The following is a 72,089-nucleotide window of genomic DNA, read 5'->3' on the forward strand; positions in this document are numbered from 1 at the left end:
TCCCAATCTACACTTATGTTCTCGAAAGTCAGTACAGAATTTAGTTTTTACCCAGTTTTTGGTCAGTTTGGTGATCCAAATTCTATGGGCCTTTACAAAAGTTGTTTGTACACATGCATAGAGTTCATGGTATCAACCTTGGTCACTTTTGAGCTGAAAGTAAATAATCTTGATTATTTACTTTAAGCCTAAAATAAACACTTTTTTGAACTTTTTCATTGGATAGTCTTTTCATGAGCTATTTTAAGCCTCTTAGTCAAGTCAAAACTTAATTTGGCTTAAAATGTCAAGAAAAAGTAAATAATCTAAGTTTTTGCAAACTCTTGAAATTTTTACCTCAATGTATCATTGAGATTACCACTAGTTCGTACAACTTTTAAAGCATACTCTCCATTCAGATCGAGTGGTTGGCAGTCTTTTGGTGCTATTTCTAGTCATATACCTAAAACTTCTGCAACTTCACATAACAACTCACAATTGATTCTTTCGGAGAGAGCAATGTTCTGAAATCCACCTCGGATTCCACTTACCCTACTCCTAAGTTCTATTGCAATGGGGTTGTGGAAAGTGTCCACAAACACTCGTTTTCTTGTTTTTTATTGTTTTCTGAGCCTTGAACTTAAGACTTGTCTTGTCCATCAATCATTCTCAAAATCCTAATCTAATTCTACACTCCTATAATCCTAAAAGTACTTAGCAAGTACGAACCTTGCCCAATTTCCATCTTTGGCACTTTTTGGCCTAAATGTGCTCCAAATGCAATGAAATTTTGGCTAGGAAGTTCTTTTATGCTCTAGGACACTATGGTATACTCAGATGTCGGATTTGACCCAAATCTGGCCTCTAAGACATCATACACGTATGATGCCTTTTGGATCAGATTTCACTTATATATCTACCCAAGGTGCTTCTTGATGCATTCAACAAGAATATGTGATCATAGAAAATTTTGGATGTCAAAATTGCTCAAAATCACTACTTTTTCACCTTTGCCTTCTTGTATCTACAAAAATACTTTAAATTTAAAGTTGAGTCCAAATGAGATAAAATTTTGCAAGCAAGCTTAAATCATCATCTCGAAACCCCTGTGTGGTCAAAAGTGCAATTGGACCTTCACCTCACCTTGAGACATCATATGCGTATGATGTCTATGTGCTCAAAATTGGCTTAAACTTGGTCTATAAGATTGCTTTGTGGTGCTAAACACCCTGGTATGCTCAGATTTCAACTTTGGTCCCTAAAATTTCCCTTTAGACATCATACATGTATGATGTCTAATTGAACAGTTTGAATTGAAACTCGCTCCAAAGGTCCCTCACTACATTGGCAAATCAAAATCATTTTTAGAATTCAAATCCAATACTTTTTGAGCAAGTTATGATCAATTCAAGCATTCACTTTGCCTAGATGCATCTTATGGCCTTTACAAGCCCAAAAATGCTTCAGACTCAATGGAATTTTACCTATATGCTTCCTACTAATTCTCTAGATCACAAAGGTGCACTCAGATGTAACTTTTGACTCAAAATCTGGCCTCTAAGACATATACATGTATGATGTCTAGGTGGTCCAAATGGACTTTTGTTTCTACCCAAGGTGCCCCTTGATGTGTACAACAAGAATGTGTGCTCACAACAAATTTTGAACATCAAAATTGCACAAAATCATTAGTTTTGACTCAAAATCTGGCCTCTAAGACATATACACGTATGATGTCTACGTGATCCAAATGGACTTTTGTTTCTACCCAAGGTGCCCCTTGATGTGTACAACAAGAATGTGTGCTCACAACAAATTTTGAACATCGAAATTGCACAAAATCATTAGTTTTGACAAGGAAATCCCTTGAAAAGAGTAAAACCCCCTCAAAACTCAATCTATATGCCCAAATGAACTGAATTTTGGTATATGTGCTCAACACAACATGCAAATGATGGGTATAATGTCAAAAGTTCAAATTTCCTCCCAGAATTTCCTTTCAAACATCATACGTCTATGATGTCTGCTAATGAATTCTGGTTCAGAAGCATCCCCAAGTCTTTGATATTGGTTTTCAAGCACTTTTATCAATTTTCATGCAAAAATGTGCTCAAAATCACAAGTTTTTCTTCTTTCCATTTTTGACAGTCCGTCTTTTGCCTTTTCGGTGTCAAGAGTTGGTCAAAAATCTAGTCTCAATGTGTACCTAGGGTAAAATCCCCATTCTGAACACTCTGGTGCAGTTCGATTTTTCAATTTTGGTCTCTAGATGCCTCTTGAAACATTCATACATCGCATATGATGTCCAAGTGTTCATAATTTCAGTTTTTCTTCACTGATCCCTTACAAATGCTCTCTTATATGCACATCACCAATTAGTCATGAAAATATGTCAACAAAAACTTGTTTATTGCATCTTTACTCTCAAATTTATCTTTTTAGAGATTGTGAATGCAAACAAGCACTTCAACAAATAAACCAGGGATGATGAACAACTCTATATCAAAATCAAATCACTTACCTAAAGCTACTCCCATCATATGGGGTTTTGCATTTATGAGTACATTAGGAAGAGAATGGGGTCTAGGACGGCCGCTTTATTTGGCAGTTTAAGGGATTCAAACCTCTAGTATTAAGAAAAGAAATCAAAGGATGGTTTTTGAATTCAAACAGGAAAAACGGCTAGTTTATTTGAATTCAAATCCCCCCCCCCCCCCCCCCCCCAAAATAAAATTCAAAATCTAGTACGAAAAACCATATCATGTAGCATATCTATGGAAAGAGCTCATTGTGTAGATTACATATCTACAATCACCACTCAAATCCAAGATCTTAGGTAGAAGTTATGGAAGGCGAAAAATCATAAAGTTGTCTATCCCCTTTTTTGGGAAAAAAGTGCATCCTTTGACCACTCTTACACACCCACCATTCTTGCACACATGGCATGCATCTATTTGTCAAAATGTTAATCACCTCCATTTCTTTTTCAACCCACTTTTTTCAAAAAAATCTCCCCCCTTCCTTTTTATTTTCCTTCAATTTGCCAAAATTAACCTTCTAGTCTTTACGCTAACCATCCGTAATTATGCAATTCAACGTTGAGCCCTGGTCGGATTTGACAATGGACTTAAGGAGCCACCTACAGACGCTTTACGCTCAATCATTCCAGATAATTCTCTCATGGAAAATAAAGAGGCACTCCTAGACCCCATCTTCTTCCTAATGAGAAAAACACTTCACTGCCACACACGGACTAGCAACGTCTTTTGCCACCTCACAAATCACTACAAATCCTTTTGCCACCTACATACGCTTTACGCTCAATCATTCCAGATAATGCTCTCATGGAAAATAAAGAGGCACTCCTAGACCCCATCTTCTTCCTAATGAGAAAAACACTTCACTGCCACACACGGACTAGCAACTTCTTTTGCCACCTCACAACTACTCTAATCTACAACTAATACTACAAATCTTAACTAAATCTATCTAGTCATAGACCCTCAAAAAGACACATGCTTCTTGGCTATCCACTTGATCTTGGAATAACCTCTTCCAGATCCACTCAAGAAAAATGCTTTCTTTAGCCAAAACTAAAGCCAAAAACCATCACACAAGTGTTAGTAGATTACTTACTCAAGTCCCTGTGTCCTTGACAATGGCGCCAATGTTGCGGGAGCAAATAACACCACCTATAAAGGGCATGCACCACTACTTATATAAACATAATGTCAATCAAGGACACAGATGACATGAGTTGTGCATGGAGGCAATCTCTTTAGCTTGTCACACTGAGACAATCCCACACATACAACACTTTAGAAGGCTAATTAAACCACAATCAAGAATCTCACTGCTCTCAACTACATCACCCAACCCACATACACACAAACAGAAAGAAACTCACCAAACCAGACTCGAATCCTACAAAACTGAAGGAACAACATCCCCTCACTAGGATACACCTGGCCCAAAGCCTCTACCCTCAAAACACTCACTCTAGACTCATCTGCAAAAAACGTGTATGAAGACAGAGCAAAATTTTGAAAGTGCCCAAAATGGAAATCTATGAGTACCTATGCATGGCTTATGTCACCACAGTTTTAATGACTTCTTGCACGCATAAAACAGACATCGTTTGATATACTTATGGCTCCAAATAGCTCGTATATGCATGAGTGTAGGTGCTTTGCTCCACATTGAATGCTTAGCGTTGATGTGTAGCTTTTTCTAAGCCTATTGCGATGGTGCAGCCGGATCCCCAATGTGATGAGCGAGCAGGAAGTAGCATCAAGATGAAGCTCACACTCTCTCTCTTTCTCTCTCACACACAATCGACGACAAGTTAACATTTGATTATGATAAAAGTTTTCTTACAAAATGACCTAGGTATCTTATATACTAAGGCTACCATAGGTTAAAACTAAAATAGAGTTCACAGGGTCAAATGGCTTTGAATTTAGGATTTGTAAGTGCCATTGCACCCTGGCTTCTACAAGTAGACTAACTACTCATTACAAATGATTCTTTTAACCATAATCCGTAGCATTTCATAACTCTCAGAAAATAAGGCTTTGTTAAGTTATGTCGTACTGTTGACCCACGGGTGAACACTCTTAAGGAAATTACATATAGTACTTAGATTAAATTTTGATCAAAAGGCCATCACCCCTTTTGATCCCAGTGTCTTAACCATTTTTTATCCCATGAAGCCCGACCTTTTTTTTTCGGGCTTTAAGATTTTCTTGTTTTGTAATGTAATCCACAAAAAATGATTTGATCATATCTAAGTCAAAATTATCTATGGTTTACTCACTAATTATCAAAAAATCAATACAACGGCTTGGTTTTAAGACATGTAGTCAAGTTTTGGCTTAATCACTTCTTATTTAAAAAATAGTTTTATCCATGCAATACAACTGACTATATTTAATAGACAAAGTTGTAATGGAAATGTCCTATGAACATTGAGAATAGTGGAATGACGAGATTTATAGTGAGCATTTTTATGAGACTACTTTGAGAACATAGAGGGTGAACTTAATTAGCGGTAGCAACATAACCATTATATTTTATTAACTTGGCATGAACAATACTTTTGCAAGAGAGAGAATTAGAGAACATGACAACAATTGAGGACCAGCTTTATGTGGAGCCAGTCCGCCCTCCAATATGCTTTTGTATTATAGATTCTCCCATAAAGAGACGCTTGGTACAATACAATCTTTGTGTTCCTTGTGACCTAGGTGATGCAATGAATATGGAAAGCTTCATGCACCACAAGCATACCATAAACTTTGTAAGAGCGTTAACCATCCCCGGCCTTAGTCCTCCCAGGACCTCAAACAACTTATAAGGTGGAGAGAGCTAGCGGGAATGAGGGTAGGGAAGAGGAAGAAGAAGTGACATATAGGAAAGAGATAGATCCTCACTTATCATCACTCTTCTTGCATAGCATAGCATAGCATAATAATGATGATGAAGAAGATGGAAAGCTTAAGCATTGGAGCATGGCTCTTGGTTGGATTTGCATTCCATAGCCAAGAGTGTTGGTGTAGGCTCTCAACTTCTCAACAAGCTTGGAGAAGGAGATCGAGCTCTTGCACTTTTCACTTCACACAATGAGAGATAGATCCTCACTTATCATCACTCTTCTTGCATAGCATAACATAATAGCATAATAATGATGAAGAAGAAGATGGAAAGCTTAAGCATTGGAGCATGGCTCTTGGTTAGATTTGCATTCCATAGCCAAGAGTGTTGGTGTAGGCTCTCAACTTCTCAACAAGCTTGGAGAAGGAGATGGAGCTCTTGCACTTTTCACTTCACACAATGAGAGTATGTGTGTGTGTGTGTGTGTGGGGGGGGGGGGGGGGGGGGGGGGAGAGAGTATACCCTGCAAGCAAGCCCCTAGATTCCTTGGTTGACCCCTCATTGTAGCTCAAGTTGAAAGTTGATTGGACCCCTACAATCCTAGCCAATCACATGCATATTGTATATCAAGCAACCATTCTAGCCTTGGGACAAGTGTCCCCCTTTCCCCTTTGAGAGAGAGGACTTGATAAATTCATACACAATTAATTTAATTAGCTAAATTATAATTGGACTCATTGAGAGGCCAACTAATAGTCTTAAGGCACACCATGAGGGCAACATGGAGAGGAACTTGACATGTGTCCTTATTGCTTCTTCAAACTATGCTTGCCTTGTGTGTGTTCTTTCTAATGCCCCTACAACAAGGGCTCATCCCCCCATGAGTAGAGACTGTGGTTTACTTTTGGATCACCTTAAGCCCCTCAAGCACCTTAGTCATTCAGCACCTCAAGCACCTTAGTCAGCAAGCATGACAAGCACCTCAAGCATGGGCCTAGCTTGCCTATTTTCTAAGGACTTTTAATATTGACCTTTGGAGGTCTTTAATGATGCCAACCCTAAGGTCTTTATGCTCCATTAACTAGCATTTCTCTTTGACAAACCATCTCTAAGTTTGGGCCCTTCAACCTTGGCCCCGTGTTGAGATAGATCCATAAGCACATGTCTATATTCTAACCCTTGTTCACATTTATTCTCCCACATTAAATGATCAATTTAATCTAAGAAAATCATTTGTGTTGGTTAGATAGTAGATTTTATGACATACCTCCCTATTGAAATCATAGTTGTCCTCGACTATGAGGTAAAAGAGATAAGGCCTTAGTCATTAGCCGATGTTTCTTAGTAGGTAGAGAATCCCTTTTTACCCTACAACATCATTCCAAGATGGATGACTAATCCATTTGGGGGACTTGGGAGACTTAGCTTCTGCAAGCATGTCTACTCTTGAGTCCATTTCATTCTCCCAAAGTAGAGTGACAAATTCTACTTGGTGTTTGAGAGACTTCATCCTCACAAACATGATTCTAAGCATGCATACTACTTAAATTTGTGCACAATAAAAAAATTTAGTCTTATAAGACAAAAACATTGATCATTTAAAGAAAATTTATGTTTGCTTACTCTAATGTAGCATTGTAAGCATTGATAAGGTTCGTACTATCCTTAAGTTGTATTCCTTGCATCCATCTAGCATCTTCAAAAGGATAGTTTTTGAACTTAATAAGATACCGTCGGATATGTTAGGAAATAAGACGTAGCTAAATAGATAATTGAGTAGATTACTTAATGGAGAGAGATAGATTTATATACACGAGATTATAGAGTAGAGAGAGAGAGAGAGATAGAGAGAGAGAGAGAGTACACACGATATACGTGGTTCACCCAATGTGGGCTACGTCCATGGGAAAGTAGCCACTCAATGGCTTTAGTACTTCAAAACAAGAAGTAGTTTACAAAGGGATTATACCCTTAATGGAGCTCCCGCCTTGCTTCACTCTCACCACCTCACACTCACCTTGTTGCATCAACTTCACACTATGAAATGTGTGTAGAAATGGCCTCCTTTTATAGGCCAAAAGGGCTGCCCTCTCTTATGAGAGACAGCCATGTGTAGCCGCCCTTGTGCGAATAAGTCCAAATCGGACCCTCCAATCCGCCCATGTGTGGCCGCCCTTGAGAAGACAAGTCCGCTTTTGAATTCGGCCACCGGCCATTGAATTCGGCCACCGGCCACCGGCCATTGACTTCCGACCACCGGCCACCGGCCAACCGACTGGTTGTTTTCCGACCACCTTTTGGCCGCTGTCCGGCCATAATATTCCAGCGAAAAAGAATATTCCGGCAAAAAAAGTCTCGGGGGCCTCCGCCCCCGAGGCCTTTAAAGTTGCCCCTGATTCTTGTCCGTGAAAATTTTGGTTTCCGGTGAGTGATTTTCCTTCACGCACGATGACTTCTCCTCATAATGGGGGCATTACAAATGTGCGCTTTTACCACAGAAAATTACAAGGGTAAATCAGGCTCCATACTTAACAATCTCCCACTTGGAGACTAATCTCCAAACCAAACCAGTGACTGCTTTCCATTCTGGCTTCTTATCCTTGAATGCCGATTGAAGATGAGCAAAAGCTTAACTTCTCCTTGTTGACCACCTTTGTAAACATGTCTGCAGGATTTTCACTTGTATGCACCTTTCCTAGCTTTAGTTGTCCCTCTTCCAAAAGAGTGCGTATGAAGTGATATCTCACCTCAATGTGCTTTGTCCTTGAATGAAAGGCTGAGTTCTTCGCAAGATGGATAGCGCTTTGGCTATCACTGTACAAGACACAATTGTCTTGTTTGAATCCAAGCTCTTCTAAGAATCTGTTGAAGGAGTACGAGCGAAAGTGCGATGCGAGAGAGAGTGCAAGAAGAAGAGCACGACGATATGGTGAACTCGCTCTACTGTAATGTGTAGAGCATAGTGAGTTCTTATTAGGTTTTTACAAAAGAATATGTGTACATACCTGGCGGCCCGCCCACTTACCTGGGCGACCACATTGGGCTTTATACCCCAACAACCTCCCACTTAAAGTCCAATGTGGTACTTTAAGTGTGAGAGAAGCTACTATACAAGCTAATATACAAGAGATGTAGAGAAGTGATGTACTACCCTACACCTAACTGCTTGCGAAAATGCGCAAAGCTCTCTAAGGGAAGTCCTTTTGTAAGTAGATCAGCAGGATTTTCTGTGGTGTGAACTTTGACAAGCTGAAGTTGCTTATCCTCGAGCATTTCCCTGATGAAATGATACTTCACATCCACATGCTTTGTCTTTGAGTGATAAACTGGATTGCGAGCCAATTGTATAGCACTTTGACTATCACAATATAACACAGGCATCTCTTCTTTGATTCCCAAATCTATTACTAGTCGATTAAGCCAAATTGATTCTTTGCATGCCTCTGATGCTGCAACATATTCAGCCTCAGTAGTAGACTGAGTAACACAATCTTGTAATCTAGAACTCCATGATACTGCTCCACCAGCCAATGTAAAGACATACCCTGACGTAGACCTTCGGTTGTCTAATTCACCTGCATAATCTAAGTATGTAAAACCCTTTACACTTAGCTCCTGACTCCCATAGCATATGCGCATACTCTTTGTAGCTTTCAGGTATCTAAATATTCCTTTCACTACCTCCCAATGTTTCTTGTCTGGGTTTGACATGTATCGACTTACTACTCCCACTGCAAATGCAATGTCTGGGCGAGTAGCAATCATTGCATACATCAAACTACCCACTGCAGACGCATATGGAATCTTATGCATTTCAGCCTGTTCTTCCTTGGACACAGGACAATCTTGTTTGCTAAGTTTCACATATGGTGGCAATGGAACACTCAATGCCTTTCCCTTCTCCATATTGAAACGTTGCAAAACCTTGTCAATATACCCTGTTTGAGATAACCAAATCAACTTCTTTGATCTGTCTCTCTCAATGCGCATACCAAGTATATGACTTGCCTCACCCATGTCTTTCATGTCAAACGATTTTGCCATCTTTGACTTCAAAGCTGAAATTTCTTCCAAGTGCTTGCTAGCAATCAACATGTCATCCACATACAAAATAAGGATCAGCCAACTATTATCCTTCTTTGTATATAGACAGTGATCGAACTCACTACGTTTGTAGCCTTGAGAAAGCATAAACTTGTGGAATTTATGGTACCATGCCCTCGGTGATTGTTTTAAGCCGTAAAGACTCTTTAACAACTGGCATACCCAATCTTCCTTGCCTTTCTCAACAAACCCTTCTAGCTGCTGCATGTAAATTTCCACATCTAAATCACCATGCAAGAACGCTGTCTTGACATCCATTTGGTGCAACACCAAATCTAATATGGCAACCAACGTAAGAAATCATCTCAATGTAGTCATCTTGACCACCGGAGAGAAGACTTCATCAAAGTCAATGCCTTGTTCTTTCTTAAAGCCCTTGGCAACAAGCCTTGCTTTGTACATTGGCTGATTATCATGAGCGGTGATCTTATACCTATAAACCCATTTACAGAGTAGAGCCTTTTTGCCCCGTGGTAATTTAACTAGCTTCCATGTTTGGTTTTTATGCAGAGCTGTCATCTCTGACTGCATGGCCAATTGCCAATTCCCGGAGTCCTTCATTTGCACTGCTTCCTTGTAACATGAAGGCTCATTGCAATCAGTCAACATGACATAGTTCATAGATGGAACAAACCTATCAGGAGGTCGTGTGACACGTCCAGATCTACGCACAATAGGTGGCTCAGGCTCAGCCACAACCTGTGGTTCCACTCTATCCTGTCCTTGCTCCTCTTGAGCCCTTACATTTTGTCTTGCACGTGCAGGTCCATCTTCTTAGAAGACAACTCTTCTAATCTCCTCAACCCTTTCTGGTTTAGAATGATATTTGGATTCATTAAAGTGACCATCATTGCTACGGACAACCTTTCTGGATTCGGGATCCCAAAGTCTGTACCCCATCTCACCAAAATTACCATAGCCTAGAAAGATGCACTTTCTACTCTTTGGCTCAAGTTTGTTCCTAAATTCCTTTGGAACGTGAGTATATGCCTCACAGCCAAAGACTCTGAGATGCTTGTATGAGGGAATTTTGCCTGACCATACCATCTCTGGCACTGAATCCTTCTGCAAAACCTTGCTAGGAGATCTATTTACAAGATGAACAGCTGTTGATACAGCTTCAGCCCAAAACCCATTTGGCAACTGTGCATTAGACAACATACTTCTGACCTTCTCTTGTATGGTCCTATTCATCCTCTCAGCAACACCATTTTGAGGAGGATTGTAAGGAGCAGTAAGTTCACATTTTATACCTTTTGACTCACAAAAGTCCTGAAAGGCCTTTGAAACATACTCTCGACCATTTTCAGTGCGTAAGCATTTAAGCTTCTTGTCACTCTGATTCTCCACAAGTGTCACAAACGTTTTGAAAACACTAAACGCTTCATCCTTGTGCTTGAGAAAGTAAACCCATACTTTCCTCGAGTAATCATCTATAAATGTCATAAAGTAAGAAGCTCCCCCTAGAGATAGGTTAGGCATAGGTCCACACAAATCACTATGAACAAGTGCCAACTGTGTATCTCTTCTACTGCTTCTATGCTTATGTGGCTGCTGTGTTTGCTTACCATACAGACAATGTTCACAGAATTCATTAAATGAAAAGCCAGGCAAATAACCAGAACGAGACAAGATTTCCATTCCCTTCTTGGACATATGTCCTAACCGGCTATGCCACAAAGAAACGTTCGGCTGCTCGGTTACATTGATTACATTTTTAGAGACATTTGATACATAAGTCATGTAAAGTGCTCCAGACTTTACTCCATGTGCTACTGTCATAGAACCCTTGGATATCTTCCACATGTTCTGTCCAAAAGTGGTGACGTAGCCAGCATCATCAAGTAAACCTGTGCTGATCAAGCTCTTTGTAATTGCGGGAACATGTCTCACATTCTTCAGCGTGAAAGAAGAGCCATTCTGAAACTTCAATTGAACATCTCCAACACCTAAGATCTCACATGTCTGCCCATTGCCTAGCGGAACATGATCTTTAGTGGTCACATAAGAGGTAAACCACTCCTTGTTTGGAGACACATGAAGTAATGCCCCTGAGTCTATAATCCAGTCACTCAGTGCATTTCCATCAGATGCTGTAAGAAGAGCTGAGTCCATTGTATTCTTCAAGAAGTAGATGTCTCGTGACACTAGACTGTCATCCTCTGCAACAGTGTTTGTCACATTCATTTCTTGAATCTTCACTGAGGACTTGTTCTTCTCACCATGGTCTTCAGTTTTCTCTTTGCCTTTTTCTGCTTTCCATTCTCTACAGTCTCTTTTCATGTGACCCTTCTTGCCACAATGGTAGCATTCTATGTCACTCTTGCCTTTAGCACTGCGGGACTTGCTACGAGACTGATTCCTCTTTCCACCTTTGTACTTTTCTTTGGTCCTTCCCCTGATAACTAAGGCTGTTCCTTTGCCTTTGTCCATTGTCTTTCTATTGGTTTCTTCAGTAAGCAGACTTCCTTCTACACCTGCTATGTTCAAACCATCTGGAGGTGCAGAATTATTCAAAGCTGTGCGAAAAGTGTCCCAACTTTCCGGCAATGTGATCAACAGGAACATAGCTCTAACAGGTTCATCAAACTTGACACCTTGAGCTGACAACTGACTATAGATTGTGTTGAATTCATTCAAATGATTGGACATAGGTGTCCCTTCTTTCATCTTCAAGTCAACAAGCTTCTTAAGCCAGTATACCTGTGAAGCTGCACTCTGCTTCTCATAAAGATCATTGAGCTTTAACCATGCTTGATAAGCCGACATCTCGTCTGCTACATTAAAGTAAACGCTTTCTGCCAAAGTCAGCATAATGGTAGAAAGTGCCAATTCATCCATTTCGCTCCATTCATCTTCGTCCATATCTTCTGGTTTTATCCCCTTGAGCTTTATAGGTTTTATCTGCTTCTTTTGTACCAACATGTGCCAAATCTGCTTCTTCCACAATGGGAAATTGGTTCCATCCAGCTTCTTGATATTGTAAAGAGCAGTGTCCTGTGATCCAGCCATAGCTACGCTTCACAGTGGTTTACTTTCCTGGGAAAAATTCGGCAGAGTTTTCCCTATAAACTGACCTCTGAACCAATATCAACCTGTCAAATGAACCAAGAAAGCTTCAGATTCTGCATAAATTTCGGCAGAGTCTCCTTTGTAAAATGGCTCTGGTGTACAAAAACAGACCAAAAAACAGCTCAAAAAAACCATTGTCTCTCTAACACTGTAAACTGTGGGTAAACCTATCCTGCACCTGTACTGTCTCTGACTATCCTGTCACTGTCTTGTAAGCATAGACTGTGACAATGCCTCTCAACGGCAGTAAAGCAAAGATGAAATCCCAACTGTCTAACTCACAGTCAATACATCCTAGCTGCCTATCTAAGGGTGCTCGAGGGATCGCTCCAAGACCTGTATCACCGAAAGGATCTCAACATTCGAGAATCCCCCAGCTCAATAAAACCTCACTTGACCCTCAACAAAGGCTGCAATAAATCTGACAGTACATAGACTTCCCACAAAGTCATACATCCACAAATTTCCCACTGTATGCTGTAACCGTTGCGGAGGTTGTTTGCTGCGTGACTCACAGCCAGTAAACCCTCAACAAACATACATCATCTCTGACAATACATCCCATGTGGAACTACCTGCAATGTCAGGATGAAATCTAGAATATCAAGCAGCAAACACAAGCTACCTGATGAACTAGTGGATGTCACCTACGGTCTCTGTGTAGATGCGCCCGTGTCGTATGTGACACGCCTCCAAGAGCTGTGAGCCGTCCTTCGATGTGTAGACAGCCACAAATCAACACTCTGGGAGTTTCGATATCCTCAGCACCTGCAGTCATAGGCCGACAACCCCAAATTTGCAGAGTCGGATCTGCACCAGTCGAGACCACGTAGTCGAAAATGGCCTGCACAGACCTTTGTCGAAGCCCAACGGTGGCCGAGATGACCTCAAAATGAAATTCTAAGAACACCAAGCCCTTCGGGCTTTCAATAGGATTTGGGGCCGTGTCTTTGCCTGTCGAATCTCACTCCAATCTGAGCAGGTGACTCTGGCTACCTGCAAGTGCTGCCCCGAGCCTCGATCTGAGCTCTGATACCAGTTGAAGGAGTACGAGCGGAAGTGCGACGCGAGAGAGAGTCCGAGAAGAAGAGCACGAGGATATGGTGAACTCGCTCTACTGTAATGTGTAGAGCATAGTGAGTTCTTATTAGGTTTTTACAAAAGAATATGTGTACATACCTGGCGGCCCGCCCACTTACCTGGGCAACCACATTGGGCTTTATACCCCAACATCTATGAAGCCACATAATTTCTTTGCTTGCCTCCGTCATTGCTACATACTCTGCTTCCGTGGTAGAAAGTGAAACCACTTTCTGCAGCTTTGAAGCCCAGCTTACTGTTGTACCTCCAACCGTGAACACATAGCCAGTAGTGCTCCTTCGAGTATCTTTGTCACCTGCCATATCTGCATCAGCATACCCTTCTAGAAAAATATCAGTTCCTCCAAAATACAAAGCATTTGTTGTTGTCCCTTTTAGATACCTATGTATCCACTTCACAGCTTGCCAATGCTCTTTACCTGGGTTGTCCATGAACCTACTCACAACTCCCACTGCATGTGCAATGTCTGGCCTTGTCCAGACCATAGCATACATTAGAGAACCTACCGCTGCAGCATATGGAACTTTAGACATATAAGCTATCTCCTCTTGTGTCTTTGGACACATATCCTTCGTTAGTTTCAAATGACCAGCCAAAGGTGTAGAAATTGGTTTTGCATTTTGCATTGCAAACCTTTCTAGTACCTTCTTGATGTAACCTTCTTGAGATAGCTTTATTGTCTTCTTCGTCCTGTCCCTTGATATTTTCATACCAAGTATCCTCTTTGCAGCACCTAAATCTTTCATTGAAAAAGATTTGGACCGCTCCTCTTTTAGGTCTTTGATGTCCTGCATGTTAGCACTTGCAATCAACATGTCATCAACATACAACATTAGGATGATGAATTTCCCATCTCCCAAATTCTCCGTGTAGACGCAGTGATCCGAGTTGCATCTTGTGAATCCATGATCCAACATCCATCGATCAAACTTCAAGTACCATTGTCTTGATGCTTGCTTTAAACCATACAAGCTCTTCTTTAATCTGCAAACCATTTTCTCCTTACCTTTTACTTCATACCCCTTTGGTTGAAGCATGTAGATTTCCTCCTCTAAGTCAGCGTGAGGGAATGCCGTATTTACATCCATTTGCTCAAGATTTAGATCATGAGCAGCCACAAGGCTTAAGACAAGCCTAATTGAGTTCATTTTTACAACAGGAGAAAATATTTCATTGAAGTCAATACCTTTCTTTTGAGAAAAACCTTTTACCACAAGCCTAGACTTGTACCTTTTCTTCCCACCTTCTTCTTCCTTTGGATTGTACATCCATTTGTTTTGAAGTGCCCGCTTACCTTTAGGCAACTCAACCAACTCCCATGTTTGGTTGCGATGTAGTGAGTCCATCTCCACTTGCATGCTCTTCGTCCATTCTTCTTTGGATTCATGTTGCATAGCTTCTTCGTATGATTCTGGCTCTCCAAAATTTGAGATCAAGAGATGGTTGAAGGAAGGAACAAACCTTTCTAGAGGTCTACTTGCTCTTGTAGATCTTCAGGGAATAGGTTGAGGCTCCTCATTTGGTTGACGTTGTTGCACATTGTCACCGTTTGCAGTCCTTGAGTCTTCACCGTCCTCAAGCTCCATGTACTCATCACCTGTTTCTTTTGTTTGTTTTCTTTCCAAGTAATCTTTGTACATATTTTGTTCGTTAAAAATTACATCCCTACTCCTTAAGATTTTACCATCTTCAGGATTCCATAGGCGATACCCAAAGTCTCCCTCTCCATAGCCAATGAAGAAACACTTTTTGGACTTTGCATCTAACTTTGATCTTAGGCTTCTATCTATGTGCATGAAATCCTCACACCCAAACACTTTGAGAAATGCATAATTCACCGGTTTACCTGTCCATGCCTCTTTTGGAACTCCCCCATCCAATGCCGTTGAGGGTGACCGATTGATTAAGTACACAGACGTACTTACAGCTTCCGCCCAAAGCTCAAGCGGTAGGCCTGCATGTAGTCACATGCTTCATGCTCGTTCCATGATTGTCCTGTTCATCCTTTTCGAAATCCCATTTTGTTGAGGTGTCCTTGGGGTTGTCCTTTGCCTCCGAATGCCATTGCTAGCACAAAATCTTTCAAAAGATTGGATGCAATATTCGCCTCCATTGTCGAATCTGAGGCATTCAACCTTGGTACCTGTTTCATTCTCCACAAAGGCTTTCCACCTTTGAAATATGAAAAATACATCGGATTTATTCTTCATGACATAAACCCATGTTTTTCTAGTCGCATCGTCTATGAATGTTACATAGTACAATGAGCCACCAAGTGATGGTGTACTTGCAGGACCCCAAACATCAGAATGAACCAACTCAAGTTTTTTATTTTTTCTTTCATTTCCTGATTTTTGAAATTTTACCCTCTTTTGTTTACCATAAACACAATCTTCACAGAACTATAAGTCCACTTCTTTCAAACCTGGTAGAAGCTTCTTTGTTTGAAGGATTTGCATTCCTTTGGCACTCATATGCCCAAGTCGGTAGTGCCACACCGCACTGTCAACTTCTGTAGTTGCTGCACAATCTGAAGGTTGCGTGCTAACAGTACACAAGTAAAGTGTACCGACCTTTTCACCCTTGGCAACCACCAAAGATCCCTTTGAGATCTTCCACCGTTTGTTTCCGAATGCAATGTTGTGACCTTCATCGTCCAATTGTCCTGTAGAGATCAAATTTTTGCGAAGAGAAGGAACATGCCTAACATCTTTAAGCTTCCATTCATTCCGTTAGTAGTTTTGACAGAAACTGTACCTTTGCCGACAATCTCACAAGCTTCATCATCTCCCAAGTATACATACCCAAAATTACCTTTGGTGTATTCTTGGAAATGTTGCTTGTGTGGTGTCGCATGGAATGAAGCCCCAAAATCTACTATCCAGGAATTAGACACATTGTCTAATGAGAGAATTAGAGCATCTTGCTCTACTTTACCTGCCACATTGGCCTCCGATGTTGGCTTGTTGTCTTGAGACTCTATCTCCTTCTTCTTCTTGGACCAGCAATCCTTCTTGACGTGGCCCTTCTTGCCGCAGTTCCAACATTCAAGAACTGACTTTGTGCGTCACTTGCTCCGCCTTGAGAGATCACGACCCTTTTGGTTTTTGAACCTCTCCTTAAGCCTTCCTCTTCTTTCCACTGATAGTGCAGCACTTGATGATTCTCCTGTGCTTCTCCTTCGCATTTCCTTGCTTAGGAGAACACCCACAACATCATCAAACTTAAGAGTATTTGTGCGAAAGATAGAATTACTTACAGCCATCACAAGGCTGTCCCAACTATCCGGTAGAGATGATAGTATAAGGAGAGCTTGCACTTCGTCATCGAAATTGATTTTCACTGATCGAAGTTGACTAATGTTTGTGTTAAAGTCATTTAGGTGTTCTGCAACTGAACCATTCTCTCCCATCTTTAGATTGAACAAGCGCTTCATAAGAAATACCATATTGGATGCCGATGGTTTCTCGTAGAAGTCGTCAAGTGACTTCATCAAGTCCTCCGTGGTCTTCATGTCCGAAACATTGAAGGACACCATTGACGCCAAGCTTAACCGGATTGTTCCCAGTGCCTTTCGATCAAGGACAATCCATGCTTCATCTGTCATTGTTGCGGGCTTCTTCGCAAGACCGCCTAGTGGCAAATAGAGGTCCTTCTGGTAGAGATAGTCTTCAATCTGCATCTTCCAATGTTGGTAGTTTTTGCCGTTGAACTTTTCAATCTTGAGCTTCCCTTACTCCGCCATAACTCCCACTCAATTCAAGGAATCCTTTCCTTGAGATAATTTAGCTACAAGCAAACCTTGCTCTGATACCAGTTGTTAGGAAATAAGACATAGCTAAATAGATACTTGAGTAGATTACTTAATGGAGAGAGACAGATTTATATACACGAGATTATAGAGTAGAGAGAGAGAGAGAGAGAGTACACACGATATACGTGGTTCACCCAATGTGGGCTACGTCCACGGGAAAGCAGCCACTCAATGGCTTTAGTACTTGAAAACAAGAAGTAGTTTACAAAGGGATTATACCCTTAATGGAGCTCCCGCCTTGCTTCACTCTCACCACCTCACACTCACCTTGTTGCATCAACTTCACACTATGAAATTTGTATAGAAATGGCCTCCTTTTATAGGTCAAAAGGGCTGCCCTCTCTTATGAGAGACAGCCATGTGTAGCCGCCCTTGTGAGAATAAGTCCAAATCGGACCCTCCAATCCGCCCATGTGTGGCCGCCCTTGAGAAGACAAGTCCGCTTTTGAATTTGGCCACCGGCCATTGAATTCGGCCACCGGCCACCGGCCATTGACTTCCGACCACCGGCCACCGGCCATTGACTTCCGACCACCGGCCATCGGCCATTGACTACCGGCCACCGGCCAACCGACCGGTTGTTTTCCGACCACTTTTCGGCCGTCGTCCAGCCATAATATTCCGACGAAAAAAAATATTCCGGCAAAAAAAAGTCTCGGGGGCCTCCGCCCTCGAGGCCTTTAAAGTTGCCCATGATTCTTGTCCGTGAAAATTTTGGTTTCCGGTGAGTGATTTTCCTTCACGCACGATGGCTTCTCCTCATAATGGGGGCCTTACAAATGTGCGCTTTTACCACAGAAAATTACAAGGGTAAATCAGGCTCCATACTTAACAGGATAATCTTACCATATCATAGTACCTTATCTTCATGCCAAAGGATAGCTTTGGGTTGTAGCATCTCTTCTTGGTCTTTGATTTCTGGGGGGGTCTTCAATAATTGGTTCAGTTGGTGGCTCTCCTTTGTAGGGCTTAAGTAGGCTCACATGAGCATTGTGTATGAGCTAATGGTTGGGAAACTTGAGTTGATAAGCCTTGGCTACAAGATTTGAAAAGGACCATAGTATCTTTTTGCTAGTTTAGTATAATACTTTTGTGGCTCGTAGGATTTTTGTCCATTGTTTGCCTTAAACAAGCCTTGGGAAACTTGAGTAAGACCCAAACATTTTCTTTGAACATTAAGGCGCTTATGTGCTTATCATGAACATCCTTTTGCCTTTGCTGAGAGATGGATATACACTCCTTAATCTTTTGGAAAGATTCTTGTAGGTCACGTCTATAATCATCAACAATGAAGATCTTCCCATGTACTTTAAGTAGCAAGGGACTTTTACGTCATCCCTCTATAATCTCAAAAGGTTCATTTTCCTTAGTAATATGGACAGTATTATTGTACACATACTCTACAAGGAATAAGTACTTCTCCCATTGTGAGCGTTGATATACTTTTGTAACATAAGTCTTTAGTAGATCGACTATTGTAAGATTGGCTATCTCACGTTGGCCATCCGTTTGTGGGTGATAGGTCAAAGAGAAATTCAATCTTGTACCTAGATTTTCAAAGAGACCTTTCCAGAAATTACTAGTCATTCTCTTTCTGACACGATGGATGTTGGCAATCCATGGTGTTTGAAAATATGAGATGTGAAGAGAGTTGCTATGTGGTGTGCCTTAATAGTAATTTTGAAAGGAGTAAAGTGTGCTTGCTTGCTAAACCTGTCAACTATTGTCCATATTTCCATATTCCCGTATAGATAGACTTGGTTAATCCAAAGATAAAATCCATGGATATAGTCTTCCATGGTAATTAGGGATTGGTAATGGCTGGAGTAATCCAGGTTGCTTTCCTCTACCATACTTTGTCTTTTGTCATACCACACATTTTGAAACATACTCTTGTATGTCCACTTTCATGGTAGGCCAATAGAAGTATGTATCTACTCCTCGAAGAGTAAATTAAATGCCTCTATGCCCCACATAGGAAGGAGCATGGGATTCCTACTTGCCTTTTTACAAAGGGAGTGAGTAACACATAGCCTATTACCATGAAGAAGATAACTATCCTGCAAGGTGAATGGTTCTTATTTCTTCCCCAATGCAAACGCTGACGTTATTTCTTTAAAGTCAGGGTCAGTAGCATACTCAACTATCATAGAAGATAGATCATTGTGAGTTGCTATAGACACCGCATTGACTCTTGGTGGTCGTGAAACTGCATCGTCCACTTGATTATGCTTACTAGCAATGTGAGCAATATGAAAATAAAATTGCGAAAGAAAATTTTCCCACCTCATTTGTTTGCTGCAAAATAGACTACAAACATACTTTTGATGCAGTTGACTTTGGAAAAGGCGATAACTTTAAGGTTATTTTGAGACGACTATTTATCCGTCAACTCGAAATGGTGGCTGCGACCATCTCTATTTATGGCATAAGGATGTCACAAACAAGTTTAACACAAAATATCATAGTTACAGGATGTAAATTGAACCCCGATAGAAGACCTTGCTGTCACTACAGATGACAGAAACATAGTTGCCTGCTTGGCTAGTGAAGGATGCTCACATTTGGATGTGCGGGGCATCAAAATGCAAGAGTCTTAGAAAGAAAGGTTGCATCCTAGAGCATTCAGTAGAAGATGAAGCTTACATTAAGGAGCCATTTCTAGAGGAGTTGTTTGAATCTTTTGGATGGGAAAAAAATAGCGAGTCTTGACGTCTACATAAATGAGGTGACCAATACTACGTTTTGTGACAAAGATGGCTACGATATAAGACCCTTTCTAATGGTATCTACTATTCATGAGACCAAAAACATTTTTGAAACAACTAAGATTGAACAAACAAGCAAGTGCAAATGAATAGTGGACAAAGCTTCTGTACAAGATCTTCCACACGATGATGAGGACAAATACCATGATTCAAGGAGCGACAATTTAGGGAAGGATGCTAAAGACAAAATTTCAAGTGACTATGACATAACTCCCTTATTTACAATAAAGCTATTGAAGGAATCTAATGAAGTCTATGAGTGTGAAAGAAAAAAATGTGAGATATATAGCTGTGTCATGAAGCATGGTGCCAAAGTGCAAACGAAAGAAGCAAAGCAACCATGAGAATATGTCATCATTGACATACCTCAAGAATCAACAAAAGTTGTTTCAAAAAAGCCGACTCCAAAAAAGCCGACTCCAAAAAATGCAAAGCCCAAATCATGTGAAGGAGCAAAGTTTCCAAGCTCAACGTCAAATGTTCAACAAACGCAAGATCAAGAGAAGAAAAGGATAAAGAAGAATATCAATTGTCTCCTATGAAGATCTAATTCAGCATATGCAAAGAAACACAACTCAAAATCACATGTTCAGCTATGATAACTTCAGAAGCAACAAAGAATCTAATGTCTTATGGCACATGGATAATGATGGGAAAGCCACCAATCAAAGAGCTAGAAGGAACAATGTATACAAGCTCAAAAATGTTGATTCCCAGCTTTGGCATGGCAGAAGCCATACTCAAGTTGAGTAATGGGGACTTTAAGGATACATTATATATAATTGACTCCCATCACATCAAAGAGAGTCTGGTCCTGACAAAAATTTGGATGGATATCTTCTTTCAACCGCAAGGAAAAGCTTCAACAACACCACCAGCAAAAGCACCTAAAGCCCATGCAAAAAAGGAGCAACCAACCATTGCAGAGAAAGGTAAAGCTAAAGAAAACATTGAAGTAGATTGACCTCACAAGATGACTTTACCTTCAACAAGCATCCATCAAAATTTCAATGTACCCTTTACATCAAGAGCCACACCATCAACAATGCAATGGGAACCAAAGCAAAAAGTTTATCAACCAAAGTTTCCATCGTAGAAAAGCCTCCAAAAGAAGCCAAAGAATGTTAGCCAAGTGTTGGTATCCAAAGAGCACATCAAAGTCAAAGACCCAATTTGGATACATCAAGCATGGGTTCAACTTCAACAACCAAAGATCATCGGGTGGGTCACATCAAATAAGTCAATCATTGCTCAAGTCTAGTTCTAGGGAAACACCAATGTTTGGCCCAAAAAACCCAAAGTAACAGCCTACTGGACTTACTCACCTCAAGAAAGAAGTTCTACAAAGAGCAAGTCGAGTTATTAACGGAAGAAAACAACTCATGTAGGAGAAAGAACAGTAACAAAAGGAAAAAGAAAGGACCTCCAGAGCAACAAGCAATGCGACAAATATGGGTACTGAAGTCAAGCTACCCAACACAAACAGGTCGTGTAGTGGTGGATGATTCTAATGAAGCTACTCAAAGCACAAGGATTTATGAAGGTAACACTCAAATATGGTTACCAAAAATTGTAGCTCAATCTGCAACAACCAGGAGAAATTGTGCAGCACAAGCTTCTACCCAAAGGCAAGCAATGACAACCAAGAGCCAAGAAAATCCAGTCAAAATTGAGGGTGCTACAATCTCCAGATGGATACCTCATCATCTACTCCAAAATCAAGGCTTCTACAGTGAAAATCATCAGGTCTGGTTATTGAAGCTTGGTGTTCCTCAAGTCATCGAGTAAAAGGAGAAAATGCAAAAGATGGTCACACACGGACCAAAGACAAGATGGGTTCCAAAATCGCTCGTGGAAACTCAATCACAAAGAATCCACGCATATCGACAAGCACTTCTCATGGGAAATAAATAAACAACTACATCAATCCCTACAAGAGCGGAATAACTTGTTTCACAAAGCAGTGTCAACATACGACAAGAAAGTCAAGAGAAGCTGAAGTATGCCAACCTATTGGACAAAATGGTGACATCAATAAACCAACACAATGAAAGAGGCCTAAATATCCAAGAACTTATGGAATTGGATTTTTGGCCTTGACCAACTACGTCCAAATCACCATTATAAATACATGGCATAAAAGTCAGAGTCAGGCAGCTAAGACACTAAATGAGCAAGTCATTAGTCCCAAAGCTTCAAGTAATATTCTCCGTGGTCTAATCATCTTAGCTATTCTAGGTATTTCTTATGCTAGAAGAGTTGAGAATGTTTACGTTGTGACGCTCATGCTGGTATAGGTGAGCATAAGAGTCAAAGTCTATGTAATTTATGTTTGGTGAAGTAAAGGAGGAAGTAAAAAAGACACTCATGCACTAGGCATAGTGAGGTATGAGCGGAGAATCTTTTACATCAAAAACTCTTCTTGGAAACGTGGAAGCTATTGTGACATCCTTTGATATCACATGTGCTACATTTGTTCCTTGAAGACCCATCAACTCCCTCTTCATACACTGCACGCTTTTGTTTGACAAATTTCTCATATGTATATAGAGTGTTCCATATTTGGCACTTGCATTAGGCACTCTTCCTTTATTTCCCCCAAGCACTCACCTTGCATGACATGTACTTCAAGAAACTGCTCGACTAAAATCAAAGCGTATACCAAATGCAGTTTTTTCCCACCGGGTTTTTTCCCTTTGGTCATCCAGGTTTTCAGACCCTTATCTAGAGACACCCATCACCACCCTCTTGTATATATTTCTTCTAGTAACATCAACAATAAGGAAATGGTTACCCATAGCAATCATCAATGCATTGGAGCAATAGCTGCAAGTCTCAACCATGCTTCTCAATGAACAAATCTTACCTTCAAGGACAGCAACAAAGCTTCACAAACAATGGCAAGTCAAAGAATGGCCTACAACAACATGTAATGAAAAAATTCAGCAAGAGATCTACCAACAACAATCAGAAGGAGCTCACAACCTTCTTCAAACTTAGTGCAACATTGTAGAGGACTTTCTTTGTAGTGGAACCAAAAGCAAATTTCATCCTTAAGTCAACGACCCAAAGGGCTTAATTTTCAAAAAGGCAAGCAATGCCAACACTATCCAAAGTGGCCAAAAAAAAAGAATGTGCAACAAAATGCAAAGTTGCCTCAACAATTGAATCCAATAATGCATCAACAAGAACACAATAGATATGAACCACTCAAGGAAGGGGGAGCATCATCATCCACAACAATACATTTCCCAAGCTAAAGAACAACTTTGAAGACAAAGCTAAAGACAAGTCTAATGACAACACTACACATGGTCGGGTCAAGGGATGACATGAGCTAGGAAGGGAGCTTCTAGATGTTTGGAGGGATTTTTTTTCATATTTTTCTCAAGTATGAAATTTAAAAGAAAATCTCTCTCCAAAGCTCCCTCCCAAGATAAATTTTTGGAGCAAGATTTTTCTTTTACTTTATCGCTCTCTCTCTCTCTCTCTCTCTCTCTCTCTCTCTCTCTCTCTCTCTCTCTCTCTCTCTCTAATTATATGAGCAAGCAAATGCTGAAAAAAGGCCATTTTATGGTTCACTCCCATGTATGGCCTCTTTTTTTAATATTGAAGATGTATGCAATGGGCTTGAAAAGTTGGCTACTCGCAAAGCGGGAGATCTTTAAGGTATCAAGCCGGAGATGATCAAATGGATGAGATATTTTACCCATGAGTGGATGTGTGATATGTTTAACCTTGCACTTCAACATGGTATGCCTTATGATTGGAGTACTAATTGGGTTAAGCCTTTGCATAAAGGAGGGGATGTAAAGAATGTAAACAACTAGCGGACATAATGATTGGGTCTCTTATGGAAAAGTTGTTTGGGTACATAGTGGAGGTAAGATTGAGTGATTGGGCTGAAGAGAATCACAAGCGTGCAAAGGGAAAAGCGGGTTTTTGTCGATGCCATAGCACCATTGATCATCTTGTCGCTCTTTGTGTTCTCATGGAGGAAAGTCGATTGAAAGGCAAGAAATTGTATTGTTGTTTTGTGGACTTTAAGAAAGCCTTTGATATGATTCCACGTAACAATTTGTGGAGAAGGATGGAAGAACTCCAAGTGCCAAATGATTTTATGCTTGAGGTTTCTCGAATGTATGAGAAGGTGATTTGTCAATTGCGCATGGGAAAGAAATTTCAAAAAAAATTGTAAGCACTATTGGGGTTAAACAAGGATGTCCATTGTCACCAACTCTCTTTGGTCTATGCATTGATCAATTGGAACAAATGTGCAAGAAGAATGCATTGAAGAGGTCACTATTTTCAATATAGTAGTCATGCTTTTGTTGTATGTGGATGATGTAGTGCTTCTATCACACACTTTAGAAGATGCACAGAAGCTTATAATTGTTCTTGATAACTTTTTCTTGCTAGTAGGTTGATTGTGAATGAATCCAAAACAAAGGTTATGCTTGTGAAAACCAACCATAAGGAGAAGCCATGCATTGTGTACACCATTGAGACACTTAAAGTTGTTGAGAGCTTTAAGTACCTTGGCCTTGAGGTTCTGTCCAATCACAAGTGGCATGAATGTGCTATGTGTCATTTGGAAATGAAAAAGAGAGCATATTATGCATTTGAGAACATGTGTAATGTGGGAAACATCAAGTGTTGGGTTCTCAAGAAGTATCTTTTTGATGCATTGCTGACACCGGTTCTTCTTTATGGAGTTGAAGTGTGGGGCGGGAGCATCTCAAAGTCTACTTGGAAAGAGTTTGAGAATGTCTAGAAGCATTTTCTTACAAACTTTCTCCAAGTTAAGACACAAACACCATATATGATCCTACTTCTTGAGTCGAGATCTCGTCCAATTGAGGTTATGGGCATGGAAAGGGTTGTGGAGTACATGATAAAGATGCGTCAAAAACCCTCACATTGACTTCCTACAATTGCATGGGAAGCAAGTAAAAAAGTTCAAAAGACACATAAAAGCAATATCTTGAGCATGGGATGGATGCAAGACATAAAGAAAATGTTTGAGAGATGAGATACATTACACTTTCTACATGATGCTTCAATTGACTCCCAAGTGAATGAAGCTTTTCTACAACGCCAATGTATTATGTCTTGGGAAAAATCCGGTGGGTCATGCTTCATACATTACACCACCCATATTTCCCCCAACTACAAAACCATGTTCTTCACTCAAAGAGGAAACCGGACTCACACTTACATGCTTAAGCCTTGTTGGAATTAGGGTTGCAGAGAAACACACACAGCTTGAAGAAGACAAAGGAAGCTCAAGGCACACAATAGAGAGTGTGTTACTTAGTGTGCAATGGAAAGATAGATAGCCCTAGAGTGATGGGCGTATATACAATGCTCGGGGGAAAAAACCTCCTAAAGAGGGAAAAAATGCCCCGGCGGTCCTAGTGTGTTCACACACATCACTACCACATGTATATGGTAACAAATCCCCCCTGGAGTGATGCGGTGAACGAGAGCTGGCACATGAGTAAAGGGAAGTTCCATGCCCTGAGGACGGGATCAGTTCACAAAGGGGAGTAAGCCCAAATCTTTGCGGAAAGCTTCAAGCTTCTCACGAGACAATGCCTTTGTGAAAAGATCTGCAAGGTTGTCCTGTGTTGGCACATAAGCTAAGCTGATCTCTCCTCCTGAGAGCCTCTCCCTGACATAGTGGTAATGCACCTCAATGTGCTTTGTGAGAGCATGAAAAACTGGGTTCCTCGCAACTGCCAATGCGCTCTGACTGTCAGTGTAGATAGTGTTGGCAGTGTCCTGTCCAACACCCAAATCAGCCATAAGGCGTCTGATCCATACACACTCAACCGTAGCTATGAAGACTGCCCTGTACTCAGCCTCACAACTCGAAGTGGCCACAATAGGTTGCTTCTTGCTCAACCATGATATACATGAACTGCCAAGCATGAAACAAAAACCACTTGTGGACACTCGCGTGTCAAAACAACCAGCCCAATCTGAGTCTGAAAAAGCATGTAAGTCTGGAAGCAATGATCCCCCCTTGGGATAAAACAAGCCAAGATGTAAAGTGCCACTAAGGTAGCCGAAAATCCTCTTGACGGCCTGCCAATGCTTAGACCCTGGGCTATGCATAAATCTACTGACCTGTGAGACTGCAAACTGAATATCCGGCCTCGTGTTGCATACATAAATGAGGCAGCCAATAGCAGTTTGGTAAAGAGTGACATCAGCAGGATCACCAACATCATGTAGAATCAACTTCAAACCTGTTTCCATGGGAGTGGCAATAGGTTTGCAATCCTCAAGTCCAAACTTACATAGCAATGTCTCTATGTAACTTTTCTGACACAAGGCAATACCACCATCACACTGCTTAAACTGTATACCCAAATAATGATGCAACAGCCCCAAATCTTTCATCTTGAAAGTAGCATTCAAATCAGCCTTAAATTCAGAAATATGTCTCTCATTTGGTCCAGTGATCAACAAATCATCAACATAAAGAACCACAATGAGAAGTACATCACCCTCACGCTTTACATACAATGTGCTTTCTGTTGGACTGTTACGAAAGCCTTGTTTGACCAAATGAGTGTCAGCTTTCTCATACCAAGCACGAGGAGATTGCTTCAACACATACAAAGCCTTGTTACATTTGCACACTTTGTCCTCTTGTCCTTTTATGACAAAACCGTGAGGCTGCGTTACATAAACTTCCTCAAATATGTCACCATTCAAGAAAGTAGTAGCAATGTCTGATTGATGTACATCCCAACCAAAATGAGCTGCCAATGCACATAGAGAACGCACAGTAGTCATACGACAGGTGGGAGCAAAAGTCTCTTCATAATCTATGCCTTTTTGCTGTGCATAACCCTTTGCAACAAGTCGAGCCTTATGGCGATCGATCTCACGATCCGGCTTGCGTTTCAACTTGTAAACCCACTTCGTACCAATGGCCTTTTTGCCAGGAGGCAAATCACATAAAGTCCATGTGTCATTAAGCACAAAATTCAGAAAATTGGATGGCTGCCATGCAATCAGAATATGATGCACTTATAGAAAATCAAAAGTGAGAGGCTCCTCAACATCATGTAAGCTAGACACAGCCAAAGCATAACAATCTGATGCATAAGATGAATGGCGAGAGCCTGAATGAGTACGACTAGACAAAGGTGCATCCAATTCACTGTCACGCAAAGTATGCACCAGCCATTTTGACATACATCTAGCCTGCTCATTTTCAGCCCTTTCCTCATCAAGTACATCATGTACATCTGCATCAGTAATAGGTTGATCTAAAACATTTTCAGAAACCCCCATAGGCTGTACATTTGCCTCATTGGAACTTACATTCGTATTTCCACCACTGAAAAGAGGCAACAAAGTGTCATAAATGTCCTGTGAGCTTACATTACTGTCTCTGGTACATGCCAGCAAGGGCTGAACAGAATCTTCCACAAACACTACATCCTATGAAACCAGAATACGTTTTGTTTGCGGATGATACAACCTGTAACCTTTTATTTCAGCACTATAACTAACAAAAATACATTTGACAGCCTTATCATCCAATTTTCTGCGCTGCACTTGTGGCACCAAAGCATATGCCAAACAACCAAAAACACACATGTGCTCAATAGAAGGCTTTCTATCATGCCATGCTTCATATGGAGTAATAGACTGCAAAGATTTCGTAGGACACCTGTTAAGTACATAAGTGGCACACATGATGGCCTCAAGCCAAAAAGAATGTGGCAAACCTTGACTTTTGACCATACATCGTGCCATTTCCGTCAGTGACCTGTTTTTCCTCTCAGAAACACCATTTTTCTGAGGTGTATAAGGCACTGTACATTGGTGTTTTATTCCACAACTAGCCAGAAATGCATTAAATTCATGAGACATATACTCCCCCCCTCGATCGGAACGGAGGGTGCCCATAGTACATTTCGAGACATTTTCAGCCATAGCCAGAAATTGTTTGAAGCACATAAAAATTTTGGACTTCGCTTTAAGCGGAATAACCATGCATGCCTGGAGTAATCATCAATGAAAGTCACAAAGTACAGGTAATTGCCCAAGGATGGAGTTTGCATGGGCCCACAAACATCACTATGCATAAGCTGCAACCTGCATGTGGCCCGAACTGAACCATCCTTTGGAAACTTAGAACGCTACATCTTACCCAAAATACAGCCTTCACAAACATGTTTGACAGGTGCTTCAAGAGGTGGCAAAGAAGCAACCATATCAGATTTCTGCAAACGCAGCAAACTGGCAAAATTCAGATGACCAAAACGTGCATGCCAAAGTTTTGCATATGAAATAGCCCTTGAATCTGCAACAACATTTGCAAAATTTTGTCCACACTTGTCATACAAAGTGATCTTATACAGTCCACGGCACAAAAGCCCAGATGCAACAATTTCATCACCAAAACTAAGATCATGAACTGTACATCTGTCATCCACAAATTTGACTACAAGTTCAAGTCTAGCAAGTGCGGATACAAACAAGAGATTCTTCTTGATCCCAGGTACATAAAGTGCATCAACAAGTGTGAAGGAACTGCCATTAGCAGCAGTGAGCACAATCTTTCCAACTCCCTGAACTGGATAAGAGGCGTTGTTGGCACAAGTGACTGAATTCCCATGAGGGAGAGACTCGAGAGACGTAAACAATTCACGATGTGAGGTAATGTGCTTTGTAGCACCACTGTCAAAATACCACACATGTGAATCTGTAGCAACTGACAAGCATGCATCATGGACAACAGGATTGTAAGTGCACTTTGCACTAAATGCCCATTCTGCATCAACATGAGCAACACAGTCTCCTTTCACAGAAGACTCAACAATGGCTGCATTTGTAGTGGAACCAGAATTTGCAGTGGAACCACCCTCTTTCTTCTTAGTCTCTTTGGCCTTCAACTTAGGAGACGACTTGATCAAGTGATCATTGGATTTACAATAATGGCAATGCATCTTCTTTTTGCCCTTATCACCAGAATTGCCAGACGAAGTGCTGCCAGCAGAAGCATTAGGAACAGAATTTTTGCCACTCACAGCAGAACCATAAGAAGTGGCTGCATTACTGTTACCACCCTTTCTTTGAGAAGCAATACCTGTTCAACTGCACGCTGCCTAGTCCTGTTTTTTTTGGAAAGTGACTCTTGCAACAACAATGTGCATAATGCATCAAACTTGACAACTTCAGGATTTCCTTGGGTCATAAGTCTCCACAAGGGAACTGTCTGAAATGACTTCACCTGCAGAAATAAGTTGCTCATTGATATCCTTGACACTAGCAAGGAAAGTGTCCATATCATCTTCCTCATGCATAATCGTCGACTCCAGCTCTTGACACAGCAAAGCAATTTTAGCCTCATTGCGTCTTGCATAAAGACCTGCTAAAATTTCCCAAGCTTGTTTTGCAGATTTTGCTGAACGGATGTGAGGAACAATGGTGCGCTTCACAGACAAGGCAATCAATGCATGAGCCTGTGCATCCTTAACATCCCAACGAGCTTGTTCTTCCGTAGGCAAAACAACTCTAACAGCTGCAATCCTTGCAGCAAGACCTGCAACATCCTCAACATCGCTTGCATCCTCAGAACCAGGGCGTACATCAATGCCCTGCACAATGTTCCAGACACCCTTTGACACAAGAACATGTTGCATCATATAAGCCCACATAGGGTAGTTGTCCCCATCCAACCTGTCCTCAGTAGCAAACATCTTGAACACATTTGTGTTGTTGTTGTTAGCCATGGTAAATGTTGCACCTAATGTGAAAACTGCCCAAAAATAGGAGAAACGGAGCGGGAACAACCTGTGCTATATAGCACAAACCGTTGAAGACTATAAGGCACCTGTTATGCAGAAAACGGCTCTGACAAAAATTCTGCACAAAATGATGAAATAGCCTGTGCAGTACTGCCTGTAGTGGAAACGGAGGCCGAAATGAGCCAAAATCAAAATTTTGAGCAAACATGCGAGTACTGCCAGTACTGCCTGTCAACCTACGAATGCTCGCCAAAGCTCACTGAAATCGGAGAAAGTGAGCAGGCGTGTGCTGGAGCAGCTGGCGACTAAGCCCGGGAGGACGTGACCTGCTCTTATACCAATTGTTGGAATTAGGGTTGCAGAGAAACACACACAGCTTGAAGAAGACGAAGGAAGCTCAAGGCACACAATAGACAGTGTGTTACCTAGTGTGCAATGGAAAGATAGATAGCCCTAGAGTGATGGGCGTATATACAATGCTCGGGGGAAAAAACCTCCTAAAGAGGGAAAAAATGCCCCAGCGGTCCTAGCGTGTTCACACACATCACTACCACATGTATATGGTAACAAGCCTATCCCCTTGTCGGCAATACGCACTATCGCAGCCATTCGGCTTAGCTCCCACTTCCTTCAATGCGAGATAGGGCGTTGGGGCAATGGAGAAGAGTCAAATTGATTGTGCACATTATGCTCAGTGCAAGTTCGAAAAGTCTGAGTACCACACACTACTATATTGCTCAGCTTTTTCTCACATCCTAACTTGTTTCTCTCACATTTTTAGCCCTAACTTAGACCTACACACTTTCCTCTCCCAGTCACAGTGTGGGCTCTCCATTGCGACTCTCATCACCACAATTTTGGAGCATCAAGAGTCACTCATTATCCATACACATACTACATCACATGTAGCTTTGTTCCCATAGGTCATATTTGACCTACGAGGACGATAATAAAATCTCTCTCTCTCTCTCTCTCTCTCTCTCTCTCTCTCTCTCTATATATATATATATATATATATATATATATATATATATATATATATATATATATATATATATATATATATATATAATATATATATATATATATATATATATATATATATATATATATATATATATGTCTTAGTATACACCCTTAAACAGCATGCCAAAAACCTAAAGAAAAGGGGAATGGGGCCTTATTTAATCCAAGAAATATCGTCCAGCGGAGCAGTAAAACTGTCAACTCTAGATGGAAAAGAAATGCCGAACTGGATTAGTGGGTGTCGTTTGAAAAAATATCATCTACCTTTAACACAGGAAATGTTGTTTCAATTGCATTATGGAAAAGCCTATAGACAGGAACAATAAAGAATCCACGACCAGGCTCAACAAGAGCCAAGGAACGGATTGCTAAACGAAAGCAGTTTCTAATGACAATAAACATGGTCACCCCAATGATGACTGACGAATATCCTCTTTCGACATCCCAAACAATCGAAGCAGATATACAAAGCGAAGAATTAGAAAAGACCATGACAGACTTTAGGGCTTAGGATGATAGCATCATTGACGACTTGGAAGATACGTGGTGTAGTCCTTACATAAAAGCTTATGCAGGCACAAAACAAGTTGAAACCTATACATTGCTTGACACTGGAGCAAAAATGAGCGTCATCAGCTTTGAGCTCTTTCAGAAACTTGGACCAATGAGGACGATCCCAGAGACACACCGGTTGAAAGTAGCATCGGGTGATGAGGTGACCACATTGGGGTCTATTATAATACCAATCACAGTGCAGGCACACCAGTACACTACAAAATTCCATGTACTGCCACCAAGTAGATCAGCAACGCCGTGTATTTTAGCAGTGTCATGGATGAAAACTAACAGGATATTCATTGATTTGGATACTAATGAATCACTGTTCCGAAATGAAAACTTTTCAGAACCCTTATTAAAATGTAACCAATACATGTCAAGGAGGAAACAGGAGTCAATACAACCGCAAGGATATGCCCAACAACAAACAGAGTTTACAAGTCCAGCAACGTCTTATCAAAAATCAACATCCATGCAGGGAACCAGGCAAGTTTGGGTACGGCGTACAGATCTGGCCGAGGCACAATTACATCAAAAGAGGAAATACAAAGTTTGGATAAGGCAGGACATCCTAATTCCTATATAAAAGGCGACAGAAGAACAGACAAAACACCAAAAGCCAGCAAAACTTCAAAGAACCAAAGTCAATAGGTTGATTATGCAACGGACTATATTGGTATGGCGGCCAAAATTACCAATTCAAAACGGGCCAACAACACAAGAAGGGAGGCCAAAGATGACCATCGAGCAGTTATCTACAACTGTCAATGTCAAGCCACATCATTCAACCAGCACGAGGAAAAAAACAGAATCAACAACAAAAACTACAAGGATCTATAAGACCCAAGGCATCAAAGGAGAAAGAAAGAATGTTCCACCAGAAAATGCAACAAAATATACGACAATATCGACTTCAAAGAATCCACATACGCCAATTCAAAACCAGTGGAAAACAATCAAACAAAGAGCGGCAGATTTACAACTACTCCTTGCAAAGAAAATCTGCCAGCCAACTCAAGCTACCGTAGGAAACCTCAACGACAAATGCCAATAAGCGAATCGCTTATACCTTCCTCTTACACCGCATAAATTCTTTCTACATGCATTGACTGCACATGGATATAGGGCTATATTACAAGGCTTGCATTAGCACGAGTTCACACCCATGCACAACACATACCCTTGACGATACCTTGTCGTCCGGGAGGACTCCAACTAGGAGGGGGGGAGGCATTCCAAATGCGGACTCATGTCATATATTAGAGGGCAATGTTTGTGAGCAATTTTTCAACCATTGTTGCGTTTTATTGTGTGATTTTAGGAAAAAGAATATGCCCTCATAATTAATCATAATTGGGGACCAAATCATCATACATGAGCCCCTAGGGACGTGTATAGACTATATAGAGAGTCAAATCTGGCCAAAAAATGTCTAAAAACAGTAAAAAATAGGCCAAGGTTGACGATTATGAGTGAGAATGTACATAGACGAGAGAAAAGTGAGCTACAAAGTGTTTTGCTTTTCATTTGTATTTTTATAGGCTAGAATTTCTATTTTCGGATTATTTTGGGATTTATTTGCTTTATTTTAACCATTTTCTAGCAAAAATTATAGAAAAAAATCCGTAATCCAGATGGAAACACAAAAGAAGGGACACCTGATCGGAGTAAGGTAAAGAAGACACAGAAAAAATAGGGACTGCAAAGGTGACAGGGCAAAATGACCACCGTCATGAAGGGACCTCCAACAGGAGAAATCTACAAAAATGGTAGAACTGGAGCAACCGAGGTCCAAATCAGGAAATTTGCGAGCCTAAACTGCATCTCGCAAAAAATTTTGGCCACGGGTAAAAGATGGGAAAATTTTGTGTCGGAGTCTTGATTACATATAGAGAGGCTAGGCTAGAAATCTCTCATTTGAGTCATTTTCCATTGTGAGAGAGAGAGAGCTCCCTACAGCAGTTGAGACTTCCAGAAGCTCATCCATCGCGCACGGTCACCAAATCGACATCAGACATGAGACGTACACTCGTCATCACTGACTCTAAGTGTTGTTTACTTCAGTTAGTTGCAAAACCTCGCCGGCATCACAATCACAACCTGTGCACACATACGGTAGACCGGTTGTTAGGGAGACCTAGAGGCCACCAAATGGAACCAAAATTGAAAGGCACAATGCCTATAGCTTAGCGATCAAGCCTATGACCTCGGAAAGCGCGAAGGAAGCCGCTCAAAAAACCCTAATTTCACAGGACCTGCAAAAGTGCAACTGAACCAAGGTGATCGGAAATGAGCCAAAACTCATAGACAGCAAGCCAATAACCTCGACAAACCAACTAAAGGGTTAGACCATGAAAAAGTTTGTCAAAACGGAGCCTAAAGTCCTTATCTGACGAAAACTGCACAAAGCGTCACGATACTCTAATGGACCGACCAAGTGACAAAATGACACCAAATTTAACAAGGTACATCCAAAAGAGGTCAACTACGAGATGGAATGTGTCCACTCAGGAAAAAAGCTCTTCCACTAGGGCAAATGCCAGCAACAGGCCAGAAAGATGTCCAAATGGTCGTTTTTGGTGTTGTAAACACCAAAACAACAACTCACTGCTAGGATGGAAGGTCAAAAGGAAATAAAAGACAGCCGGAGTCATACAATGACCAAAAGGAACGGCGACCATCACCTAAGTGGTCTACTTCGACTCCAGGAACAGCTAAGTGTGCAAACAGGGAGTACACTCTTCTAAATTGATTAAAACTTGATGTGTGTGTCTAGGAGAGCCTATTAACACAATTGTGGTCAACTAACATTATAAAAAAAAAAAGGTAAAAATGAATAAGTGCTAGTCTATCGCGATAGACTTGAATTTACAATTAGACCAATAAATTTAGATTTTGGCCTCATGAGGGGTGCTAACAAGGAATATTAACCACCATTAGCAAATCAAAGTGCAAGAGGGATCTCTTTTGGCCAAATAACCTAGTCTATCGCAATAGACTTGCTACACCAATAATTGGGGGAGAGACTTTTCAAAATTTGAACAAGATAGACTTGGGGAAGCACATGAAGGCAGTACACCAACTTTGGTGACAGGATGGACTCATATGGCAAGCCGAGAAAGACATGACGACAACTCAGAGTCAGAACAGGACATCTCGAGGGCAGACAATTAAAATTCACATGTGAGATGTTAAGAAACCTTACATCAACTTGGAGAAGGCAGACAGATGATCACAGAGCCAAAAAATGACAAATTGACACTAATTACCAGTCTATCGCGATAGACTAAGCAGAGGGATACTAGGCCATCTAACCAAAATTTTGAATTAACAGTTGGATTCATCATGATGCAAGAAGACTACCCACTAAGTTTGAGCCCAAAACAACACAAAATGAAGGAGATAGACCAACATCTCCTTGGAAGGAATCTAGAAAAATGGGAGTTGATCCAAAAGGGGGTCACTTGACATTCATTTGAGGTGAAAATGGGATCAGATCATGTGCAAGGTATGAGAAACCAATTGGTGGAGGCACAACTGCAAAATAGGACCCCTCTCAAAAAATGGCTAGTCTATCGTGATAGACTGAGAAAAAGAAATGATTTTCTATTCGGGATCATAGAGTGACCTTACATGCCCTGTGAACATACACCACACAAAATTTCAAAGCATTTGGCCTTGTTTTCCTTCACCAACAACATTAATTTGAAGCTGTCAGAGTCGCACAAGGGAAGAGCTTGTCTATCTGCTAACATTTTACCTTAACTCATCTTGGAACTAAGAAGGCTCATCTAGATGCACGATTAAGTGGTAATCAATTTAGAAGGGAAGTACTATGTTTGTACAGTAACTGTTAATTGTGAATACAGGATCCATGGATGCTTCTCCGGGAAAAGAAAAGGCAAAAACCTAAGGTGCAATACCATATGCACTTCTACCCAATTCACTAAAGCCAGCGGCCACCTGGATACCTGCAGATGTGCAACAGGCAGTAGCCTTTCAGATATATCAAGGTTCATATGTGGATGACAAAAGAAACTTAGTGGATACAGTGATGATCCCCAAGGAGGCAGAAAATTACTTGAAAAGATCACCGCAAAGGTCATGGCTCAAAAAAGTTGGCTTGTGGAACTTTGTATCACTACCACCAGTAGGGATAGATTTCAAGAGGGTACAACACCTGATTGAGACTATCGAAGAAGATGGAACTTGCAGAGTGTCAGGCATGGATAATGAAGTGATGGAGATCCATATCACCAAAGAAATCATCAAGGAGGCATTGAAATTGTCTGATCAAGGAGCCAACATGAGAGAAAGAAGGAAAAACCTCACAGTCTACTTGCAAAAGTCCAAACTACCTTCTTTCGAACTCATAGCAAACCCGGAAGTAAGAGAACTGACACATATCTACCGTCAGTGGTTGTTGAGCTATAGCAAAAGACCGCCAAGATATACTACACCACACGCGAGCATCTCAACCACACTGACATGGGCTATGGGAATGACCCATGAATTCTATATAGATCACGCATCATATCTGTTTGAAGAAGTGACAAAGCTAAGGCAGGACAAGACAAATTACATTGCAGGAGGAGAAGTCCTCACCAGAATCATATACCAAGCCATAGGCGCGGCAGCTCAGCTGCCACCTGCTCCCCATCAAAACGACTGGCTGGTGTTAAGATAAAATATCGAAGACAGATCACAAAGGAAAGTACCGGCCTCTATTAACACCATTGAAGGACGCAGGCTGGAAAGAGTAACAAGAAGTACACAAGAAAAGATGGAAGAAGAAAGAAGAACTGAAGAGGAAGTTGTCCGACTAAAGAAGCGGAAAGCGGAAATGGAAAACAACACCAGGTTGCAGAAGATAGCAAAAATGGAAAGGATGCTAGAAGGATTTTCTCTAGAGAGATCTCTATGAGGCGATGTAGGCGCCACTTGGAAAACTTCTAGTAGCACTTACACACTGAGAACGAAGAATAAAAACAACCCACCTTTTGAGTTGGACTGGTTTGAGAGGTACATCCAAGAAAGAAATTCTAGGGACGAACCAGAGTTGCTACTAGAAGAGGATGATCTCCAAACTTTGAGAGATCAGTTGAGGCCAACTTCACAAGATCAGGAAACACCACCACCATCTCCAAGGCCAGAGACAAGTGAGAGGCAATCTACCCCACCTGCCGACTCTCCTTCGCATTCGGAAAGGTCACACCGCGATGAGAGAGTTCATACACCACTGAGTGAAGAAGAAGAAGAAGAAAGAACAGATGGTCACCCAAACACTGGAACCATATCACAAATTGATAAAGGCAAGCAAAAGAAGGTGGATCAGACAAAAGATAAAGCTTCCTCCTCTCAAGAAATTGAGCTGGAAGCTACTATAGATGAAGATTTGCAGTCAAAGGAGACAATACTAAACCGAACAAGACTGCATAGTCAATGGGTAGCTGATCAGAACAGGTCCAACAAAACTAAGTTAGAAAAAACCCATCAAGAAGTTATGAGACTACAGGAGCAAAGAGATGACACTCTAAAATTGATTAGCATCAGAGATGCTAAGATCTTGGGGCTCGAAATCACGATAAATCTCCTCAAATACATTTTACAGGAGTTTGAAGATTTCAATGCCATTTGTGAAGATACGATCAACGTATTCCTTGAAGATGTCAGTGACAGAGATGAACACATCCATAAGTTGGAAAAAGAAAAGCAAGATGCGCTAGAGATAGTCAAAAGTTTGCAAGTCGTCATCGATGACTTACAAATTGAAGTCAAAGATTTGAGGGCAGTAACAGATATACAAGCAAGGGAAATCGAGCGAGCTAAGAAACAAGAAACGTCGTTACCAACAACACCGGTAGTCCACCCACAAGAAGAAGTGGCTACACTGAAGAGGGAACTGGAATTGGAAAGAAAGCAGCGCTTAATGATAGCCGAAAGTGCGCTTAGAGCAGAGGATCAACTACAAAGGCAAATTTCAGACTTACAAAGTGAACAGCAACAAGGACCAGCTCCTGACAGTGAAATGGAAAGCATTGTTTCCAAATCACTCAGGGAAGAAAATGAAAACTTGCAAATCAGGTTAAAACAGTTAGAGGAGTCTGCAGCTCAAAAAGAGATGGAATTTCAAGCTCTTCAAATCAATAGTAGAACAATGGCTGCGCAAATCACAACTCTTCAAACTGCAAGGCAACACCAAGCACAGGTACGAGTGCACCTGGAGCAAGCAGCCACAGATTTGGTTGGACTCGCCGAATTATATGGGGGTCAAGATGACTACGAGGAAGAATCAGATGATCAGGAGGCCCCAGATACACAGAGTGATCAAACTGGCTCCAAAAACCAAGAAATAGACGAAGATTCAGTCACGAGATTGGAAGAGCAGAGGCTGGCTAAGCAAACGGAAAAAAAATCACAGATGATATGGTACAAGGCAATGCAACTAGAAAAGGAGATGCTACAAGGGGTCTCCAGATCAGGCAAAATAGCAGCAGAGCTACGGGAGGAATGGAATGCCCTTATGTTACCCTATGCTCTTCTAAAATACGAAACTCTAACACATCAACGGTAGCTCGCAAAAGAAGAATAAGTGCCAGTGTTTGAACGCGAATTACAGGATCGGGAACAACAAAACAGAATAGTAGACAGCCAACCAAAGTGGAGGCGTCAATGGCTCTTGGATCATCCTAATAACCTGATCCATTTAGTCAATGTACCGCCTGAGCTGAGGAATGATAGAATTTTTTGCCCAACTCCCCGAACATACACCTACAGCCAACATAAAGCACTACAAAGCAGAAATCCGACATGGCTAAATTATCCAGTATTGCCAGGGCCAGCAGAGGGAGAGAGAATATCTGGTTCTTACATGGTGAAAACCCTTCAGGGTGCCATTGCACGACCTATCCTGCAAGATGATATGTAAAATAGCTCGAACCTTTTTGGCATGTCTCACAGTCTTCTCAGAAAGCTGGACTTCAGAGTATATGAATACCGAAAGAAGTATCTCAGAGCTGTCATACGATTTAAGTGGGCCACCTACAGAGCCAGTATTGTATGCCTATTTCAGACGGCTAATGTTTCTGCCAAGCTACCATCTCTAAACCTTCGAAGAAGCATTTTATATAGGCTTCTTCATGTACAAGTCCAAAATTTTTGGCCCATTAATGGCAAGCAAGTCTATGCGATATGATGCGTTTCTACATCAAATCAACAAAGAAGGACGACAACGACAGTGAAGACAAAGACGATCATGTCGTGGTAGACATGAATTAGGAAGGGGGGAGTGTTGGAGCCCCATTTGTCCAATTGTTGTAATGAGCCCATCTTGTAAAGCATAGCAAATTCCCATTTTATGTCAAAGACGTCTTATCATTTTGATCCATTCATCTGGGTTATGTAAAGATTAATAAGTTATTCAGGACTCAGATTTGTTCCCACTTTGTAATAATGAGTAAGAGAACCCCATGTACATTTTTGAGCTAAGGTGACTAAAGTATAAAAGTCACCTTAGAACCATTTTTAAAAAAACATTATTTTGAACATTAATCCTGTGTCGTACGAATCTGAGAGAGAAAGAGAGAGAGAGAGAGAGAGAGTGTCTTATCCTCTTCGCTACGCGCTTCTCCCTCACCGAATTCACGACGTGACTACACCATCGCGGTAGTCTCTCCGAGAGCTACGCGCCCACGCCACGCATTCACATTTTTGAGTTGTTCGTGATCGATCCTTCCTCGAGCTTGTTTTGCTTGTAAGTAGCACAAATAGTGTCTGTTTTCAACAATCAAGTGCTTTATGGAATGAGAAAGGGATTAGCTACACATAGATACTCATAAACTAAACTTTCGCCCACTTTTGGATTATGACCTGTTAGTCTATCGCGACTGTGTTCGAGATAACTAGGGTTCAAACCTGGTGAGATTAGACTTATAGGTAAGTAGTAAACGGTGTTGTGAGCGTTTAAGGATAGAGTGGGTTGCATTCTACTAGGGTTAGTGATTGATGCATCATAAAAGTGCGTATGTGTAGATTGGTCTCAGCATGACAAGCTAACGAGATTGCCTACGTGCACCTACGGGTTAGTCGTGTCATCGGATGATAAGTATGTTGTCTATGTCGTGCTTGTGAGCATGAACAGGGGAGTAGTTTTGCCCTAAAACACAAAGTTTTGCATCTAAAATAGCCCTTGAATCTGCAACTACATTTGCAAAAAAAATTCCACACTTTCCATACAAAGTGAGCTTATACAACCCACGACACAAAAGCCCAGATGCAACAATTTCATCACCAAAACTACGATCATGAACTGTACATCTGTCATCCACAAATTTAACTACAAGTCCAAGTCTAGCAAGTGCAGATGCAGACAAAAGATTCTTCTTGATCCCAGGTACATAAAGTACATCAACAAGTGTGAAAGAATTGCCATTTGCAGTAGTAAGCACAATCTTTCTAACTCCCTGAGCCGGATAAGAGGAATTTTTGGCACAAGTGACTGAATTCCCATGAGGGACAGACTCGAGAGAGGTGAACAATTCACGATGTGAGGTAATGTGCTTTTTAGCACCATTGTCAAAATACCACACATGTAAATTTCTAGCAACTGATATACATACATCATGGACATCAAGATTGTAAGTGCACTCTGCACTAAAAGCCCATTCTGCAGTAACATCAACATTACAGTCTCCTTTTACAGAAGACTCAACAATGGCTGCATTTGTAGTGGAACCAGCATTTGCAGTGGAACCACCCTCTTTCTTCTTAGCGTCTTTTGCCTTCAACTTAGGACATTGCTTGATCAAGTAATCATTAGCTTTTTCATAATGGAAATGCATCTTCTTTTTTCTCTTATCACCATAATTCCCAGACGAAGTGCTGCCAACAGAAGCATTGGGAACAGAAGTTTTTCCACTCATAGTAGAACCATAAGAAGTGGCTGCATTATTGTTACCACCCTTTCTTTGAGAAGTAATAAAAGCCTGTTCAATGCATGCTGTCTAGTCCTGTTTTTTTGGGAAAGTGACTCTTGCAACAACAATGTGCATAATGCATCGAACTTGACAACTTCTGGATTTCCTTGGGTCATAAGTCTCCAAGTACTAGCAAAAGTCTGGTAAGAATCTGGTAAGGCATCAAGAACAGTCTGCACAAGGGAACTGTCTAAAATAACTTCACCTACAGAAATGTTGCTCATTGATATCCTTGACACCAGCAAGAAAGTGTCCATATATCTTCCTCATGCATAATCTTCGACTCTAGCTCTTTACGCATTGATATCCTTGACACCAACAAGAAAGTGTCCATATATCTTCCTCATGCATAATCTTCGACTCTAGCTCTTTACGCAATAAAGCAATTTTAGCCTCATTGCGGCTTGCATAAAGACCTGCTAGAAAATCCCAAGCTTGTTTTGCAAATTTTGTTGAACGAATGTGAGGAACAATGGTGCAATTCATAGAAAATACAATCAATGCATGAGCCTGTGCATCCTTTACATCCCAACGAGATTGTTCTGCCGTAGGAAAAACAACTTTGATAGCAGCACCTACATTCTCAGAACCAGGACGTACATCAATCCCCTACACAATATCCTAGACGCCCTTTGACACAAGAACATGTTGCATCATGTAAGCTCACATAGGGTAATTGTCCCCATCCAATCTGTCCTTAGCAGCAAACATCGTGAACACATCTGTGTTGTTGTCAGCCATGGTAAATGTTGCACCTGATGTGAAAACTACCCGAAAAGAGGAGAAACGGAGCGGGAACAACACGTGCTATATAGCACAAACCGTATAAGACTGTAAGGCACCTGTTATGCAAAAAATGGCACTGACAAAAATTTTGCACAAAATGACGAAATTACTTGTGCAGATCTACCTATAGTGGAAACGTAGGCCGAAATGAGTCCGAATAAAAAATCTGGGCAGACAGAGCCATACGAGCTTCCCCAAAATATTTATTGACCTACGAATGCTCACCAAACCTCACTGAAATCGAAGAAAGTGAGCAGGTGTACGCTGGAGCAGCAAGCGACTAAGCCCGGGAGGATGCAACCTGCTCTAATACCAATTGTTGGAATTAGGGTTGCAGAGAAACGCACACAGCTTGGAGAAGACGAAATAATATCAAGGAACACAATAGAGAGTGTGTTACTTAATGTGCAATGGAAAGATAGATAGCCCTAGAGTGATGGGTGTATATACGATGCTCGGGGGAAAAACCCTCTTGAAGAGGGAAAAAATGCCCCAACGGTCCTAGTGTGTTCACACACATCACTACCACATGTATATGGTAACACCTCCAACCTCCAACCTTAAACCTTAAATCTCCATATGTCGAAGAACAACTTCCCCTAGTTGGAATTTGAAAATTCCTCCCAACATGGATCACGATCCATGTTCCTTTTTGCCAGAATTCATCTGTTACACTATATCCTTGTGCCTATAGTAATCCTAGATGCACTGGTCAAATTTGGGGTAGTTTTGACAAAGTTATGCTTATTTTTCATTTTATGATCAAGTTTTCCTAAAGCAATAGACAACAACAAAGCTTTCCTAAAGCAAAGAGGCCACAAGTTGACATATCAGGATTTGATATACTCGAAAATTGAATTGCCATTGCACCTTATATCGCAAGACTTCAAAGTGAAGAATCCACCAAGATATACAGAACCGTTGTTGCAAATGGTGGTAGTTGTGGCAATGGGCTTGTCAGAGAGGAGAGTGGTCAGTTTCAACTTTGGAAATTATCTCCTCGACAACATTGTCAAAGCAAACCTAAAGGGGAGCCAAAAAAGCAAGGCCTACATGAATGCGGGACCAATGTTGACACGAATTGCCTACCAAGCATTAGGGATGATTGATGATCTACCACCCGCAGAAGCGTAGATAGATCTGATTCACAAATCTAAGAGAGCAATAAGACCTATGGCTGGAACTTCCACCAGGCCAAAACCAAAATCTAAGCAAACAAGGCAAAGTGCAACCATAAGGGATTTTGACAGCAAAAAGATAGAGTCGGATTCTCGGAGTAGCCAGGAAGCTGGGTCCCAACAAAGAGACACTCCTTCAGAGTACTAGTCTTCAAAAGAGGAGCACAACAACCAATACTTTTTGGGATATACACGATTGAGGAAGAAAACTACCTGCATGGTAGCAGCCATCCCAATTACTCATGCCAAGAGGACAATGGAAGAAGCGTAGACGTTGCGGGAAAGGCTCCACCAACAGAAGCACAAAGAAAAAAGAACCCAAGGAATAGAAGCTGATGATGAAAAAGAGGAAGAAGAAGAAGAAAACATTCCGTTGCTACGTAGGTAGACAACGGCTTTGGAATGGATCAAGTAGCAGAAAAGACAAGAAGCCGAGGAAAAAGGAGAGATTGCCAACGCCATGCGGCAACGAATCCATAATGAGCTCAAGCAAAAGATGGAGCTAAGGGAGAAAGAAGAAGCAAAGAAACCACGCGTCAATGATCTCAAATCATCTTATGAATATACTCAAAGTAAAAAAGAGGAAGATAATTCACAAGGGAAGGAAGAGCAAGACATGCTTGACTAGCAAGGTCAGGAGTTTGATTCTCCCAAGGACACTGGGGTCCATTTAGAGACCGCACTAAAAGAGAAAGAAAAAGCGGAAGACCTTCCAAAGCAAGGAGCAGAGAAGAGGCAGTCGGAACAAAAGACAGATCAGGAGAAGGAGGCAACACAACCAAAGCCTACCATAACTTCAACAGGTGTAGAAGATCTAAAACTAAAAGAAAAATGACTGACAAGGCTGAAACATGAGATCAAGGTCAACAAAGCCAACAGAAACCAAGAGCACAAGCTGTAATGGAGGAAGGAGAAAAAATCGTCAAGTCATTGGACATTGATGCTCACTTAGAGCAGATCAAGCTCCAGTTTCAATGCCAAAGGGATCTTTACAACCTGCACGGGCTAGAATTGAAAGATACTAAAAGTGACGTGTCTAAGGCAGCTGAAGATGCCCTACAGCTAAAGCAAAGAATAGAGGCAATAGAGAAAGCACAGCTCCAAGCCCAATCTGATTTGCAAAGGGAACAAGAAAATGCAGCCTACTATTACAAGGAGGTGCAACAGTTTATCGAGGCAAACTCCGCACTGCAAGTCAAGTAGCAGCGCATCGAGGAGTAACTAACCAAAGAAAGGGAACAGAATGAAAAGATGCAAGAGTCATAAACTGTGGTTAGCATGACTCTGACTCATCTCTTAGCCATACACAAGACTCAATTGTGGCTGCAAAATCAACTGTGGCTGCAAAATCAACCTCCTTGAACCAAGAAGTCAAAAATCTAAAAGAGGCCCTGGCTCAAGAAAAATGTGATAGAAAAATAATGACAGCAGGACATAGGGCCCTACAACGAGCCAAGGACAAAGAAATTGAAGAATTGAGGAAGCAGTTGGCTGAGGCACGGGGGGACTTGGAGACTCTGAGGGCCAATTAGGCAAAGCATCAACAAACAACCCCAGTAGACTTTGACCAAGAAGGAGGTTTTGAGTAGTCCACATTGGAGGCTCACCAAACAGAGGTGTCAACTACAAGAACTAAAAAAGCAAAGCAGGAATTTGCAAATCCAGCCACAACATCCATTTCGGATTTGGCCAAGGATGAGATTCAGTGTTGGATCTCAAAAGTTAAAGATCCTCTCACAAGGAATATCTGCAATATGAATTAAAAGTGTTGGAATCTGCTAACCTCCTCATGATTACTCCAGATGAGGTGCTTAATATCCTCGGTCATGAGATGATTTCCCTGCCACTACTGCGGCAAGAGGATAGATTATGGCAGAAAAGAATGCTATTAGAACTTGAACCAAACAGCCAAGGGGATTACAAGGATGTTCCTATCACAACAATTCAGATTCAAACGATCATTGACAATCAACCCCTCTAGAAAAAGAAGTGGTTTACAACGACCAACAAACAAACCTATTACAGGAATGCTCCACATCATCTCAAGATTGACCCAACTTACTATCCCATCAACAGACGGAAATCTTGGGGCAACTTTCATTCTTGGCAAAGCAAAAGGACAACGATGTTTAACTATCCAATTATCACAAAGCCAATCAATAACAACCGACCGTCCAAGAAGTACATGGTTCAGACTCTCAAAGGGGTCATTAACATGATGAAGGAGATCCCGGATCTTGCATGCCAGATGCTTGTGAAGATTGCCAAGATGCTAATCAGCTGTATAACAGCTTTCAATGATATAGAAGCAGCAGAGCATCCCTGGAAAATCTTTGTGGAAGGCACAAGAGGGCTTTGCTGGAATATGGAGATAGAAATCCCTTGCAAGAATGTCATCATGGGATTGTATGCAAGAGTCATGTTCTTGCCCTCTCACTACATGCAGACTTTTGAGGAGGCATTCATGACTAGCTTCTTTGAAGTGGACTCCTCCATATTCAATCCCATGACGAAAGATTTGCCAGCATGCCATATAGCATATCAAAGTACTCTCAGCAACAACCCTTTCCGAGACCTAGCCACAAAAGTAGAGATTGAGGCAAGAGAACAAAAGTTGAGGCACCTCTCTGCAACGCTCAAGCGAAGACAGTAGACCACACTCAGAAACAAATTGCACGAGTACGTGCAATGAATAGGAAGGGGGGAATGTCTGGTGGATCCAGCAATCCGACACGTGATAGGCGGATGTACACCAAACCCTGTAACACTCGCAATTTTTTTTGAAAGAACCCGTGTAATTCAACTAATTATGATTTGTAACTGTAATATACTTTTACGTATCCTCTCAGCCTCTCTGAATCTACACCCTTGTAAGTGGCTAAATGGCCGTGGAAAAGCTCTCTTAGCCTTTAAGTCAAAACCCTTAGTTTTAGAAAATGAGATATCATTAGCTTGAAGAGTTTTTGAACTTCCACTGTGAGAGCTTCTTGCTGCTACAAATCGTAATCATCTTTTCTCCTGAACTGGTAATCAGAATTCATTTCGAAATAGCACATTGTGTTCCTTGTCTCTTGCTCTACAATTTAAGTATAACCATTTTTTATTCTGATGTGGTTCATGACGCATTGCTTGTGAGCTAAATGCATTGATTTGAAGCTTAAAATGGTTGTTTTTTATGTTTTGACCATGGATAAGTGTTTCTATGCTCAAAGGGGACCTTTCCAAGTAGTTCTATTTCAGCTTTCTGCACATTTTTTGTGATGGATCGTGATTTATGTACCTTCCAAGATGGTTGCAGAACTTTGTAGGATTGTGTCCCTAGGTGTTGTAATACTTCTCCTTAAGTTTTGTTGCATTCCGAATTTGTTTGGATGCCAAAAAGGCGTGATGACCTAGAGCGGGCAGATTGGCCGCATACTAATTTTCTGACTAGGAAGTGGTTGATTTTCTTTTGTCGTAGAATGCGTAGCCCTCTAAGTTCACTTTGGCGAGATTGAGACTCTCATTAAGTCTCCATGCCCCATTCCAAGTCGATTCATTGCATATTGACATTATGCTAGTACAAAAAGCTATGCTATATACGTCCATCGCGGCGGCCCGCGAACACCAAGCTATACCTTTTCTGTAACATCATTCCACCCCTTTTCATTGCATTGGATGTGAGACCCCTTCTTGTATTCTTTGTTCTTGGTATATTGACATCCACTCTCAAATACTGATGTCCCAAGCTATGCACCTAGATTCACCTCCTCAGCCATCACAACACTTCAGCTTGCCCTTGTTGCAAGACTAGTATGTATAGGGGGTTTTGTCATCATTGGACTTATTTCTATGAGTTTGATCCTCACCTGGAGAAACCAACTCAGAAGTACCCTCAACATCAAAAAATTACTATATAGTTCTAGCCTTTTTTCCATGCCCACGGCAACTACATTCAATGGCGTGCTTACAGTGCTTGAGGATATAGCAACAAAGCAACCCAATATCCCTACAATCAAAAACTTGCTTCTCAAACCCACAATCACCACCACCTCCTCGCAGGGGGTTGGCCTGGCATTCACTTGCCAAAAAGAACTCAACATTGCCTAGGCAAGGTTCTTTGTATGTGCAAGGTTTTTGGATATGGAAAGTAGGGTGTTGCAAATAGGCAACATAAAGATACAAGCTGCATTACTATGGGCCAAATTTAAAACAACGATAGAGCTCGATGGGTGTGCACAAACCCTTGTTGGTTTGTGAGAAAGACGAAGGAGAGATGGTATTGGAAAGAGCATCATTGTTGTAGCCAGCACCCATCTACATATGAAAATGTGTGTGTGTGTGTGTGTGTAAATATATATATATATATATTTACACACATACATATATATAAAAATATTTACACATACATACAGATATATATACACAATACACACACACATACTTAATTAAACAGACAAGGGTCGGTTGCCATGTGGTCGAAAATTCCCATTTCTTGAAAGGACAAGCAGGAACCTTGGGGACCAAGCCAGAGATAAGGGAAAGCTGAGGAAGGCATACGTCGTTACTGTGGGTGCTCCTTTTGGCAAATATAGAGCAGTTGTGGATTTTTCCTGTATAATAGACACACACACACACACACACACAAAGAGAGAGAGAGAGAGAGAGAGAGAGAGAGAGAGAGAGAGAGAGAGAGAGAGAGAGAGAGAGAGAGAGAGAGAGAGAGAGAGAGAGAGAGAGAGAGAGAGAGAAGCTTACATAAGCTATTTTTGTTGCATACAATGCACCTCTATTTTGTTCAAGGAGAAGCTGGTATTGTAGGAGAACTATGGGGAGGAGGAGTTCCTTCTTCTTGTTGTTGTTGTTCTTATTCTTCATAACTTCTTCAGAATCTGCATCCACCTGCATGGGGTGTTGGATGTGATGATGCAAGGACTACGCTTCGACGGCCACTCCACCGGATGTAGAGAGAGTCTCACTCGTGTGTGTGTGTGTGTGCGTGATTAAGAAAAAAAGCTCCCTCTCAAAAGCTTGCTCCAAAAACTGAGTTTTGGAGGGATATTTTTTGCAATTGCTTAGTGTTGGAGCCCAACTTGTCCAACTGTTGTAATGTAAGGTGACTAAAGTATAAAAGTCACCTTAGAACCATTTTTTGAATAACATTTTTGAATATTAATCCTGTGTCGTACGAGTCTGAGAGATAGAGAGAGAGTGTGTCTTATCCTCTTCGCTATGCGCTTCTCCCTCCCCGGATTCACGAGGTGACCACACCATCACAGTAGCCTCTCTGAGAGCTACGCGCCCACTCCGCGCAGTCATATTTTCGAGATGTTCGTGATCGATCCTTCCTCGAGCTTGTTTTGCTTGTAAGTAACACAAACATTGTCTATTTTCAACAATCAAGTGCTCTATGGAATGAGAAAGAGATTAGCTACACATAGATATTCATAAACTTAGGTTTCGTCCACTTTTGGATTATGACCTGTGAGTCTATCGCGACTGTAATCGAGATAACTAGGGTTTAAATCTGGTGAGATTAGACTTATAGGTAAGCATATCCTATTGAGAGAATGGTGCCTAGTAAGTTTGATGCGATTCCTAGTTCATTTGACGTGTAAACGATGTTGTGAGCATTTAGGGATAGAGTGGGTTGCATTCTACCAGGTTTAATGATTGGTGCATCATAAAAGTGTGTATATGTAGATTGGTCTCAGCCTAACAAGCTAACGAGATTGCCTACGTGCACCTACGGGTTAGTCGTGTCATCGGATGATAAGTATGTTGTCTGTGTCGTGCTTGTGAGCATGAACAGGGGAGTAGTTTTGCCCTAAAACATTGGCGCCGCTGCCAGGGACACAAGACCTTAAGTAAGGAGATCTACGTCACTCGTATGATGGTTAGCTTACTTTAGTTTCGACTAGAGAGAGCTTAAACTTTTAGAACAAGATCCAGGATAGAGTATCATGAGGTCTAGTGGATAGTCAGGAAGCCTGTGTCTTGCCGAGGGTCTGTGACTAGTTAGATTTAGTTAAGTAGGATAATGTGGAGTTATGGTTTTTGGTTTTGAGTGCTTGTTATACTTGTGTAGAAATAGAGTAGAAAAACGCTGTAAAAACGCAAAACAAACAAAAAGAAGAAACAATAAGGCTGTTTGCTTGCCTTGAAAGAAAAACCCACACCATATACCCTTGAAGGGGGTGAAAAGAGTAGACATTGAAATTTATGATCCAACACTTGAGAAAACATAAAAATTGCGACCAAAACCAACAAAAAGAAACAGGTGATTGTCATAAGAAAACACTAAGTGAACCCAAAGAGGCCAAGAAGAGATATAACCATTAGCCTAGGGTAAATTGACTGTGTCATGTGGTACGACTAATATTCACAAGTTTAAGATGAAGTGTCATCAAATTTGCATCACTTCAAGTGCATTTGAGTTGTGAATTGCCATAGAAAAGTGAAATTTGTGAAGTGCTTGAGTCCAAGGTCAAAATAAGTCCAAACTTCATAAAACTTGAGGGATAGACTTATATGGGCACAGAGAACATAACTATCCAAAAACAAACAAAAAATGAAATCCCCTTTGCTCTCTGCCTAGTCTATCGCGATAGACTGATGAAGTTGGTGATTGACTAACAACAGGAAAAAAAACCTTTATACCACAGGTTTAACACATCAACACAAGGGTACTCACAAAAATTGAGTGAAATTGAACTCTTGACCACAAAACTTCAAAAGTGGTGTTTAGAGTCTGAATTCAGAGACAAGGGCAAGAAGGCTTTGACCAAATGTCCAAACGGGGCAAAAATTTGTCAATACACTACACAGGGAGAGGGTGAACCAGTTGTGGAGATAACTTGAGAAAAATGCCAACAATGGAGAACATGCCTAGTCTATCGCGATAGACTAGGGAAACTGAGCGGGTAGAGGTTTGCACACCAACAAAGAGGAGCTCAAGGAGCACCTCAACAACCTAAGGGACCATGCTACAAGTGTGGTGGAGACCATTGGCTGAGGGACTGTACTCATGATGAAATCATTAGGGTCAACGCATATTGCACCGAGTGTGGAATTACTCACTTGATCCCTGATTGCCCTAAAAACCTGAGCAAAGGAGCAAAAACTACTTTGAATATGCTGGGAGCACTGCCTTTGAGTGGAGGGTCAGAAAACAAAACTCCGATTCTTGTTAAGGTTTTGACGAGAGCCCAAACAAGGAAAAATGACAATCAGCCCAAGAGTAACGATGAAAATCAAGAAGAAATCAAGACTAACAAGTCTAGCGTCAGTCGTGATAATCCTTGGAAAGAACGAAGAGCAAAAATGAAAGCTAGACATGAGCGAAAATAGAAAGATGTAGAAGTTGAGCTAACAATAGCTCGGGAGCAACTTAAACAGCAAAGAGAGTCCGACTCTCTAAAATCAACGGAGGGACCAAGAAGCGCAAGCTCAGCAGGGTCTGTATTTGTAGATAAGGTCAATGAACCCTTAGATGCAATCTTGCAAGCATATGAAGCAAGATTGAAGAACAGACAGACTCTAGAGCAAAGGTGGATGACATACCCATATCCAGAGATAGAAAAACAAAGACTAGAGATGTGCAAACAGTTGATTGAAACTGCACAAGGTTTACTAGAGCCTCCACCTATGGAAGTGGGACATAGAATAATCAAACCACCAAACAATGAAACACCTCACAAAACCGAACAAAGGGTACCTGACAAAATAGAAAACGTTAAATCCTTTCCTGATGTAGAGGATGCAATCATGCCTAATAGCACTGATGAATCACTGAAAGATTTTCCACCATATACCCCTATTGTGAAAGAAAATTGGCCTAAAGAGCTATGGGAAACGGTGAGAAAAGCTCAAGAAAAATATGAGACAAAAACATTCGAGTCAGCTCCTTTCTCAGAGTTGAACTTGAATAAGCCTCCATGGGATTTAGATGCTAAATCATTTCAAGGGGATAATGGTTCAGTCGCATCCGAAGATAACAGACCAGCATCACTCAGAAATTCGAAGTGTACCTTCTCAAAGAATAGGAGGGTCAAATCAATTGGACACTAAAATCTTGACAGACTTGTTGACCACTCCGGTCAAGTGTACGATCACATTGGCAGAATTGTTAAAAATTAGGCCAACCATGTGGACGGAAGTGGGCAAATGTCTTGAAAAATTTGGTATAAGGACGCCTCTTAAGTTCTTCGTAATTGAGCTTAATGACACAGAACCGAAGAAAGCCAACACTAGACCAGTGCCACTCAACAAGGTTGGAGAGTATTGTGAGGGTGAAGACGGCAACACAACTCTACCATTTGAGTATAAAGGCATAGAGACTAAGGCCATACTTGATAGCGGAGCTGGAATTGCCATTGCGACCAAAATGCTATGGGAAAATTGGGGAAAATGAGCAATACGAACAAATAGAATGAAATTGCAACTGGCGGATGGGCACATAAAAAGGCCTCTAGGATTGCTTGAGGTAATTGTGGTATCTTCATGTGGCATAGAGTACAAACATACATTTGCCATAATAGATTTCAGCAAGAAGAACAGTTATGAAATTATCCTTGGTAGGCCGTTCATGAGGCAACTCAAGATGGTGCAGGACTGGGGGTATGATTATTTGTATCTAAGACATGCTGAAACCACTACACGTGTAAACATGAAAAATCATAGAAGCTACCATGATTTCACGAGAACACCTGTGGAAGAATTTGACTCAGCCACCATTAGTGGATCAGAAGTCCCAGCGTGGCTCTGTAAGAAAAAGGAGATATGGATGTGCGGAGCATCTCAATGTAGTGAATTTGACCACAATGAAAGGACACTAGAGAGGGTCTTGGAAGACGATGCCTATATAAGAGAACCCTTTCCTGAAGAGAAGCTCAAACCCCTAGAATGGTCTCAAATTTTGGCTACATTGGATGTATGTGTCAATGAAGTCACTCCCACCAAATTTTGTGACGAGAATGGCTACGATATCATACCATACTACATGTTGAGAAAAATTGTGGAGGAAGATGAGAACGATGGAGATACTGAGCATACGAGGATCTATAAAACAAAAACGAAACTTGAGATGAAGATAGTGGGCTATGTGGACATCCCCACTAAAGAAATCGAGCAGGAGGGAGGAGAATTTTATGATTCTTCTGATCAATGTGAAAACAAGGATAATGCGGATGACGAGAAGTCGGAAAATACGGAGGAAGACGATCATCAAGATCAAGACAATGACATCTTCTACAATTTCTCAAACCAAAGTGAGAGACGCCAAAAAAGATACAAGAGTAGGCGACACCATAACAATCTACAAACTAGGCTGAGACCTATGCCAGAGTTTAGGGGTAAGACACATTTCCTTATGAACATTCATGCTGTTGATTGTGCTAAGGACAAAGTGTCAGGAAGATTTCTTAAGGTTGCTGAAGACTTAGGATTTAAGTCCAGACTGTTGAAACCTAAGAAAACCAGCAAAGCAAAACAAAGAGTTGCAACAGAAAAATTGGATGTCTCTGGTGATCCAATTATAACGAAAGTTGAATGGAAATCGAGATACAATGATTTGAAACAAAAACTGAAAAATGTATGGACAACTAAAATGGAAAGTAGCGATGGAACGAACGCTAGTGATGGGGGTAAAAAGATAGATGTACCTCCTCTCTATTGTAAGTACACCATTCAGGAAAGAACATTGGTGGTTCAACAACCAATGAGAGAGCTTAAATCAAACGAGTCCTACGATGGGCTAGAGAACGCCAAGAAAATAGACTTAGCAAAGCCGGGAGAAAGTCCTCGACTTGCTTACATCGCCACAGATCTAAGCAGAGAAGAAGAGGACTTACTGATCAAAACGCTTAAGGAATTCTGTGATGTATTCGCCTGGTCGTACAAAGATCGGAAGGGGGTGGATCCTAACATTTGTGAACATTCAATCCCTCTGAAGTCTGATGAAAAGCCAAGCAAACAACGTCCATACACGTACAATGAGACATTCACCAAAAGGATAAAGGAAGAGATAGACAAACTTATGGAGGCTGAATTTATTTATGAGATAGAGCACACGGACTAGGTGTCACCGATAGTGGTGGTACCTAAGAAGAATGGGAAATTACGAGTGTGTGTGAATCTCAAGAAGGTAAATGCGACAACAATAAGGGACAACTATCCTCTTCCTATCACTGAACACGTCCTAGAACGAGTAGCAGGCAAGCAAGCCTATAGCTTTATGAACGGATTCTCTGGTTATAACCAATTGGGGGTCAAACTAGAAGATCAATACAAAACAGCGTTTGCAACAAAATGGGGCATATATGCCTTTAGGGTAATGCCATTTGGCTTGACCAATGCTCTAGCCACATTTCAGAGATTAATGACACATGCTTTTAAAGAATACTTGCGAATATTCTTGGATATTTACATGGATGACTTGTGTGTCTATTCTCTATTGAGAGAAGACCATATAGATCATCTTAGAAAGGTATTCAAAAAATGCAGAAAGTATAGGATTTTCCTCAACCCAGAAAAATGTGTATTCATGGTCCGACAAGGTAAAATCTTAGGCCACATAGTATCGTCTAATGGAATTACCACTGATGAAGACAAGGTAAAGGTGATCATAGAATTGCCAAGACCAAACACTCTACGAGAGGTACAATCATTTATGGGACATTGTGGATACTACCGATGTTTTATCTACATGTACGCTCTAATAGCAAAACCCTTGTATAGTCTAATTACGCTCTTCATATGGACCAATGAATGTGAGGAGTCATTCCAGAAACTAAAAAATGCACTGGTATCTGCACCAATTCTAAAAGCACCAGATTGGTCAAAGATCTTCCATGTACATGTAGATGCTTTGGCATTTGCAATAGGCTGTATATTAGCACAACTAGGGGAGGGTAATACAGATTTTCCGATCAATTATGCTAGTAGACAACTCAACAGTGCAGAAAAGAATTATACCACCACTGCTAGTAGAAAACTCAATAGTGCAGAAAAGAATTATGATATATGCGGTAAAGAAATTTCGGCATTACTTACTTGCGAACAAATTCACATTCTTTGTGGATCATCAGGCGCTCTTGTACTTAGTAAACAAACCTTGTAACATGGGACGAATTGTAAGATGGTTCATTGTGTTGCTAGAGTTTGATTTTATGGTAGTAGTTAAGAAAGGAAAAACTCATCAAAGAGCAGACCACCTTTCTCGATTACTACATGGCGAAAAAGCTACTGGGGTAGATGATGATCTCCCAGACGCATACCTGTTTAATATAGAGATGGTACCGAAATGGTCAGAGCAAATTATTCCGTTGCTAACATATGGAATGAATCTTGACGACAAACACACGGTGGAGGACGTTAGACAAGCACGAAATTACACAATGCTTACGGGAAGAATGTACCATCATGGAAACGATGGGATTCTAAGGTTGTGTATAGGCCCAAAGGAGTACAAAACGTATCTAGAGGAGGCCCATACACAAACAGGGGGATTTCATCGAGCAAATCAAATGACCTATGAACAATTAAGAAGACTTGGAGTGTATTGGCCAGGAATGGCAGGCGATGTAGCTAATTACATCAAGAAATGCAACTTTTTCACATCCAATACCACTGTGGATTATGCCACATTATACCAAGTGACAATAGCACCCGCATGGAGTCATGCTATTGTGAAGTATTTGACTAATAAGGAATTGCCAGGAGATTGGTTTAAAGCCAGACAAAAGGCTTTACAAATCGAAGCAAATAGGTATACCCTCATTAGTGACCAATTGTATAAAAGAGGAACTAATGACCAGCTGAGGTTAGTTCCTCATGAAAATGACTACTTTCCATTATTGGAACAAGCTCATGCAGGCATAGCAGGAGGTCATTTTTCAACGGAGAGAACCGTAAAAATCATTATGATTGCAGGCATATGGTGGCCGACCATGATTCAAGATGCAGCAGAATTCGAGAAACGATGTGATGAATGTCAACGCACTAAGGTACCAGTTAAAAGAGACGAAATGCCTTTAATACCAATGATGAGTGCTTGAGCATTTGCTAAATGGGGATTGGACTTTGTTGGTCCTATCACTCCACCAGCGTATCGTTCACAAGCACAATATATCATAGTGGCCACGAATTACATGACCAAATGGGTGGAAGCAAAAGCCACAACGAAATCAAACGCTAGAACCACGGCACAATTCTTATATGAATATGTGTTTACACGTTATGGCCTTCCAATCAAACTGGTGAGTGATAGAGGGATACACTTTGTAAATGAAGTTATCCGACATCTCTTAAATGAGTTTATGGTAATTCATCGCAAATCTACACCCTACCATCCACAAGCCAATGGTCAAGCAGAGGCGAGAAACAAAATATTGTGCACAGTTCTTACAAAACTGGTTAGTGAAACAAGAACGGACTGGGATCAAATGCTATATTCGGCATTGTGGGATTATCGAGTTGCATATAAAACAACACTCAATGCTACGCCGTTTAATATGGTATATGGGTTAAATGCAATACTGCCTATTGAATTTTTTATTCCCACACTAAGGGTAGCCACATAATTGGACTGGACAGGATATGAGCTTTCAGAACGATTAGCGGACCTTGAAAAATTAGATGAGTTACGACTCAATGTTGTAGCAGCCATATATACAAAAAAAGACAACAGAAAGAGTTTTTTGACAAACATGTCAAGAATAAGGACTTTAAAACGAGCGACTATGTCTTAGTATACACCCTTAAACAGCATGCCAAGAAGCTAAAGAAACGGGGAATGGGGCCTTATTTGGTCCAAGAAATATCGTCCAACGGAGCAGTAAAACTGTCGACTCTAGATGGAAAAGAAATGCCGAAATGGATTAGTGGGTGTCGTTTGAAAAAATACCATCTACCTTTAACACAGGAAATGTTGTTTCAATTGCATTATGGAAAAGCCTATAGATAGGAACAGCAAAGAATTCAGGACCAGGCACACCAAGAAGCCAAGGAACGCATTGCTAAGAGAAAGCAATTTCTCAGGACAATAAACATGGTCAAACCAATGATGACTGACGAATATCCTCTTTCGACATTCCGAACAATCAAAGCGGATATACAAAGCGAAGAATTAGCAAGGACAATTACAGACTTTATGGCTAAGGACGATAGCACTATTGACAACTTGGAAGATATGTGGTGTAGTCCTTACATAAAAGCTTATGCAGGCACAGAAAAAGTTGAAATCTATGCATTGCTTGACACAGGAGCAAAAATGAGTGTCATCGGCTTTGAGCTCTTTCAGAAACTTGGACCAATGAGGAAGATCCCAGAGACACACAGGTTGAAAGTAGCATCGGGTAATGAGGTGACCACGTTTTGGTCTATTATATTACCAATCACAGTGCAGGCACACCAGTACACTACGAAGTTCCATGTACTGCCACCAGGTAGATCAGCAACGCCGTTTATCTTAGCAATGACATGGATGAAAGCTACCAGGGTATTCATTAATTTGGATACAAATGAAGCACTGTTCAGAAATGAAAACTTTTCAGAATCCTTCTTATCATATGACCAATACATGTCAAGGAGGAGACAGGAGTCAATACATCCGTAAGGAATTGACCAACAACAAACAAAGTTTACAAGTCAAAAAATGTGTTATCAAAAATCAACAATCATGCAGGGAACTAGGCAAGTTTGGGTACGGCGTAGAGATCTAGCCGAGGCACAATTACATCAAAGGCGGAAATATAAAGTTTGGATAATGCAAGACAGCCTAATTCCTGTAAAAAAGTGGACAGAAGAACAGACAAAACACCAAAAGCCAGCAAAGCTTCAAAGAACAATAGTCAACCAGTCGAATACGTAACGGACTATATTGGTATGGCGGCCAAAATTACCAATTCAGAACGTGCCAACAAAACAAGTATGGATGCCAAAGAAGACCACGGAACAGTTGTCTACAACTGTCAATACCAAGCCAAATCATACAATCGTGCACGAGGAAACAAACAAAATCCACAATAATAACTACAAGGATCGGTACGACCAAAGTCCTCCAATGGAATAGAAAGAATGTTCCACCAGAATATGCAACAAAATCTACAACAATATCAATTTCAAAGGAGCCACATACGCCAATTCAAAAACCGTGGAAAACAATCAAACAAAGAGCGGCAGATATACAACTTCTTCTGGCAAAAAACTTCTTCCAGCCAACTCAGGCTACCACAGGAAACCTCAACGACAAATGCCATTAAGCGAATCGCTTATACCTTCCTCTTATACCACATAAATTCTTTCTACATGCATTGACTGTACATGCATATATGGCTACATTACAAGGCCTGCATTAGCACGAGTTCATGTCCATGCACAACGCATACCCTTGACGATACCCTGTCGTCCGGGAGGACTCAAACTAGGAGGGGGGGAGGCATTCCAAATGCGAACTCACGTCATATATTAGAGGGCAATGTTTGTGATTAATTTTTCAACCATTTTTGCGTTTTATTGTGTGATTTTGGGAAAAAGAATATGCCCTCATAATTAATCAAAATTGGGGACCAAATGATCATATATGAGCCCCTAGGGATGTGTATATACTATAAAGAGAGTCAAATCTGGCCAAAAAACGTCGAAAAACAGAAAAAAAAGGCCAAGGTTGACGATTAAGAGTGAGAATGTACATAGACGAGAGAAAAGTGAGCTACAAAGTGTTTTGCTTTTCATTGGTATTTTTATAGGTTATAATTTCTATTTTCGGGTTATTTTGGGATTTATTTGCTTTATTTTAACCATTTTCTAGCAAAAAATATAGAAAAAAATCCATAATCCAGATGGAAACACAACTGAAGAGACGCCTGATCAGAGCAAGGTAAAGAAGACATAGAAAAAATAGGAACTACAAAGGTGACAGGGCAAAAATGACCACCGTCATGACGGGACCTCCAAAAGGAGAAATCTGCAAAAATTTTAAGATTGGAGCAACCGAGGTCCAAATTAGGAAATTTGTGAGCCTAAACCGCATCTCGCAAAAAGTTATGGCCACAAGTAAAAGACGGGAAAATTTTGTGTCGGAGTCTCGATTACATATAGAGAGGCTAGGCTAGAAATCTCTCATTTGAGTCATTTTCCATTGTGAGAGAGAGAGAGAGCTCCCTACAGCAGTTGAGACTTCCAGGAGCTCATCCATCGCGCACGATCACCAGATAGACATCAAATATGAGACGAATGCTCGTCAACACTGACTCTAAGTGTTGTTTACTTCAGTTAGTCGCAAAACCTCGCCAGCACCACCATCACAACCTGTGCACACATACTGTAGACCGGTTGTTAGGAAGACCTAGAGGCCACCAAATGGAACCAAAATTGAAAGGCACAATGCCTATAGCTTAGGGATCAAGCCTATGATCTCGGAAAGCGGGAAGGAATCCGCCCAGAAAACCCTAATTTAACAGGACCTGAAGAAGGACAGCTGAACCAAAGTGATCGAAAATGAGCCAAAACTCATAGGCAGTAAGCCAATAACCTCGACAAACCAACTGAATGGTTAGACCATGAAAAAGTCAGTCAAAACAAAGCCTAAAGTCCCTATCTGACGAAAATTACGCAAAGCGTCACGATACTCTAATGGGCCGACCAAGTGACCAAATGACACCAAATTTGACAGGGTACATCCAAAAGAGGTCAACTACGAGTTGGAATGTCTCCACTCAAGAAAAAGCTCTTCCAGGGCAAATGCCAGCAACAGCCCAGAAAGATTTCCAAATGGCCGTTCTTGGTGATGTAAACACCAAAACAACAACCGACTGCTTTGACGGAAGGTCAAAAGGAAATGAAAGACAGACGGAGTCATACAATGACCAAAAGGAACGGCGACCACCACCTAAGTGGTCTACTTCGACTCCAGAACCAGCTAAGTGGTGCAAACAAGGAGTACACTCTTCTAAATTGATTAAATCTTGATGTGTGTGTCTAGGAGAGCCTACTAACACCATTTTGGTCAACTAACATAAAAAAACTTGTAAAAATGACTAGATACTCAGTCTATCGCAATAGACTTGCTATTAAAATTAGACAAGTAAAATTTTGATTTTGACTTCATGAGGGGTGCTAACAAGGAATAATGACCACAAATATCAATCAAAGTGCAAAATTGATCTCTCTTAGCCAAGTAACCCAGTCTATCGTGATAGACTTACTATTTTTATCTTTTGGGGGAAGGCTTTTCAAAATTTTCACAAGATAGACTTGGGGAAGCATATGGAAGCAGTACACCAAATTTGGTGACAAGATGGACTCATATGGCAAGCCGAGATAGACATGACAGCAACTCAGAGTCAGAACAGGGATTCTCAAGGGCAGACAGTTAAAATTCACATGTGAAAGGTCAAGCAACCTTACATCAACTAGGAGAAGGCAGACAGATGATCAAAGAGCCAAAATATGACAAAATGAGCAAAGTTGTCAGTCTATCACGATAGACTAAGTAGAGTAATACTAGGCCATCTTATCAAAAATTGGAATCAACAGTTGGCTTCATCATGATGCAAGAGGACTACCCACTAAGTTTGAGCCCAAAACAACACAAAATGAAGGAGATAGACCAACGTCTCCTTGGAAGGAATTTGGAAAAATGGAAGTTGATCCAAAAAGGGGTCACTTGACATTCATTTGAGGTGGAAATGGGATAAGATCATGTGCAAGACAGGAGAAACCAACTGGTGGAGTCACAAGGTCAAAATAGGACCCTTGTCAAAAGATGGCCAGTCTATCGCGATAGACTGGGCAGAAATTGCAAATGAACTGATTTTCAGTTTATGACTATAGGGTGACCTTACATGCCCTATGCACATACACCACACAAAATTTCAAGGCATTTGGACTTGTTCTCCTTCACCAACAACATTAATTTGAAGCCGTCAGAGTCGGACAATGGAAGAGCTTGTCTATCTGCTAACAATTTTACCTTAACTCGTCTTGGGATTAAGAAGGCTCATCTAGATGCATGATTAAGTGATAATCAAATTATAAGAGAAGTACTATGTTTGTACATTAACTGTTATTTGTGAATACAGGATCCATGGATGCTTCTCCGGGAAAAAGAAAAGGCAAGAACCTGGCAAGGGAAGGTGCAATACCCTATGCACTTCTACCCAGTTCACTAAAGCCAGCGGCCACCTGGATACCTGCAGACGTGCAACATGCAACAACCTTTCAAATCTATCAAGGTTCATATGTGGATGACGAAGGAAATTTAGTGGATACAGTGATGATCCCCAAGGAGGCAGAAAATTACCTGAAAAGATCACCGCAAAGGTCATGGCTGAAAAAAGTTGGCTTGTGGAACTTTGTCTCACTACCACCAATGGGGATAGATTTCAAGAGGGTACAACACCTAATTGAGACTATCCAAGAAGATGGAACTTGCAGAGTGGCAGGCATGGATAATGAAGTGATGGAGGTTCAGATCACCAAAGAGATCATCAAAGAGGCATTGAAATTGTTTGATTAGGGAGCCAACATGAGAGAAAGAAGGAAGAACCTCACAGTCTACTTGCAAAGGTCCAAACTTCCTTCCTTCGAACTCATAGCAAACCCGGAAGTAAGAGAACTGACACAAATATACAGTCAGTGTTTGTTGAGCTACAGCAAGAGACCGCCTAGATACACTACAGCGCACGGGAGCATCTCAACAACACTGACCTGGGCTATGGGAATGACACATGAGTTCTATATAGATCACGCATCATATCTTTTTGAAGAAGTGACAAAGCTACGGCAGGACAAACCAAATTACATTCCGGGAGGAGAAGTCCTCACTAGAATAATATACCAAGCCATAGGCGCGGCAGATCAGCTGCCACCTGCTCCTCATTAGAACGACTGGCTGGTGTTAAGAGAGAATATCGAAGACAGATCACAAAGGCGAGCACCGGCCTCTATTAACACCATTGGAGGACGCAAGCTGGAAAGAGTAACCAGAAGTACACAAGAAAAGATGGAAGAAGAAAGAAAAACTGAAGAAGAAGATGTCCGACTAAAGAAGCGGAAAGCGGAAATGGAAAACAACACCAGATTGTAGAAGGTTGCAAAAATGGAAAGAATGCTAGAAGGATTTGTTCTCGAGAGATCTCTACGAGGCGATGTAGGCGCCACTTGGAAACCTTCTAGTAGCACTTACACATTGAGAACAAAGAATAAACACAACCCAGCTTTTGAGTTGGACTAGTTCGAGAGGTACATCCAAGAAAGAAATGCTATGGACGAACCAAAATTCCTACTAGAAGAGGAGGATCTCCAAACCTTGAGAGATCAGTTAAGGCCAACTTCACGAGATCAGGAAACACCACCTCCATCTCCAAGGCCAGAGACAAGTGAGAGGCAATCAACCCCACCTGCTGACTCTCCTTCACATTCAGAGAGCTCACATCGTGATGAGAGAGTTCATACACCACCCAATGAAGAAGAAGAAATAACAGATGGTCACCCAAACACTGGAACCATATCAAAAATTGATAAAGGCAAGCAAAAAGATGTGGATCAGTCAAAAGAAAAATCTTCCTCCTCTCAGGAAATTGAGCTAGAAGCTACTATAGATGTTGATTTACAGTCAATGGAGACCCTACTAAACCGAACAAGACTGCACAGTCAGTGGTTAGCCAATCAGAACAGGTCCAACTAAACAAAGTTAGAAAAAACCCATCAAGAAGTTCTGAAACTGCAGGAGCAAAGAGATGACACTCTAAAACTGATCAGCATCAAAGATGCTGAGATCTTGGGGCTCAAAAGCAGAGTAAATCTCCTCAAGGAAAATTTACAGGAGTATGAAACTTTCAATGCCATTTTTGAAGATACAATCAATGTATTTCTTGAAAATGTCAGTGATAGAGATGAACACATCCAAAGGTTGGAAAAAGAAAAGCAAGATGCCCAGGAGACAGTCAAAAGTTTGCAAGTCGTAATCGATGACTCACAAATTGAAGTCAAAGATTTGAGAGCAGTAATAGATATACAAACAAGGGAAATAGAACGAGCAAAGAAACAAAAAACGTCGCTACCAACAACACCGGTGGTCGACCCGCAAGAAGAAGTGGCTGCACTGAAGAGAGAGCTGGAGTTGGAAAGAAAACAGCGCTTAATGATAGCGGAAAGTGCGCTTAGAGCAGAGGATCAATTACAAAGGCAAATTTCAAACTTACAAAGTGAACAGCAACAAGGACCAGCTCATGATAGCGAAATAGAAAGCATTGTTTTCAAGTCCCTCAGGGAGGACAATTAAAATTTGCACATCAGGGTGAAAGAGTTAGAGAAGTCAGCAGCTCAAAAAGAGATGTAATTTCAAGCTTTACAAATCAATAATAGAACAATGGGTGTGCAAATTGCAAGTCTTCAAATTGCAAGGCAACACCAAGGATAGGTACGAGTGCACCGGGAACAAGCAGCCATGGATTTGGCGGGACTGGCAGAAATATATGGGGGTGAAGATGACTATGAGGAAGAATCAGATGATCATGAGGCCTCAGATATGCAGACTGATCAACTTGGCTCCAATGACCAAGAAATAGACGAAGATTCAGTCACGAAATTTGAAGAGCAGAAGCAGGCTGAACAACTGGAAAGGCAATCAGAGATGATGTGGTACAAGGCCATGCAACTAGAGAAGGAGATGCTACAAGGGCTCTCCAGATCATGCAAGACAGCAGCAGAGCTACGGGAAGAATGCAATGTCCCTATGTTACCCTATGCTCTGCTGAAATACGAAACTCTGACACATCAACGGCAGCTCGCAAAAGAAGAACAAGTGCCAGTGTTTGAAGGAGAATTACAGGATCGGGAGCAGCAAAACAGGATTGTAGACAGCCAACCAAAGTGGAGGCGTCAATGGATTTTGGATCACCCTAATAGCCTGATTCACTTAGTCAACGCACTGCTTGAGATGAGGAATGATAGGACTTTCTGCCCAACGCCCCGAACTTACATATACAGCCAACATAAAGCACTACAAAGCAGAAATCCTACATGGTTGAATTATCCAGTATTTTCGGGGCCTGTAGAGGGAGCGAGAATATCCGGTTCTTACATGGTGAAAACCCTTCTGGGCGCCATCGTAGAATTCGGAGGCTCTCCCGACCTATCCTGCAAGATGCTATGTAAAATAGCTCGAACCTTTTTGGCCTATCTCACAGTGTTCTCAGAAAGTTGTACTTCAGAGTACATGAATATAGAAAGAAGCATCTCAGAGTTGTCATATGATCTAAGTGGGCCGCCTACAGAGCCAGTGTTGTATGCCTACTTCAGACGGCTAATGTTTTTGCCAAGCTACCATCTCCAAACCTTTGAAGAAGCATTTTACACGGGCTTCTTCATGTACAAATCCAAAAAAAATTGGCCCATTAATGGCAAGCGAGTCTATGCGATATGATGCATTTCTACATCAAATCAACCAAGAAGGAAGACATTGACACTAAAGACAAAGACGATCATGTCATGGAGACATGAATTAGGAGGGGGGGAGTGTTGGAGCCCAACTTGTCGAACTGTTTTAATGAGCCCACCTTGTAAAGCCTATCAAATTCCCATTTTTATGTCGAAGATGTCTTATCATTTTGATCCACTTGTCTGGGTTATGTAAAGATTAATCAGTCAGTCAGGACCCATAATTGTTCCCCCTTTGTAATTATGAGAAAGAGAACCCCATGTACATTTTTGAGCTAAGGTGACTAAAGTATAAAAGTCACCTTAGAACCATTTTTTGAATAAAATTTTTGAATATTAATCCTGTGTCACACGAGTCTGAGAGAGAGAGAGTGTGTGTCTTATCCTCTTCGCTATGCGCTTCTCCCTCACCGGATTCACGACATGACCACACCATCGCGGTAGCCTCTCTGAGAGCTACGCGCCCACCCCACGCATTCATATGTTCGAGCTGTTCGCGATCGATCCTTCCTCGAGGTTGTTTTGCTTGTAAGTAACACAAACATTGTCTGTTTTCAACAATCAAGTGCTCTATGGAATGAGAAAGAGATTAGCTACACATAGATATTCATAAACTTAGGTTTCGCCCACTTTTGGATTATGACCTGTGAGTCTATCGCGACTGTAATTGAGATAACTAGGGTTCAAATCTGGTGAGATTAGACTTATAGGTAAGCATATCCTATTGAGAGGATGGTGCCTAGTAAGTTTGATGCAATTCCGAGTTCATTTGAGGTGTAAACGGTGTTGTGAGCGTTTAGGGAGAGAGTGGGTTGCATTCTACCAGGGTTAATGATTGATGCATCATAAAAGTGCGTATGTGTGGATTGGTCTCAGCCTGACAAGCTAACAAGATTGCCTACATGCACCTACGGGTTAGTCGTGTCATCGGATGATAAGTATGTTGTCTATGTCGTGCTTGTGAGCATGAACAGGGGAGTAGTTTTTCCCTAAAACTAGACTTGCATTAGGCTCATTAATGTCTAGTTGTTCCTCTCTCTTCGCTCTTTCATTCAAGTGTAAGCATTGTCAAGTTTGTTGAGGCTTGCAACTAGACATTAATGAGCCTAATCTTCATATGTGAGTGCTTAAATCATTGGTTTTTGATGTTTTGACCACATTAGAGTGTTTCTAGACCATAGAGCAACCTTTTTGGATAATTTTGTTGCACTTTTTAGGACCTTTTTCATGATGGATCGTGATTTTTGTACCTTGTTGGATTGCAACTATGACTCTGTAGGATAGTTCCCCTAGGTGTCTTAGATCTCCTCCTAAAGTTTCGTTGCATTTTGAGTTCGTTCGAGTGCCAAAATGGCATGATGACCTAGAGTGGTAAGAAAAGATATAGACAAATTTTCCAATCATTGCGTGATTGATTTGCTTGTTGAGTTGGTGTGTTTACTTGTTAGGTTCACTTCTTGAGATTGACAACCTCAAAGAGTCTTCATGCCCCATCCGAGTCACTTCCCTGAGTAATGACATTATGTTAGTTCCAGATAGCTATGCCACAGACGTCCGTCGAACCTGCTAACAATTGCCTAGACCCATGATAGTGAAAGATATATAAACCTTATGGGCCATTGTGGATATTATTGTATATTTATCAACATGTACACAATAGTTTCAAATCCTGTTTATCAATTAAAAATGAACTTTAATTGGACAAAGAAATGTGAACAATATTTTCATTTGTTGAGGAAATGCTTAATTTAAGCTCCAATCTTGAAATCTCTGTTCCCATTGATGCATCAACTTATGCTATACGCTGCATACTAGCTCAACCATGTGAGAGTAACATGGATTTTTCCATGTGTTATGTTAGTAGGCAATTAAATAGTGCTAAAAGGAACTATACCACTACTAAGAGAGAAGGATTGGGAATGATCTACACAATAAAAAAAATTTAAATACTATTTATTGTCAAACCAATTCACTTTCTTGTGGATCACCAACCCTTGTTGTATCTAGTGAGCAAACTCTGCAACACATGGTGTATTGTCAGATAGTTTTATCATATTACTAGAGTTTGACTTCATAGTGATAGTAGTAAAAAAAGGCACAATCCACCAAGGGCTAGTGAAAGGGTGATTCCTCTTTTCACCTTAGGGAGTGTTCAAATAGAGTGACAACCACAGGTAATTGAGCAATCAAAATCTTTCTTCTTGATGGCTGGACATTTCTATCAACAAAGAGTAGATCAAATATTGAGGTCATGCATTGAGCTTGAAGAAAGGAAAATCCATTTAGCTCAAAGGAACATTTAGAATATTGATCTTTGTCGATTAGACTTAGTGTATATTGGCCCAATATGCAAAAAATGATTTATATCAATGAATGTAAATCATGTAGTACAAAACCACCACAAAATTTTGTAACCATGTTTCAAGTTATAATAGCACATAAGTGAGCAACTACATTGTTAAATGCATGAAGACTAAGACCTTCCCGGAGGAAATGTGAAGTTTGAATGAAGTCCATTGAAGCCAAAACTTGCAAATGTGAATTAATTTTCAATCACCTCTATAAAAGAGGGGAAGATGGCTAGCTAAGCATGTGTGCAATAGAGAGTGAGTATACACCCAAACTCAAGCAAGCACATAATCAAGCCTAAGGTCATTTCTCTACTGACAAAACAACCAAGTAGTATTGGCTGCTAAAATTTGATGGCCCATATTGTCTAGAGATGCAAAATCCTATGTCAAAGGATGTGATGATGCCACCATACTAAATTACCTATTAAGAGAGACGAGATTCCTTTTAAGACCTATGATTGGGGCAAGATCTTTGCAAAATGGGGAATGGACTTTGTAGATCCAATAACTCGACCCACCTATAGGATGCACATGTAATACATCATAGTGATGGTAAATTATCTCAAAAAGTGGGTTGAAACCACGGCAACACAGAAAAATGATACAAGGACTACTACACAATTCGTATACGAGAATGTTTTTATGCATTATGACTTCCCAATTGATTTAGTGAGTGATCACATAAAGAATTTCCTAAACAAAGCGATCGAATATCTCTTAGATGAGTTTATGATAATTCATTAAATATCTCAGTACCCTACCATCCGCAAGCCAATGGAGAATCCAAGAGCTTTTTTTCTTGATATCAAAATAGTAAATGAATCAAGATTGAGCTAGGATGAAAAGCTACATTAAGCTTTACATGCTTATAGAGTGGCATTCAAAAATTCAATAGATACAACACCATTCAACATGGTATTTAGACTCAATTCCATATTTCCCCTAAAATGGTTAATTGCTACCCTATGTGGAGTGGATATGACATGAGTTGTTGGACATCATAGTTCAGAGCAAGAGTGATTATGCACATAAATAATGCATGAAACGTTTTCATGTTTGATACGTGAAAAACAAAGAAATATGAATAGGTGACTATGCCCTTATATAGACCTTGAAACAACATGCTAGAATGAAAAAGCAAGGCATTGAATCTTTGTGATTCAAGCTATATCACAAAGAGACCATCAAAATTGCTACAATAGAGGGATAATGAATGCCTAACTAGATTAGTGGCTGTACACTTAAAAAGTATAACCTTCCTCTTATGTTGAAGATTCTTGAAAAATCTCATGTTGCAAAAGAACGACAGAATAATCAACAACAAAAGATTTGAAAAGCATGGGAAGAAGAAAAAAGTTGTATTTTTAAGGACAAAGCTCAAACACATCTACATGATGAAGTAACAAAGCAAACCATATCACCACCAACAACCATTAATGTGATTCAAATATCACAAGAATGGCTAAGGGGCACAAATGCTAGAATTAATGTTCAACTATTAGATGGAACTTTAAAAAGGGAATTAGTGGATATGAGAAAAGGGTGAATATCATGAACTAATTTTCTTATTGCCCATTAACCACAAAACCTCTTACTTATCAACAAGTAAAAAATTCAAAGCTACCAATAAAGGCAACATGGTTAGTTTGGGATGTACCAAACATCAACTTACTATTGAGAAACATCAATGCCCAATTCCCACTCCAATTTCTTATCATGGCTCATCATGAAATCTATGAAGTGATTGTTTTAGGGTACCATGGATGTGTATAGAATAGGCTACACCAAATTGGTCAATGGATACTTTACGCTTTGCTAGCAAAGTCGAATCCCATGCGGTTACATTGGCAACAATTTTTTATGAATGGCATGTGCTTCTAATCAAAACAACTTCAAAAGCCCCCAAGAACAAACAAATTGCAAAAATGTCAAGTATGCAATAAACTAGGAAAATCTAGGTTCTCACATGATTTCTTCACAATGCATCTACTTCAATTTGGGTTCCCAAAATCTTGAATACATCAAATTTCAACCTCAAAAAATGATTATACACCTCAAACCAAATTTCTAGGCAAATCAATAGCCATTGAGAACACACATTTGCAAAGGATGCATATCAACTACATACACCTACTTGACAAAAAAAACATAATGGAGTTGGATACAAAAGCAAAAGAAACCATCAACAAATTTGCTTCCCACTACGAGCATGAATAAAAGGTACGTGTTGGGAATTGTGGGATTTGTCCTATGATGGTGTGTATCTCCTCTATCTGACTGGGGTGCATATGTGGCACATAACCATATGGTAGCATGTGGAAAAGGTACTCAAGGGTGTGGGTACCCATGGGGGTCATTACTAGGGGTGTGGACTCACCTAGAGTTAGTGATTTAGAGCCTTTGTATGATGTCATTAGTGATGCCATATGAGATGTCTTAGCTAGCTCTATATAATGAGCACTTTGTACACACTTTCAAGTTGAATCAATCAATCTAGTTTTGCATCTACGTTCTACTCTATCTCTATTGTGTATTCAGCATTGTCATTGGCATGTTAGCACCATGAATGCTTCTCTCTCTAATCCACCTTGATCTTACAAGTCGTATTAGCGCTACGGTGCGATTAGCATTACCTAATTAATTACCCTAACTACACACATTTAATTAGTACTCTAATTGTGGTCTAATTTGTTAAGTTTGGGCATGTCATGGTGGCCATTCCATAGAGCCACTACCCTTCTTGATGGATTCGACATGAATAGTGTATGATCACATTTAATTAGGATTACTTGCACTTGGACTTTAGTGTGTGTTTGCACTTGCATTCTTCATTGATGTATTACGTTCTTTGCCCTTCAATTTCTTCATCCCCATAAACCTCTTTTGTCCGTTATCTGTGTGTGGAGGTAGTAGTTCTCGCTGACCTCTCTCCGACGAGCCCCTAAGCCCCTTAATTTGACACACCAATCCCACCTAATTTTACTTTAAAAATAGGTGTGTGTGTGTGAATCTCTCCTTGGAATCAGTTATATTTCATTTATTTGGAGCATAAGTCAAGAAAAACTTGTGGGCTTTGTTGGCTAGCTCAAATCGAGAAGTTACTCCTTGGCTCTGCGAGGTCTTGTGGGGTCGATTGTCCAATTTTAGCAATTAGAGGACCGTGGGTGGGTTTGAGGACTTGACTAAATTTTAGCTTGGAGTGCTCGAGGGTCCATAAGGCTTTATTTTACAAGCATCAACCCTTTTGTGAGCAACTACCCGGTGCCCGACATCTTGCCCCCCACCTACCCGTGCTGCCCGATTAACTACACACTCTATACGATGGTGATAGGACCCTATTCGATGTCCCGCTACTCAAAGCCTCAATACCACTACGGGTGCCTTCTCACAAGCGTAAGAGCAAAGCCCCAAGCCCTTGTAAGGGGCAATTCTTGTGTTGCAGTAGTAGCCAAGGTTTGGTTGAGCATTCAAAAGGCTCACAAGTTTTCAAAGAAATCCCAAGAGCTTCAATTACAAAAATGACCAAGATTCTCAAAATTAAAGCACTCAAAGGCATTGTCAAGCTTCAATAAAAAGATATCAAAGAAGTAATTTCCTAGCAAAAGCTTTGGCTCGAAGAGGGATTTAAAGCAATTTTTTCAAAGCTTCAAAAGTGGCAAGCAAAGTTTCAAAAGAAATCTCTCTTATTAAAACGTTGTAATTCTAAAGTTAAATTTGCACTCATGGCACATTACAAAGCAATGTATGTCTATACATCCATCATCAAGGATATTATCATGTGCGTATGTATGGAGTTTAGACATCAACCTTGGCATAAAACCCAAGCACTAAGACCTCTCCATGGCATAATGGGAGAGCAAAAGAGAGATCTACCTTCAAGGGGAGGAGAATTAGCATCAATTTTTCTATTTTGCATTAGTGTTACTTAGATTTTAATTTCCATTCAATAAAGCTCATGAGCAAGCTACGCCAGCAACCATGGTAGCAGCAACACTAAGATGGTGTGGATAGCAAAGTCAAGAGACAAAGAAGTAGGAGAGTAGGAGGACAAACAATGGCGCTGTGGAAACGAAAGTTTTTTGCGAACTCTTGGACTAGAGTTGTGTGTTGGACTTCTGGATTGGATTTGTGCTCTTGGATTACAATGTGTATCAACAGTTGTCTCTTAGATTGGAGACGGTCCTCTGGATTGGGGATGATGGTCAACCTAGAGTGGTGTAGCTATTTTCTATTGTCATAGTCCAAACCCCAAGGGGAGGGTTGTTGGGAATTGTGGGCTTTTTCCTATGATGGTGTGAAGATCCTCTATCATATTGGGATATATGTGGCACATAACTATGTGGTAGCATTTGGAGAAGGTACTCAAGGGTGTGGGTACCATGGGGGTTGTTACTAGAGGGTGTGGACTCACCTTAGAGTTAGTTAATGGACTTCCAAAGTGACGTGAAAGGTCACCCACGAGTTTGCAACTTGTAAGGGATGATTTGGAGCCTTGGTGTGTTTTCATCAATGATTCCAGATGAGATTCCTTAGGCATATCTATATAATGAGCACTTTGTACACACCTTCAAGTTGAATCAATCAATATAGTTTTGTGTCTATGTTCTACTCTATCTCTATCGTGTATTGAACATTGTCATTGTCATATTAGCACCATGAATGATTCTCTCTCTAATCCACCTTGATCCTATAGTATGGAGAACACATCTACAAATTAGGATTCTTATCAACTGCATATATCTACTTGAGAAACAAAAACACGATTCTACCAAAGTGAAAGAAATCATACACAGATCTACTTCACACTACAACCATGAATCAAATGATATGGAAGGGCCAAAGAACCTTGAAAATGAGTCAAGAATTAATCTAACTTACCATAACCAACACATGTATGGAAACCCAAATCTTACAATCACATAGAACTTGCTCTTTAAAAGGCTAATAACTCAACAAGAATCCTCAAGACCAACTAACCCTGAGCACATTACTTAAGACCAGCTTCTTGCAGTGTAGTGTGGGCATGGATTAAAAAGTGTAAGGTGTCCCTATCAAGACCAACGACTATGTCAAATGCACAGTACATAGTCGTTGGTTATCAAATTACCATACTGGGCAATAGGTAATGTAAAGAGGACAATGGAGCAATAGAGTAGAAAGCATGTTTAGCCATCGAGTAAGCGGGCTTGATATAGGGGAAATAGGACTACTTAGGGATTATTTTCATTATCACAGCACTAGCTGTGTGTGTGTGTGTGTGTGTGTGTGTGTGTGTGTGTGTGTGTGTGTGAGAGAGAGAGAGAGAGAGAGAGAGAGAGAGAGAGAGAGAGAGAGAGAGAGAGAGAGAGAGAGAGAGAGAGAGAGAGAGAGAGAGAAGCACGTGCAAGCTAGTCAGGTGGACATTTTTTGGCTAACAAAATAGCAAAGTTGATACTTCTTGAAAGAATATGGTGGCCAACCTTGTTCACGGATGCAAAGAAATACGTAAAACGTTGTGATGAGTGCCAACTTACTAAGCCACCTGTGTGGAAGGATGAGATTCCATTATGATTGATAATGGGAGCTAGAGATTTTGCCAAGTGGGGCATAGATTTTGTAGGCCCCATAACACCTCCTGCATACCGCACACATGTGTAGCAACATATTACTTGACCAAATGGGTGGAAGCCAAAGCAACACAAAAAAAGGATGCACGAACGATAGCACAATTATTATTTGAGAATATTTTCACCAGATATGGCCTACCAATTGAGGTTGTGAGTGATCAAGGAACCCAGTTTGTGAACCCTGTCATCAAAAGTTTTCTAGATGAATTCATGGTGGTTCATTGTAAATCTGCCCCCTATCATCCCCAAGCTAATGGACAAGCAAAGAGTACCAATAAAATCTTGTGCACGGTGCTAACCAAAATAGTGAGTGACTGAAGGATTGATTGGGACCTAAAGCTAGACTCAGTATTATGGGCATACAAGGTAGCATTTAAAACTTCCATTGGAACCACTCCATGTTTTGAATAAATGCTATTCTCCCCATGATTCTTGATTCCCACACTTTGAGTTGCAACACAATTAGGTTGGACGGGACACAAACTCTCTGACTAGACATCTTAGCAATTAGATGAAACACGATTGAAGGTTGTAATAGGGATATATGCACAAAAACAACAACTAAAGACTTTCCATGACCAATGTATAATAAGTGTCATAAAATCTAATATCTAATATCCAACCAACCCAAATAATTTTCTCATATTAAACTGATCACTTAATGTGGGAGAATAAACGAGAACAAGTGTTAAGATATAGACATGTGCTTATATATCTATCTCAACACAGGGAAAATGGTAAAGGGTCCCAAATGAGAGATGGTCTATCCAAGAGCAAGGCTAACCAATGGAGCATAATACATTCGGGTTACTTCATTGAAGACTTCCAATAATGTGTGTAAAAGTCCTTTGACCTTAGGTAAGCTACGGCTGAGCTTGAGGCGCGAACCCGACCCAGCTCGAGGTGCTAGTCCTGCTTGTCATGCTTGATGAGTGAGGTGCTTGACATGCTTGAGGTGCTTGATGATTGAGATGCTTGAGGTGCTTGAGATGCTAGGGTTGCACTTGAGGTGAGAACCCAGCCCAAGATTAAAGTGCTTAAGGGCCAAGCTCGTGGTGGGAACAGGGCCTATGCATGAGGGGCTTGAGGTGTCAAAAAGTCAATTACTCAATCCCTACAAGGAGGGGGCGAGCTCTACATGAGGGGGGATGACAGAGAACACCCACACACTCACACAAGGCATGCATGGTACAAAGAAAGC

The sequence above is a fragment of the Adiantum capillus-veneris genome, chromosome 1 (assembly GCF_014529385.1).
Source record: "Adiantum capillus-veneris isolate H3 chromosome 1, ASM1452938v2, whole genome shotgun sequence".
Classification (NCBI taxonomy): Eukaryota; Viridiplantae; Streptophyta; class Polypodiopsida; order Polypodiales; family Pteridaceae; genus Adiantum; species Adiantum capillus-veneris.